Source organism: Chenopodium quinoa, unplaced genomic scaffold (assembly GCF_001683475.1).
Source record: "Chenopodium quinoa cultivar QQ74 unplaced genomic scaffold, ASM168347v1, whole genome shotgun sequence".
NCBI classification, from domain to species: domain Eukaryota; kingdom Viridiplantae; phylum Streptophyta; class Magnoliopsida; order Caryophyllales; family Amaranthaceae; genus Chenopodium; species Chenopodium quinoa.
This window is the reverse complement of record NW_018745308.1, coordinates 250,728-322,816: the sequence shown is the minus strand read 5'-3', so window position 1 is coordinate 322,816 and position 72,089 is coordinate 250,728. Positions and strand designations below refer to the sequence as shown.

The window sequence follows — 72,089 nt, the reverse complement described above, 5'->3', positions numbered from 1 at the left end:
ATAAGTTATGGTTTGAGGTAATGAGCTAGGAATTGGTTGGTTTATGAAATAAAAATATGAATTTAAGCACTCCAATATTAAATACTCAACCCGACCAATAATGGCGGAGAAAGGTTGTTCATCATCGGGTTTGGTTTTGGGGAGACATTTTTTAGGTGTCTACAGAGTTTCACTCTTAGGAAGGGGAATAAAGTTGCCCACGAGATTGTTCATTGCTTGCTGCGGGACACTAGTAGTCGTGTGTGGTTTTCTAATTTTCCTAGTTATATTGTTCCAATTTTAGAGTTTGATCTCTCTATGAATGAAAGTTAAGGGCCTTAGGGTCATGTTTCAAAAAAAATATACAAAAGATACAAAAATATAAATCTGATTTTGTACATTGTAATATACAAAATATGCAGGTATTACACACCTTGGCATTAAAAAAAACATAATGAGGGAAATACTTTCCTTTCAAAACCCTTGCCGCAAGTGAATTTTCATTAGAAATAATCCGCCATGCTTGCTTTTCGAGGAGGGCCATGTTAAAGTTCTTCATATTTCGAAATCCAAGGCCCCTTCCTTCTTAGGAGTATAACACTTTTCTCACGCAACCCAACACATTCTCCTTTCCTCCGCCTTTTGCCCCCGGAAAAAATGCCAGTATAATCTTTCAATTGCATTTAAAATGCTCATTGGAATGAGAAAGCGCATTGCATGGCATATGTTGGAATTGCCAGCACAATTGACTTAATTAACACTTCTCTTCCCGCTTGTGATAGGAAGTGCTCTTTCCACCCTTTAAGTTTTTTCCAGACACGATCCTAAATAATTTGGAACACTTGCTTCTTTGAACTATCAATATAGGTCGATGACCCAAGATACTTATCATGTCTTTTGACAGACTTAAAAGATAACTTCATCTTAAGCATGTTTTTTGTTCTTACTCAATGTTTCGGCTGAAAGAAACTTCCGGCTTGTCCATATTCAATTTGTCCCGAGGCCACTTCATACGTACAAAGAATATTAAGCACACTATCTACTTCCTCCTCTGTTGTTCTGAAACACCCCAATAATTCTCTCTTTAAACCTGTAAGTACCCTTAACAAAATCCAAGAGAAATACTAACGTGCTACCGCCATGTGTTCAAACGTTAAGGTTATTTCAGAATTTAGCGGCGGAAAAACTGTAATACCCGTATAATTTGTGATTTTATAAATTATATATATTTTTTTTTTTTTGCATAAGTTACAATTTATTTTCTTATCTTATCAAACTATTAAACCTATTTTAAGTCTAGTAGGATACTTATTATTTTAAGATCTTCTCATTTAAAAAGCCTCGTAAATTTAAATCTATTAGGTGAAATTTGCAGCTTTCTCCTGACTTTATTTTCTTTTTCCTTGTTCCTTTATTTTCATTCCTACGTATCATTCAACATCTAATGCAATTCACTTGCTAGCCTTAATGCATGTATCAGTATTCTCATCATATGATTTGTATTAATTATATGATCATCATCCGCAATGTTCGTCAATGTGTGGCTCGAATTTCTGGAGTAGTAGTTTCTTTACGGTCATTAGTTTTGTCTCAATATGTGGTATTCGTCGGAAAGATAATCACACTATCGATCTTTTGGAGTTGCTTGATTATAATGCGATTGTATTAAATTATTATAATTGTTTGGTTATAATTTGTTTATTAATTGTACTTTGTATTATTATGTGTGTAAATTTTATAATTGTAATTTGTGTGATCAAATTTGTATATGTATATGATTGACTATTGGTATTATTTTATTTGATTGGATATGAGTATCGTATTACTTTTATTGTTTATGATTGATTATTTCTAGGGTTTTTAATTTTGTTGTTACAGGGAGTATTGTTTTATTGAGGTTTTAGGGTTATTAATGCAGAGTATTATTTTTTTTTTGGGTTGTGAGTTAATTATTTTTGGGTGCTAGTACTATTTCCCTAAGAGTTGAGATATTTTGAATCGAATTGTTATGATATTTGGGTTGTGAATGATTATTTGATCGATGTATGAGATCAAAAGGTTGACATTATTATTTTATTCTTGGTTTGAGGCTCAGCGTTATATACCTTAGTCCTTGGCATGTTGGTAATGAGATAATGACCATGAGTTAAGAATGAGGTACAATCTTTATTTATATATTTTTTTATATATGGTCCCCTACAGTGGGAATTGACCCGTATGTGGTCTGGTTCAAGGTGTTTTCTGGTTATTGATAGTATTCAAGTTTTTATACTTGTTGGTTTGTTATTCGAATTACCCATGTCCAAGGCTAGTTATAAAACAAAGAGTGTGGCACATTTAAGGGGTAGATGAGTTGAGTAAAGGTTTGTATTATTATTCGAGGTTGAGTTGATAAAGGTTATTTTCATAGTACAATGTGTAATGTAGTTTCGAACTACATTGTTTAATTGATCTAGTAATTTTAATTATTAATTATATTATTCTTTGTATTTGATATGTGATGATTACTCAGCTTCTTGCTGACTTGTGTGTTGTTTTGTTGTGCTACTTGTGTTTGCGGCCATGTCTTTTTCTTATGGTGGCCTTGCGACGATCTATTTTTGAATTTTGTCCTTAATGGTGAGCAGTCAAAATTGTTTAAGAAGGTTGATTAAGTGATTGTAGCTAAAGGAGCTCAAGTGATCGATTAGTTTGTTTATAACATGTTTGTAAAGTTGTATAAATAGCTCACCTAGTTTATTGGGTTGTAATTATTGGGATTTTGTAAGCCTTAACACTTGATAGGTTGTCGAGTGTGGCGGTAATACCTCTGATGTAAGTGTATGCTTCCGCAATTTTATTCAAAGGTTGTTTATTTTTCCTTTAATTCTTGTTTATTATTTGTTAGTAAATTAGGGGTGTTACAAAAACTAATTCGGTTTATATATAAGTTCAAAACCAACAAACAAAACCAAATTAAGTCTTACAACTTGGAACCATTAAGACCCTTATTCAAAACCCAATATAATAAAAGTGATAGATAAATTAAACAGTTTTTAAAAAAATTCAAAAGTAAGAAAAAAATTAAACTGTGAATGGTAACCAACATTCCACTCAGAATCCCACCACGTTGATGCAAGTTCTGAATATGTAAAAACATGTGGTTAATCTGCTCCCCAATATTACAAGTGTAAACGTTGGATCATTACAAGTTCGTTGAAAGGCGAATGCCATGACCAAAGAAATACACACAAAAGCACGCAATTAGCAACGCTGAGTACATACAAGCTACAAAATATAATAAAGAATTCCTAACATGCTACTAATAATCTATCATCATATACAATTTATTTATAGATTATACTCATCAAACACATTACTAATTAATAATAGATAAATCATTTCATTTTATTCATTGGATTAAGCAATATACAAGGTTGTCATCCCATGCTCCAATTTAGAAAATCAATTAAAGAAAAACCCCATGTCTCCTTTCGGAAACATAAACATCCAATGGCAACGAGCGCGACTCCATGGTCATAGCTAGTATGAGATCTCATCTAACTCCTTATAGTTTTTGAAAAGTATTTGAAACAAGAGACTCGTATATCAAACGACCTCTAGAAAAGTGCACGGGCTAATACCCCGTGTACCCCAACCCTTGATTGTTATTACTACATATGTGCACAAATCTAGAGTTTTATTTCTCATCCACCTTGCACTTTACGTGATTTACAGGTTTAATCTTGGCGATGACTCATATACAAACAACACAATCAATCATTCAAGAAATTCAACTTTCCAATTAAATTCTTGATTTATTAATGACAAGCAATGTTTAATATTTCTACTTCTGTGAATAAACACCTTAAGTACATAAGGCACCTCAAATCTTCAACCTCGTCTTATAAGACTTTAATTCTTCCTTTACTCATTCCATTTCAATAATCATGAACAAGTAATAAAATAATTCATTCCATATATTCACGTACCTTTGCCTCTAAGCTCATCTTGCAAGTTAATACATAAATAATACTTACAAGATAAATTAATACACACATCCCATGCATGTAACAAAATCAAATCATCACATTAATCATCAACCAAATTTACTACCATACAATTTCGACCAATCCACAAGATTTTTCATATCCTTATACGTACCTTGAGTAAACGAGTTGGTTGTCCACTTTAGGGACTAAAAATCACCTTTTGCGAAGTCCTACCCTTAACCAAACAACAATAACTAAATCAACACCCAAGAAAATGAATTTACATCAATATCAAACTACTTTAAAACCTGTTAAACCATCAAAATAATGCCTTTAAATTGTTCCCAATAGTCAAAATAAATAATTTAATAGTTCAACTATAAGTTTATATGTTAAAATCATATAAATATAGCATTTAAGATGAAATTCCAGCCACTTTAAAGTATAAATTTTAATCTGAAAATTTAGTTTAAGGTTATTAAACACCCTCATAAACATCTCTGCTTGAAATAATCATTACATAGTAAGTTAGTGTATTATAAACCTAAAAATTCATCATAAAACCATGATTTAAAACCTTTAAAACCAAGATTAAAAATCAGAAAAATCTGATTTAATGATAGAATATAGGAATACAACAATTTAAACTTGAAATATATATAATTGGAATTCAATTAGTTCCAAAAGAACTCAATCAAACCTTCAGATTTCACACTTAAACCCTAAAATAAACATAATTCAAAATCTGAAAATTAATTGTAATCACAAAAAATATAATTTTAACATAATTTAATCACTATATATATAAATAACTTGATTGGCACGCTTTAAGCCCTAAAATCATGAAAAAATAAGGTTTAATCCCTAATTTTCATACTTATAAAAATCTGAAATTTTTGTCATTAAATTAACATAGCAAAATTCACAAATTTATAATATTTTGTAATTTATATGCATAATCAAACCATAGTATACAATTTAAGAACAAAATTCGATTAAATATTAAAACTTAAATTGAATAGCAAAGAGAAAAGAAAGAAAGAAAGAAGGAGGAGGAAGAAGGGTGTGCATGTTGTACGGTGGTGGTGGCGGAAGCGACTGCAGGCGGCGTTGGTGGTGGGCAGTGTGGCTTGGCTGCGGCAGCAAGCAACAATTTTTTTTTCTTCTGGTCGTGAACAGTAAGAGGGAGAAGGAAAAAGAGAAAAGGGATTACGTGAAAGAGAGTAGAGAGTTTGTGGGCTTTGGGGGATTTTTATATGGGCTTGGTTTGTAAGTTTAAGTAAGAGTAGCATTAAAAAGTTGGCTTGAATAAAAGTTTAAGGTTTCTTTATTCTAAAGTGGGCTACAATATTATAAACAAAGTGAGTGGAACTTGCATCATCATTCATGATTGAAAATATGGATAGATAAATAATTTAATAAAAATAATTTTATTAATTTTATAAACATTAAATTTATTTGCTAATGTAAAAAAAATTTGTAAATAAATAATCATAATTAAATATTCAAATAAATATGTTAAAATACAATTTTTAAATTTCACAAAATTACGGGGCATTACAGCTCTCACAAAAAGAAGGTTGTCATCCGCAAAGAATAAGTGAGAAATGGGACTAACATGCCTGCCAATTTTGACACCATGGATCAGCTGCTTACTCTTGGCATCTCGAAGTAGGGTCGACAAACCTTCCGCTTACATAATGAAAAGGAAAGGTGAGAGGGGGGTCACCTTGCCTCAACCCCTTACTAGGCTTAAAACATCTCGAAGGTTGCCCATTCACCAGAACATCAAACTCTGCAGGGCTCACACATTTCATAATCAAACGCACAAAAGTACTTGACAAGCCTAATTTTAACATCTTTTTCTCCGGAAACTCCCATTCTACTCTGTCATAGGCCTTGTTCATATCAATTTTGAGCCCTAAAAACCTTTTTTCCTTTTTTTTTTCTTCCTCAAGTAATGAAAGCACTCATACGCAATCAGAGATTTATCAGTGATTAGCCTCCTAGGAACAAAACCTCTATGCGACTCATGAATAATATAAGGAAGAACTAGCTTCAATCTATTAGCTAGAACTTTGGTGACAATTTTATACATAACATTACACAAACTAATAGGTTTATAATCATCAGGAGACTCACACACTTTTTTTTTATTGGAATTAAAACAATATGAGTGTGATTAATAGAGCCTACTCCACAATATTATTCAAAATATCAAGCACTTTTTCAATCACATCCACACCAACAATGTCATGGAAAAAAAGGCATACACACCATCGGGTCTAGGGGCCTTTGTCAGATGCTTTGAAACAATGTTGTGCGCACTTCTTCGGCATTGAAAGGGGCCATCAAGTTGCTGCGTTGAGCGTCACTAACAATAGGAATCCCTTTCTCTATCACAGGTTCGGGCTCTATATGATTGTTCCCAACAAAGAGTTCCTTAAAATAATTCACAAAAAAATCAGAAATTTGCTCTTCCTCCTTGAATACATTTTCGGCCTCATCCTTGATTTCCTTTGTATTATTTCTCTCAATTCTCTGCTTTGACTTTGTATGAAAAAATGTGGTATTTTGTCCCCATGCTTTAACCAATCTTTTCTGCTCCTTTGCTTCTAGTACATCTCTTCCTTTCTTTATTTCGAGCTCGTCCATTCTATCATCAATTGCTCTCATCTGGGCTATCACTTCCTCCGTTTGTAACTCACTCATGAGATGCTCCATTTGCGATTTACAGACTTGCAATTCCTTCACAAAATCCCTAAATTTCCCCCTACTCCAAGAACTCAATCTATAAGAGGTGAAAGCAATTTTAGAGCACAAATCTCCACCTCTTTCTGATGTGTCCGTTTTATATAGTATTTTACCCCCGTTCCTTGGTCATAATTAGTAGTGTTTTTGGCTCTTTAGAGCCACTTTTATTACTAATTGGTGTTTTCTAGTGTTTTCGTAGATTTGGTTGACTTTTGCAGGGATTTATGCTTTTGGAGTATTTTCCCGAGATATTTTGGAGCAATCACGAACATTGGAGAAGCACGACCAGAGTTTATAGCCCAGGGCCGGTTAGAGACATCGAACCGGTGATTAAGGGCTCGGTATAGGTGATACCGGGGCATTTGGACCGAGTATTCAAGATCCAAAGAGGAAACCCAAATTGGCCCGAAGAATTGGAGCCCAATCGAAGTCCAAATAGTGGCCCAAATGATCCGCCCGGCCAAAAAGGCTGGCGCCCGGAGGCGCGCCCGGTGACGCGCCCGGTCGGGCGCGAGATTGCTAATAGAGATAAAAAAAAGGCGCGCCCGATCGGGTGGTGCCTCGCCCGATCGGGCGCGTGTATTTTTAGGGGACGATTAGCGTCGTTTTAATTTGTTTTAGTTTAGGATTTTTGTACGGAGTATAAATACTCCTCCGTAATACGTTTTTAGATCGTCTCTTCTTTTGGGGAGATCTTCTTATCTCTTCTTCTTCTTCTTTTTCTCTTATCTCCTCTCTCTTAGACTTTCTCTCTCTACTTAGTTTTCTCTCTCTTAATCTCTCTCTAAACCTTTGTTTTTATTTCTTTGATTAATTCCAGATTATTTTGGTAACGATTTCTCTTCCATTAATCTTAGTTATTTATTTTATTTCTTTCATCATGATTTATTTTATTATTTTGATTAGTTTAGTTTTTATTATGTGTGAGTAGTCTAATTTCTAGGGTTCATGTGGATCTAATAAATAATATGAAGGGGTAAATTATTGTTGTTGATTATCAATGCTAGATTAATTCCCTATTGATTGATTAAATGCTCTGTGACTAGATTAGGTCTATCTTTTATGCATGAGTTTGACAATATTGATTCAAGAATCGAGAGATGAGAATTAATGTTTAGGTCTAGTTTCAATAGACAAGTTAATTTATAAATGGTTAAGTCAAGATTCGAGAGATGAGATTTAATACCGATAAATTAATTGTGTGATTGTAATAAGTAGCAAGAGCCCTATACAATCTGGTTAATTAATGCATTAATGATTGACTATTATTGATTGTTGGTATTGCATGATAATTTCTTATTGGATTGTTTTAATGTTTTACAATTGCGGCTTGTAAAAGTATAGCAATATTAAATTGATGAATCGAGCAGATGTTAATTTGATATTAAAGGCTATTTTCAATGAGGACTTAGATCTAGTAAATTGCGAGAGCCTGTTAGATCTATGTTGATTAATAAATTGCGAGAGCCTGTTAATCATGTTACTTATGCAATGTCAATGATTGATTACTATGTTTTACCCTGGAGTATTATTTATTGGTGAACCTATGCCCTAGATCCTTTTATATATTGTTTTCTTCCCATTCTCAACCCTAGTAGTTTAGTCTTTTACTTAATTATAAATATTGGTTACTTAAATAATTTAGATTATAACAATTAATTAGGAGTAAAAAGACTTGTTTCCCTGTGGAGATCGACCATACTTCCCTATCTACCTTAGTTAGTGATTTAGGTATTTATTTTTTATTAGGGGATACGACTTTACCCTGTCACTTTCCCACGTATTAGACACAATTTTCATCCCACAACCACATTTCTTTAAAACGATACTGCTTTTTTTTCTTTTTTATTTTTTTTATTTTTTAGGGTGAAGAGCTTCTTTTATACATAGAAAAATCAGGAGGTCATCAGATTTCCTTTTAGTGAGATGACAAACAAAAGAGCCTGAGAAACACTCCCTTCATTCTCGATTAGCAAGGAACCTATCCAACCTTTCTTGCACATTTTCCACACCACCCCTAGTATTAGACCAAGTGAAATCATGCCCAATGTAGCCCAAATCCTCCAACTGACAATGTGATACTGCCTCCCTAACGATTTCAGCTTCTTCAAAATTAAAAGCTCGGCCGCCTAATTTTTCACTTGATTGCAACATAAGGTTCCAATCTCCTCCGCACAGCCATGGCTCTCTATACGCACTACACAAATTTTTTTAATAACACACCAGTTTTAAGTTTATGCTCCTGTAGGGGTTTGGTGAGTCCAACTCACCGCGGAAACAACCTCGACCCAAGGAACCACTCGCAATTAATAAAACCATAAAGCATAACAAATAATCACAAAAGGGTAAAATCGGAATTTACCTTTGAATCGTGCTTCGCCCTCAAAGACAGGCTCTTACTTGAAAGATCGAGCTCCGAAAATACGCAAGCCTCCTACGGAAATCCACCCGCAAAAACTACTAGCGACTTTTAGGTCCGTTACCTCAAGGTTAGCAAGGTCCGACCAAAATCCGAGTATTATATATATGAGTTTAAGAGTTTTTGCTAATGCAATGCTCTATTGAACTCCTACTCAAGCACTCTTCCCATAAACCCAAGATGGGTATTTATAGGCAAGAGGGAGAGTGGGAATTTTTATCCCATCAAAGTGGGATCATGAAATTCCTTAATTTATTTTAAAGCTAAAATAAATTAAATAAGAAAGCAAGTGATAAATCAACAAGTGTCATCATTGTATGTAAAGGGAAGTAAGGACCACTTGGAGAGGAGGGGACCATACTTGCTCCCCACTCCTTCCTCTACTTGTGCCACTTGTCCCTCACACTTGAGGACTCCCTCACATGCACTCCCATGGACCACGGCCCTAGCTACCCGGCCCAGCCAAGCCCCGCACATGCGGGCTGCTTGCTGCCAGCCTCTTCGGCCAGCACGCCCACGCACGCTTGTGCGGGCTGCTAGCTCCAGCGTACCAGCAAGCCACGCATTATGTGCGGGCTGCTAGCCGTAGCTTGCTAGCATTCCTCGCACATGGTGCGGGCTGCTAGCTTGCCTAACCCCTAGCTCTCGGGGTTCCGATGCTAGGGGTATTTTGGTCATTGTGTCGTCTCGTCTTTTACTACTTTTGACTCGACCTCCGACGCTCGGTTTCGACACTCTATGCTCGAATTTTCGACGTCAAATATTTAATACTCGAGCGACGAATTAATTTGTTCCGAATTAGTTCGTCGAGTCGATTCGTTTACTGCTAAGGGTGTGACCCGAAGGGTTCAGTCAAGATTAAGCTGTAATATTAATTATGCATTAATATTACTGATCGGAAGCGGCCTCCACCTAGGCATTCCGATCACTTGACCTTACTGAATATATTAGCTTTCTAATAATTATGAACCCATTATCAGAATATACACTTGTTCGAAGGACACCATTCCTGTAAATCTCCCACTTGTCCTTCCGGACAAGTAAGCTTTCAGTGTATAGCCCCTTACCAATGTCTCTTCATGTCTCTTCATGAACTATAGGGTAAGATTATTCGTCATCCCTATTAAGTCCAAAAGTGTTTCTCGAAATCCGAGTTTGACTGTTAATAAGCAGATGATTTCTAAAATCCATCTGAGAGGCCTTGTAAACAACAAGACATGTTCCCTATTGTTAGTAGGGGGACATTTCCAGTCTTGTAATGTAGCTTCTCTTACTAAAAGGACCTAGATGCCTGATAGCCGTCGTTATAATCCCCAATTACGGCAGACGTTTGACCGAAATCAAAAACGGGCTAGTACTCAAACAAGATACCTCACAATACTCATGGTCAAGGAAAAGAGTTTCGTTAGCAATAATGAGAAATATACTTATGACGATTTTGAATCTCTTAAAGTATTCTTATAGGTCGATCCACTATGGTTCTAAACCAATACCTGTGAAAATGATTTATGTTCTCATAGCACAAGAAACGGTGCTATAAATCATACTACACACTAATCTCTAACACGGCCATTAATCGTCCACAAAATAAATGACCTTTATTAGGGATAATTTTCGATTAAAATATTCAATGTTCACTTAATAGGTGTTTCTTTATTCAAGACATTGTATTGATACCCTATTTTGAATATTCTTTAAAATCGAATACACTCATTATTTAATTTTAAATCACAATTAAATAGTTTTGTGGAATATTCAGAAAAATTTTATTCCACTATGAAACTTCACAATGTTTCATCTTATGATAAATGGTTTTCCCAAATGTTTTAAGAGCAGTACTCTTCATAAAATATTTATAGAAATCGCACCCATATCTAATATGCTTGATTTCTTTCACGCAATTTGTGAATGTTGTCGTTCACTTATTGCATAGGTTTAGTTATAATTACTTTGCAAATCTTAGCATCTTCATTATCGACCATTTTCATAATAAGATGATAAAATTTTGAGAGTGTTAATGAATTACATGTGATTTAGGATTTATTGTCCAAGAAATGGCTCCAACTCATTTTCATGATTTGCGACCTTCAGCTTGACAACCTACAATCATCAACGTTCAACAACGAACTTTCCATTTAACATCTTCTTTACTATTGCCTTTTAAGGCAACAATATTCTCATCATATACTTTAGTAGACTTCTTGATGATGCCTTGCTTGGGTGTCACTCCCAACGACTCACAATGATTTGGAATACCCTAATCACTTGTGATCACGAAAATTTACCTTAAATTTTCGCACATTATACATGGATGCACATCCATGTTACCATTTCTCAAGCCACGACGCTTCTTACCACGTGATTACAAATGGCTTCCTTATTAAGGATTTCAACCTTATTTAAGGTTTGTGCTTGCATCATCAATGCTCAAATAATATTTGTTTCCATGCGTCAAGAACTCATCCTCTAACTCATCCAAGTGTTTTGGATGTTCTTGACTATAATATAATACTTAGATTCAAGTTGATTGGTACTATATATGTACTTCACATGCACTAAGAAAGTAAGTCATGTGACGATACTATATCATAGCTTTACATGATGGATTTAATTGTAAAATGATTCTAAATCTTTATCCCATCAATTTGACATTTTAGCTCATTCAGGTTCACTGAGTCTTTGCTAAATTGTTCGCTATGTGATATGGTTGAAAGTCTCTTACTAGAGTCTTTCTTGTTTGACTTAGTATTTAGCCTAGCTTATACTTATTTCAAACATTTACTTAGTTTTATACATATAGGTTGAAAGCCTTTAATTTCAAAGTCCTTCATGTTTAATATGGTAAATTCCTTTACTCTTTTAAACATTTAATTAAGTCTATACCCGAACTTAATTCTATATATGTATTCTAAGTATCGACTTTAGCTTGGTCCATTGTCAAAATACTTTAAAATCTAAACATTTAGCATTTGATAGTTGTTTCACAATAGAGTCTGTAAACTTCTCGTTGGACCTTTACTTTTGCTCCCACTAAACTTCTTACTCATCAGAATTTCTATGTTTCCATAAGCCAATCCTCTTATTAACTTTATGATAAAACACGTTCAAATTTCTATATGCAATGCTTACTTTAATCCCATGACAGATTCCTTGAGCTTGCTTTCAAATCTAGCATTATTTAGATTTTCAAAACCCTTAGACTATTCCATTGTCACTTCCAAAACCCTATTTTGGAAGGCATTTTTGGTATCTATTTTGCCATATTTCATATGTGCAATTTTACTAGATCAATCACAAAAAGAGTTAAGCATTCCGATTGGTGAATAGGTTTTTTATTAAAATCAACTCAGTGAATTTAATTGTATCCTTTACATCCAATCTAGCTATGTACGTGTAGACACCCATTTGTGTCTTCCCAAAACCAAACCCGGTGATGAGTATATTTCACGTCGAATCATAATCGAATGAAGTGAAAGTGTGGAAAGTTAAGTGTTGCGGATAGATTTAATTTCTTTTCTCTTCTCTCTGTTTTTGAAAACTTATTTTAAGAAAACAGCCAATCCAGTTTGGTTGGTCCATGATATGGGTCCAATAGTAGTGTAGTTGGATGGGGCTTGACAAGAGCTTTCCAACGATATATTATAAGCCCAATTCCGATGAATATTGAGGAAGTTATGGCCAATTTACTAAACTAAGCCCGTTTTGAGCCTTATATGTGGCCCAATGATCTAGAGGAGGGCCTAATAGATTTATCATTCCTAATGCAATTAGGAATGGTTTTAGTCTTCTAGATTCTTCTAGAAGGTTCTTTCCATTCCTAATTCAATTAGCATTGATAAATTGACTTTTGTTGACTTTTCAGAGTTTTAATTAAAATCAAAGGACATTTTTTGAGGAAAGATACGATTTTATCCTCCTGTACGGCAATTTTTATCTGATTTTAAGAAAACGCGTGAATTTCTAGATCAGCGCCAAACGCCAGCTGTAGCGCCTGGCGCTAATGTTGGCGTCTGTCGTCAATAGCCAGCGTTGGCGCCAACTCAGTTTTTTGTGCGCCAGAACTCTATTTTGATATTTCATCTTTTTTTGGCTGATTTTCTTTATAAATAACGTTGTAAAACTCCGTTTTCATTCATCAGCAATCATCAATTCTCTCTCTCTCTCTTTTCTAAACTAGCCTTTTACATACAAAATTCCGCATTCATTAGATCTAGATACACCTAGCAATATTCGAAGTTGCCTTCGCCCTAGACGTGAAAGGTTTTAATTTCTGAGGGTTTGGTCCCAAATCTCTCTTTCAATTATTTAGTTTAATTGTTTTGTTTATTATTTTCCTTGAAGTTACTAACGCGTGTATTTTTTTATTAGAAAAAGGTACGAGGCATCAAAGTAAGTACTTTAATGGTTTTTATTGATGTTATAGTATAGAGTTCATGCTTAGGTTGTTATTTTGATTCCTAGTATCATGCCTAGGGTAGATTTAATGCTAAATATGATCGTTATAATGTCTTTTATGTTCTTCTTAATATTTATGATTGTTAGTATCATGTTAGGGCTAAAGATTTTATTTTTATTGCTTAGTGACATGCTAGGGTTTGTTATTAATCTTGTTAGTATCATGCCAGGATCTTGCTATTATTATGCTTTAACATGATTTATGATTATTTATTATGATTGTGATTATTTTTATAACTCATGATTATGGTTATGAATATTATCATTATTATAATTTTATGATTATTATAATTGTTATTATGATGATTATTGTTTTGATGATTATTTATTTTTATGAATATTATATATTATGTTGCTTGATATTTATTATTGCTTGATCACGCCTTTTATGCATGTTTAAAGGGAATTTGTACTTGTAATCACGGTTAGTAAGATAATTAATAATCTTGTTTAGGGTTAATTTGATTATAATTCAAGTGATCACCAATAATAGATTTATTTGTGCATTAATATTCAACCAACATAGATTAAACAGGTTTAGGGTTAATCCTATTTATTGTATGTTAGTCAGAAAGCGCACATGAATACGATCAGAATAAAGTAGAAGCCTATTATTAGAGCAGGTTCAATCTCTTTTAGGTTGGATTTGTACCTTCATCCCCGAACCCTATTTGGTTCAAGACCTTATGGAGTTGACGATCTCTTGGATCATTAAGGGTTGTAACCTTCACCCTGTGAACGGTTTACAAGTTCCTAAAACTTGTTGGCGACTCTTTTTCTCTATCTTCTTTCCCTTTGGACGCCACCGTACTTTAGTGTATGATCACAGTGGGGTTCGAGCTAGGGGTTAACGCTTCAAATATTCCCTACAGCACGCATATACATTTCCACATTTGTTAGTTTTCTCCTTGAAAACTTATTTGCAATCGATGGGTCTTTCACCCTTCATGCAAATTAATCAAGTTTCAAACATGATTTTCAAACATGGGGTCTGTTTCGAATTTTCATGGCCTATAACCATTATTCGGAATTTGAATTTTTCGTAGCTATCTTACAAGGCATTATTCCTTTACTATCTAATAGTAAATAGTATGCTTGTAAGTCTTAGGTTTATTTCTAACTTAATAGAAAATTTATAGGATTCAACCCAAACCTTTGGTGAATTCTATACCTATAAAGGGCAATTGCATCAACCACTGAGTTTCAAGGCGCTTCCAAAGCCCTTTTATTATGTTGATCTTACTCCAACATTTCTGATGTTTTGTGAGTAATGAATTCTCTTTTAAGGCACTTGTAAAGTCCTTTTGAGTATTCTTGATCAAGCATTCTCACGTAGTCCTTTTAAGGTCTTCCGATATTCTCAATTTTAGTTTGTTGCTAAGCTCGGTTGTCATCGAGTTCATTTTCCTCCCACTTGTCGTTTTGGAAATGTCTTACTTTCTAGAAAGACACCACTTATAGCAACAAACACTATGTTCTCAATTAGGTTGTGGAGGTAATGCCCGTGGTCTCACTTGAATGCTTACAAAGAGACATGTATATTGTCTTTGGGTAAAAGTTCATTGTAAAACAAACAGTTAGCTCCCACTTGAGCTATCTTAGCCTTTAATGAGCCATTAAGCTCCCACTCAACCACCTAGCTCTTTCTAAGCCGATGAGCTCCCACTAAGTCACTTAGCTCCCACTGAGCCAGTGAACTCCCACTGTGGCTAAGAGTTTTAGACATACACTTGAAAAGACATTTAGAAGATAATTCTGTCCATAACTTAATATAGCGTCCTTTCTTATCTTCGACATTTTGTTTAGTATAACATTAGTCCTTCGTGCAAATCTTAAGAACTTTATAGGAAGGGATGTGATCCATCATTGTTCGAGTCATTTTTAAATGGCATCGAGGTCTCACACTATGTTCTTTGTGGAGTTATTTATGAAAATTTCAATTTCATAACTTTGTGATGGTCACGCTTGGCTCAAGCAAACATCGCTCGATCTAATCTAGACGTTTTGATATCTTGCCAAGTTGATTTTGTACTTCACTGAACTCTTGAGCTATTCATGTCAAGTTTGTTCACATTTGATGAATATAGCCATATCCTTTCAAATTCTTTGTGAAACGTTGAAGTAATTGAATCCTCTTTAGCCTTCGGAGTCAATTGTCTATACTAAGAACATAGCTCTTTGCTTTGTCAATTTCAACAAGTAAGACTTGCTTGTCTTAGAACGATTTCGAATCGAGCAATTATCAAGAGCCTATATAATAAATCCTTGAGTACGTTCTTGTCAATGTGACATTGCTAAAGATGTTCGGAACATAAATCATGCCCATGAATTGAACTTAGTGAGTTAACCATGTTAGGGAAATGTTTGTTTATAATCAAGCATTCTTGACTCAACGCTTAGATAACCATTATGTCATTCAAATAAATTCGCAACTATTGCTCCTTTACTTTGAATGTGAGTCTTTCCGTGTGTGAACGGATCATTTGTTGATTATGGAACATAATAATAACCATTATTCGTTCCAGTCTTTTTGCTTAAAAGGTCTTTAAACTAGGGGTGAAAGTTCGGTTTTCGGTTTGGTTTTTTGCCCAAACCGAAACCAAACCACCAAATTTCGGTTTCTTGATTTTGCAAACCACACCGCACCACTTTAGCTTTGAAACCGAACCAAACCAAACCACCTAAATTTCGGTTTTCCTAAAAAAAACCAAACCGCACCGAATTTTCCTCTCAAGCATCCTAAACATCACATTTTGCAAAAAAACCGAACCAAACCACACCAATTAAAATTGAACCAAACCAAACCATACAAACATCCCACCTAAAACCCACCTACCACCCACCCTAACCTACCAAAAAACACCGAAACTACCACCACTAACCACCCACAACAATGCCCACTAACCACCACTAACCACCCATAGAAACTATCACCACTACCACCCACAACAACCACCAAAAACCACCTTATCACCACCCCTAACCCAGATCCGCACCCACCACAACCCACAACCCACCTTATTTCACCACCCTTCATCCTTTCCACCCAAACACTAACCCTAGATCGACCCACAACTACCTATCACCACCGCAATTCAATCTACACGGCTACGCCACCATAAAAATAAAGTAGGAAAAAAAATTCAAATCAAATTAAAATTAAGAAAAAGAGGACATACCTCACATTCCACCGAAAAACCTCGAATTTGGGTTTTAAAGGTCAAGTTCGACCATGAAAACACTAGATCTAGTGTTTTCATGGATGAATTTGACATGAAAAACCTTAGCTACTCAGTTGATGGCTTAATAACGTTGTAAATAAACTTATTCGCTGTGGGCTGGTGGGGAAAAGAGGAGAACAGAGTGATGGAGAAGAGATCAAAGAGGAGAAAGAAAGGACGGAGTTGAGAAGAGGAAAGGAGGGAGAGGAAGAACTAAGATTCTGAGAAGAGAAGAGAGGAGAGAAAGGGCGGAGAGGTGAGATCAGGAGAAGAAGAGGAAAGGAGAGGTGAGAGACTGAGAGTCAGATGAGGAAGTGAGGGATTAGGGTTTTTTTTTTTCCTTTATATACTTAGGGTAAAAGTGTTGGGCTAGGGGGCTTTTGGGCCTGAAATTTCGGTTCTGTTCGGTTTTGTTCGGTTTTTCGGTTTTTCAATTTCTAAAACCGAAACCAAACCGAAAACCGAAATATTTTTTTTTTCAAAACCAAACCGAACCACTTTCGAAAAAAAACCGAACCATATTTCTTATTCGGTTCGGTTTTCGGTTTGGTTCGGTTTTAACCCAAATTTGTTTCACCCCTACTTTAAACAAAGCATACGACCTTACAACTTATGTAGCTCTTGTTGCTTCATTCTAAGCTTATAAGTCGATAATTTAGCTTAACTTCAATAGTTTGAGGTCACTTTCAAAGTGGAACACTCAAGCAGTATATGATACTTGTGAAGATAACGAGTTTCTAAGTTAACTACAATAACATGAACTCATGTGTTGAAATGGAATCTTATTCCTTTTCTTCGATCCTTGTTTCCTATATTTCTTATCATACAATATCTCATGACCTTACTTTAGGAACCATTTCTTTAACTACCTTGACTTTTATACTTTGTTAGGAATAATTCAGCATCTAATGCGCCGTAAAAAAAAGTTCCATCTTTTCCTTTAATTCACGCTTGAATTACTACATCGATGAGTCCTACTCATTTATGTATGAAGCGAAAAGATATGTTGGTTGTCAAATATTGACAATTTGAGTTTGGAAATCAATACTTCATGTTTAATCAAAACTACTTAGTATTTTGAATACATGATGTCCAACCGTCCTTTCGGACTTTATTATAAAAGTCATTTATGAGAATTGTATTTTAGAAATGCTTTTCCTTTCTCTGAGAACTATCCTCAAAGATTTCCTTTACCAATCATGGAAACAATATTATTTGATTTAGAATTCTATAAATATAAGTGCAATGTATAACCATTTATCAAGAATATAATAAGTTTGAAATTTAAGAGCATTCATGCAAACTTCAATCTTATTAAACGTCTTATCCACGCATTAAATTTGTCCCTATTTGGCGAGAATAAGTCGATTCCAAGATCCAAAGAAACAAAGAGTGGTTAAGCATGTTTTGGCTTGTCTTAACACTCAATCTTCTAAGGTAAGCAACTCTTTGCTAATGGCTCCAAGCCACTCTTGTTTAGATAATCGTCGCATCTAATGCTCTCATGACGATTTATCTCTTTTGCCTCGACATGTACATACTCCATCACTCATATCGTTGAGTACAACTAAAACCAACATGCACACCCGGTGTGCCTTGCGATCCTCGGAGTAGTGATGGTACATCGCTTTGGCGTAGCCCACCATCACACTCATTCGGTGTGCAAGTGTTGTTTTGGAAAGGAAAGTTTTACTCAATATTATTAGGGACCTAGGTTTTCTATGTTGGTTGATTTAAGTGAACTTAACTAATCATCGCAACATAAAGAAAACCTAAACATGCATCTAACATATCATTCATATATAAGCACAAGCATAAATATATAAAGCATAAGTATAAGATGCACATTGGCAACTAGCATGACCCCTTGAATTATTCAAGTCTTCAAAAGGTCTTCTTTTGCAACTTCATGGCTTTTTCTTCCAAGAACCTCCATCTTCAAGACTTAACCAAATTATACAACTACTAGTATCTGCGATTAGGAATAATCTAAATATTAAGATACAAAAATACTAAATGGTACGTAGACTGTATTTAGATTTACAAAAATACATCACGGCACGTAGTCCGTATTTTCTATCATAATCGGGTCCCACTAGTTGCCATTTCATAAAACCTGTAAGAGAATATACATTTCATTCATCCATTCACTACATGTGAATGGCCCATGCATTTTACAACAAACAAGTAATAATGCATTAAACACGCGCGCGCACTAGTAACTAATCTAGGTGGTTAATTCAATTAACACGCCTAATTAAAACTAGTCAAAGGTATTTAACCAATTATGTAATTGACATAATTAATAATTGAAGCTCCCACTAAAATCCGCATCCATCTTAATTAATCCAATTAATTAAGCCGGTAGAACCCAAAATTTATCAAAATAAATTTTGCCAACGCCGCTCAAAACCGAGGCCTAGCCTCAAAAATTTTAATTAAAATAAACAAGATTAATTAAAACTAAATAAAAATGCAAAATAAACAAAATTGCATTGCCTTACAACCCGGGGTAAAGTGCCAAGTGTGGGGTTGTGCGCATCGTGCCGCAAGCACGTAGCACATCCACACGCACTCTCTTACCACAACACCAAGCACACACACACACATTGCTCGTTGCCGCACCATAGCACGCACGCACGCAGCCACGGTGCTGCTGTGCACGCACACACGCACGCACGACCGAGTGATGCTGCTGCTGTGTGCTCTAGCCACGCACATGGATGCATACACGAGCACCCCTCTTGGCAGCCACATGCAGGCTGCTATGCAGCCCGGCTAACCAAGGTGGTTTTTCCTCGTTTTGCGTGCCATAGCCTCGGGATTTTGATCCCAATTTTGCGTGACATATTATTAATTCTAAATTGATTTTAGAATTATTTCAATGAGCAAAAAATTGAAAATTTAAACAAGTCTAACTTAAATAAAATTTAACAAAGTGCATTCAACCAAAATAATTCCCAAGAACCATTCTTTAATTAAATTGGTTTAACTTGGTGCAACAAAATAAATAAGGCAATTTCTCATTATTAATTTAATCAATTTAAATTAATCTTGAGATTTTGACAAAGTAAGAGGGAGTTGGAAAAATATGAACTTTAATGTTCAAATGAAAAATCCAACTACTAACATTTGTGAATCCTTGAAAAATTATATCTTCCAATATGAAGATAAAAAAATTTCTATCACAAAGTTTGAAACTTTATGTTTCCAATCAACAAAAATGATTAAAACAACAAAGTTCAACAAATTCATGGAATTTAGTAGTTTTTAAAGTTTCAATCACTTAACACAATGAATCTTTAGCACTTTAGAAGCCTCAAAAACAAAAAATTTCACACTTAATGCAATTATTTTGCAATTATGTGAAAAATAAAACCAAGCCTTCAAACACAAATTACTACCAAGTAATTATGCCTAAAGAGGTTTAAAATTGCATATAAAATATGTATTGAACCAATTACATAACCACCATAAATATGCAATTAATTTTCAAGATTAGAAAGACTTAAAATTTTTCGTAAAAACGAAAAACCCCTCGAAAAATGCATTTCTGGTCGTTGTTTAGCTGAAAACCGAGTTCTAAAAGGGTGAAACCATTTCCAGAATACCTTTTCCACCCAAAATTCACTATTTTTGGGTCGAAATCTGGGTTCGGGAGCCGAAGTCAGCTCTAATACAAGGTTAAAATAGATAATACGAGCTACTAATCTAATTAGCAACTCAAACCAGAAAAATAAGCCATAAATAACCTTGAAAAACATGATAATAAAAATAAACGAGCGGGGCTCCGATACCGCTGTTGGGGTTTGGTGAGTCCGACTCACCGCGGAAACAACCCTGACCTAAGGAACCACTCGCAATTAATAAAAACATAAAGCATAACAAATAATCACAAAAGGGTAAAATCGGAATTTACCTTTGAAGCGTGCTTCACCCTCAAAGACGGGCTCTTACTTGAAATCTCGAGCTCCGAAAATACGCGAGCCTCCTACGGAAATCCACCCGCAAAAACTACTAGTGAATTTTAGGTTCGTTACCTCGAGGTTAGCGAGGTCCGACCAAAACCCGAGTATTATATGAGTTTAAGAGTTTTTGCTAATGCAATGCTCTATTGAACTCCTACTCAAGCACTCTTCCCATAAACCCAAGATGGGTATTTATAGGCAAGAGGGAAAGTGGGAATTTCTATCCCATCAATGTGGGATCATGAAATTCCTCAATTTATTTCAAAGCTAAAATAAATTAAATAAGCAAGCAAGTAATAAATCAACAAGTGTCATCATTGTATGTAAAGGGAAGTGAGGACCACTTGGAGAGGAGGGGACCATACTTGCTCCCCACTCCTTCCACTCCTTATGCCACTTGTCCCTCACACTTGAGGACTCCCTCACATGCACTCCCATGGACCACGGCCCTAGCTACCCGGCCCAGCCAAGCCCCGCACATGTGGGCTGCTTGCTGCCAACCTCTTCGGCCAGCACGCCCACGCACGCTTGTACGGGCTCCTGCTACCGAAGGCTGCTGCTAGCTGCAGTGTGCCGGCAAGCCACGCATTATTTGCGGGCTGCTAGTCGTAGCTTGTTAGCATGCCTTGCACATGGTGCGGGCTGCTAGCTTGCCTAACCCCTAGCACTCGTGGTTCCGATGCTAGGGGTATTTTGGTCATTGTTGATTTATTACTAATTTTGTCGTCTCGTCTTTTACTATGTTTGACTCGACTTCCGACGCTCGGTTTCGACGCTCTAAGCTCGAATTTCTGACGTCTAAATATTTAATACTCAGGCAACGAATTAATTTCTTCCGAATTAATTCGTCGAGTTGGTTCGTTTACTGCTAAGGGTGTGACCCGAAGGGTTCAGTTAAGATTAAGCTATAATATTAATTATGCATTAAAATTACTGATCGGAAACGGCCTCCACCTAGGCATTCCGATCACTTGACCTTACTGAATATATTAGCTTTCTAATAGTTCTGAACCCACTATCAGAATAATACACTTGTTCGAAGGACACCATTCCTTTCAGCTCCTCCTCCGGAAAACCATAAATCCCTATGAATCTCCTATCCCCTTGCTGTGATGATTTTATTCTCACATCAATGTGATTTTGGGAATAAGAATTAGCGGAAACATATATCGAATTTTTCCACATCAAAGCCAACCCACCCTTCTTACGCTTCTTTCGCCTTCACATTCAACCACAAAAGCAGACTCAAACTTTGTCTTCTGTTTTATTTTTTCGAACTCAAAAGCCTTCAATTTTGCCTCCGAAAGGAACACCATTTGGGGATATTCAAGAAAAACAATTCTTTTCAACGCATTAATTGTAGGAGTGCCCTCTAACCCCCTACAATTCTAAGAAATAACGTAATTCATTGATCACCGAGAGCCCAAGTGCACGGCTCGCTACACTATCATTGGAGGACATCATCATAGCTCTTCTTTTATTTTTCTCCACCTCATCTGAGTTCATTCCCCCTGACACCACCTTCTTCATGATTTTTCTTTTTTCACCAGAAATATTCACCTTATTTCCCATGCTATGATCATTGTCTCTCATTGTTCTTTTCAAACTCTTATAAAGGTCTCATTCACACTTTTACTGACTATTTTTCCCCACCTTATTTAACATTCAACTAACACCCAACTAACTTGTTCATCACTTCCTTCACCTTCTCAGAATTTTCGACCCTACTGTCAACACTCTTCTTCGGCTTCGTTACAAACAGATTTTTCGCACAACTCTCTCCTCTCTCTTCCCCATCCTCCCCGACACCCATACTATATATACTTCCATGGAGAAGCTTTTAACCAAGCCCCAAAAGGTAAGATTGGATCTTCAACATCCTTATGCTCATCGAAGTCTTTGAAGCCATGCCCCATTAGCCCGCAATAGAAGCAAAATAAAGGAGGTTTCTCATACTTAACATCGAACGTCTCTTCAATCCCACCTCTTAACTTTAGTCAAACATGTTTGAACAAGGGTTTATGCATGTCAACTAAGATACGAATCTGAATTAACTTATCTATACCAACTTGTGCTGTTGCATCCATCTTAACAAAAAACACCCAGTTTATTTCCAATCTTCTCAATGTTGGCAATGTTTAATCTACCTTTCATAGGGAAATTAACCCTAACCCACATCGGTAAAAAAAAAAAAAAAAAAAACAATTTAATATCTGATGGTTTCACCGCATCAGTCGTTACTCCAAGAATCAGAGCATGTTTATCAAAGTGCCAAGGTTGTTTATCAATCACACGATGCTTATCTTTCTAATGATAGAATTGAAATAAGATACTATTTTACCCTATGTTAGAAATGTCCACCCCATGCTTAGGTTGCCACACTCCTTTAATAGTCTCTATGAAAGCATTAACATTACGATTAGTCCAGAGTTTACCTAATAGGGCTAATTCAATTCGAGCATCATTGTCATCTTCTCCGGTATCATCCCAGACAATTGCTTCGTTTGGATCCTCCACAATCAGAGGTTCCTTATGGTAACCGTCCTCAAACTCCTTCTCCTTCAATGCTAGGGTTGTTTGGTCAGAGTCCACCATTGTAACAAAAATTAATAGAGCAGGTAATTGAAAAATCAAAGAACATAATCAAAAAGAGGAAGAAAACTCGATCACAATCGAGAAGAAACCTTGAAAAAAGGAAACCCTGGCCAGAAATTAGCAAAATTAATATAATAAACAAAGAAAGCACTCATGGATATAGTTGGCTTTAGATAAATTCTACAATAATTAAGATGGGTTTTTCGCTAATTTCAATGACAAAATTAAAATTATTATAAAGCAAAGACAAGGTTGAGTATAATATTATTGCAATCCTAGAAAATATTTCACAAAAAAATGACTATGTTATACCTCATACTCCATCTTCCTTTTATGTTTGCACCATATGATTCATAAACTCTCACATAAAGTGAGCTCATGGTGCAAATAAAAGGGGACGAAGAGAGTACTACCTTTATGGATTGAAAAGATTTTCTCTCTTTAGTGAAACATTAGGGTGCGTAGATGATATTTCACATATTTGAATATCTCATCCTCTTCCATTTATGAGAATATGTGGTAGTTTGGACTTACAGTGAGATAGATATTAAATTTTAAATGTTTCATTTAAATTATTGAACATTTCGAATTTTGAAATTTAGAGATAAGTTGAAATATTCATAAAAGCTCCTCTATTCACTTTTTTTTTATGAGCATCATTTTCCTAAATATCTAAATAAGTCATCTTCTTTAATTGATTCACTTTCTGTTTTTTGGACATATGGTCTTCATTCCTACTTTTTTACCAAGAATTATTTATCTCCTTTTTTTTTAAGGGAATATTATTTATCTCCTCTAACATCTCTTACTATTTATTAAATTATTATCCTACTATCTATTAAACTCCCCTTACACAATATCTTATTTCATTCAAGTCACCTTCCTAAAATTACGAGTCAATCAAATCAATACGCTTAAAATGGAGAGAATATTGGACATATGTATCAAATATTAAGATAATAGACTCACAATGAAACAGACTTATCCAAAAGTGTGTCCCTCTATGACATATAATGCCTTTATGCTCATTTGGACCGAAAAATACATAAAAAAAAAAAAAAAAAAAAAAAAAAAAAAAATCTATGTTATTGTGTCCTTCTATGACATATAACGCCTTTATGCTCATTTGGACCGAAAAATACATCAAAAATTTTCAATATTTTATTAATGATAATATTCTTCTTCCTATTATTTTATAATTAGGGGTCGTTTGGTTGGGGGTATTTAGGAAAGGGAATGGGAATCAACTACCCCGATTCCCTTTGTTGTTGTTTGTTAAGCATATTCTTTCATTCCCTTTACCCTCTTCATTCCCCCAAATCCCTCTAACTTCATTCCCCACCCCCTAGGTATTTCCATTCTCATTCCCTACCCACCTTCACACCTACCACATCACCACCTTCACACCTACCAACACCACCGGAAACCAGCCCACCTACATACCTGACCACCGCCACCCCTCCCCCGACCCTCGCCGCCCTCCCCTCCTCCGCAAAAACATCCATAGCCCCCGCAAAACCCTCCCACCACCCAGCCCAGCCCTCCCTATCCCCCGTAAAACCGCCGCCCAGCCCTCCCACCACCCTTGTCGACCCTCGCCACCCCTTCCCCAACCCTCGCCGCATGTCCCCTGGCCGTCGTGTCCCTCCTCCGCCACTTCTTAAACCCTTCGTCCGAATTCACTGCCTACAATCGCACCTCCCTCAACCCTCTTCGAGGGTTATCGCACTTCCCCTATCCCTCGAAAACCTTCATCACTGCCCTTGTTCAATTTCGATCTAGGTTTTTTCGAGGCTGAGGAAGGTTTTGCGAGGAGCGGGGACCGCCGGAGAAGGGAGGTGCAGGGTGAGGGAGGTACGGCGACTGGTTTGGTGGTGGGAACGTTGGAGAGTGAATGTTACAGGTGGTTGTGTGGTGGTGGGACTGGTGTGTCTCATTCCCTTTGTTTTTAAAACAAACAACACCCCAAATTTTAGGTATTTTTATTCCATTTCTTCTCTTTCCCTTTGTTCCTTCCATTCCGATTACCCCGTGCGAACCAAACGGCCCCTTAGACTGATATACTACATACAACATATGCATTATACTCCTATAGTTCTATCTAAACCAACTAGCATGCATTATACTCCTATAGTTCTATCTAAACCAACTAGCTCTCCCTTCAACTTATGAGCTTTCTCATTAATGGTAAAGCAAGTGCAGAAGAAAAATATTTCTGTCATCTTGTTGCAAGAAATTTTTAAGTGCAAAATAAGAATAATTCTCATTAATTGTGAAGAAATTGGTTTATATTGTTGTTGCACATATATCACTAACTTAATTTCCCAATTTTTTTTTTTTACGGGAAAACACGGATCAACTTTAATCATTCAAAGAGTCAAAAACAACGGAATCCGACACACACGTCAGGACTTCCTCAATCCACACTCTCATCTCATCTAAGCTCCTACTAACAAAAGCAGGTCTATGAGCAACTCCATTGCCAATCCTACCAATATGGGCGAAACTAATCGAATTACACCTCGAAGACAAAACCAGAATATCAGTAACAACACGGCCAAAATCAGAGTTTTCAACCTTCCTGGACTTCAAGTGATGAATGAGCTTCAAACAGTCGGACTCTAGAATTAGCTTAGTAATGCGATTAAAACAATTAGCTTATGTTTAAAAATTAGCTTAGTAATGCCCGATTCAATAGCAATAGATAATTTCCCAATTGCTACTTGATATGTTTATTAAGGCGATAAACTTGTATTTTCGCTAAAAAAAAAAAAAAAAATCATCTCTTGATTGCACTTTATAACCATGTGTAAATAAAATTTGGAACGATTTTAGAAATATAAGCCCAGAAGCTCAAATTAGTCATAGTTCTCAAGATAATCAATAAAAGGCAATTTGATACGAAAGTCCAAGTCTTTTTTGTTTCCTCGTTTAATATCAAACAAATATTGGGCTTTTGTCAGTTTGTATCACTTTTACTTTTTTTTTTCCCCTTATTTTCATGTACTGTTTTTAGTTGATTATTTCATTACACAAAATTCAGCAGTCTTTTCACGTAAAAATGTCGAATAGAACACTTACTCTACAAGAATATGAAACGGGTTGTATTAAAAGTCTCAAGAATTCCTAATCAAATGGAATTGCCATATTAGAAATGTGTTTCGGATCCGTGGTCGAAGGTCCATGACTCTAAACTGTCAAACAAAATCTGCTCTCATCCGAACTTTTCCGGGTACCTTTGGTATAACAAGAATAGCCAACCTATGCACAGAACAACAAAGCCATACAAGCCAATACAAAGTCGTTATCGCCTCCGGTCACCACTATTCCAACGCCGATTAACACTACCACCACCACGCCAATTTCGGTTCCTACTAAGCCTATCAGGAGGTCCATATCCTCTTTCCCTTTGCTCAGGGTAACTCCACCCATGGCCATGATGATGCTCGGGTGGGTACCTTACTGGGCCAGGGCTATTCTCTGGACTCCATGATTCATATCCTTTATGACCACCCATGTGGTAATCATTCCTCTCCCGTGGGGGGCCTGGTTGGCTGCCCGCCATAGTCGGATTATATACATTTTGACTTACATGATTAGAGAAAGGCGTGTGGGACAAACCATGCCTAGCTTTTACCACTCCCTTGTTACTACCTTCAGAAATCAGATACTGCTCTGTTAGATGATGTGGATGTGAATGTGCATGTGCGTGTGCATGCATTTGTGACTGTGAAAGTGCAGGTGATGGCCGGGAATATGAAGGCATTGGTGGGTTTTGATTCGGGGCAGGGGGGAAATATGTCGGTTGATACTCAGGTATGAGAGTTTGAGAAGGATGGTGCTGAGGTAATGATGTGATTACAGCAGATGCTGCGGACGGAAACTGGGGCTGCAAGCCGCAGTTATTCTGAGGCCTATCCAAAGTAACAACAGCAGCTGCTACTGGGAAGACTGCCATAGTATCCTGAATTTCCATAGCACGTCGGGAAAACGGATTCTTTGCAGCCTCTGTTGTAGTCCATCCACTCTGCAAATATACGTAAAACATATAATCTTAGTATATATCACTCTCAGGAATTTATGCAAGTAATGTATTGAAACTTAATCAAGAATATTAGGCAAATTTGGGAAGAATCATTCACATTTAATGAAATTTCATACTGTGCAGATGTTAATATCAAAATTTCTGTTAACTAATCGCATTTTAGTTGACAGATTTAATATTTTTTGGGCAGATAGGACAGCTAGACTTTGAGAATTTGCCAACTCCATTAGTTTTATCCCTTAATAACATGTAGGATCTTATATAAGGAAAAATATGTGTAAATAAGCAGATCTTGCCCTGGAAAATTAATTGATATCAATAATTTAAAGAAGGGAAGAAGAAAAAAAACAGTTTTTTTATCTATATATATTTGAGAAATAAAAATATTGGATGAGCGTGGTAAACACTAAAAGATATAGGTGAAGGCATATAAATTAGATTGTTTGTAATAAGATGAAAAAGACATTTTGAGGTGGAATGACGCCAAGAACAAGTTAATTATTAAATTGTCAAAATCCATTTCAAGATAGAGAGGTGAGAGTATAGTGATATGAATACAATTGTCACGCACCGGACCAAGATTGGTGGAAGGCGTCGGGGAGGGAAGAGAAACTTCAAATCTGCTAGGTGGGGTTGGAGATGGAAGAGAGACTTCAACATTCCTGGTAGGAGTAGGAGTTGGCGAAGGAAGAGAAACTTCAACTTTCACTTCCTCAGGCTTCTCAGAAGCTTGCCCATTTAACAATGCTGCCCCTCCATTCGACTTAAGCAAGTCAAGGAGTTTCACAGTATCCTCACTTGACAGCCCGCTTGCTTGACCAGAAGTCAAGGCAAAAACTAATTCTGGGTTTTTAAGCAGAACTGCTAGGAGCTCAAGATCAGGCTCAGCCTGTGAGGAGGTGGCGGGATCAACTGGAGCAACTGTGGGATTTTGACTTTCAACTGAAGTAACTGCTGTATCTGCACCTTCAGCATCAGGCAATTGATCAATGGGTATTTCTGGGGTTAAGGTATCATCATAGTCCATCTCAACATCCCATGGCTCCTTTGGGTTTGGTGGGACATCTTGAAGCGTTCGATATGTGGTTTCCTTTTCCCGGTGGATTCGATTCCTCTGAACCTCCATTTCTTTGCTGTTTTCTCCATTGCCAATTTCTGCCACGAGATGAACTTCTGCAGGACCGGATAAAACAACAGAGCATCACTGTCACCATGAGTTCACTCGGTAGGCATAAACAATCCATACAGAAAAAAAAAAAATAAGCTGCATACAGTCCGACTATGTAAAGCAAGAATCAATCAAAAAAGCTGATTTCCAAAACAATTCCGCAAATCATCATATATCCCAAGAGGAACTGATCGTTGCAGCATAACCAAACAGGAAAGAAAATTACGTTGTCAGTGTCACTGACCAAATAAAACTGAACGTCTGAAATAATAGTTGACTTGTTTGGACATTTTGAAAAGGATAAACTTTTTAGTAACGTTTGATTATTCTTATAATTTTATTTTACCTATTTGCAATCTCCCCAATCTTCTTTCCTCCATTATTTTGATACAGTTGACATAATTTTTTAGTTTTTTTTTTTTTTGTTATTATTTTTTATATTTTTTTAAGATTGTAGATATAAACTTCATGCAAAAGCTTTGATCAATGCAACTCTGTATACGATTTTTCTCAGGGAATATATCTCATTTGATAGCTTGGAGTGCTAACTCAGTTCCAGGCTACATACTGTGTGCACAGCATTGCCATTGTTATTGTCATCAATGCAAATTATACGAGATTCTTTTGGTAAAAACTGACTGTCAAATCTACTAGTCATCATTCCTTTGTGACAACCTTACTGATAATAGATAAAATTTGACCACCAAAAGTCGCCTTCCAAATATTTACATGACAATGCCTCAAAAGACCAAGTGTAAGTTCAGTCACCAGTCTTCATTTGTCTGTCAAATAACAGTATAACAGTAACACTAGGCTATAACCACAAATTCGGCTCCAAAGCCAAAAGGCACGCATCAGGAGCATCTTATCATTGTTCCATCAACAAGAAAAATTCAGACAATAAGAAAGTTATTGGAAATATTGCCTGCAAATACAAGGTGGCTGCTGTAAAGGAAGTTTGAATCTTTAATATAAATGGCACGAAACTGTTAATGAGATCACAAGTTCCCATCTGTTGCCTTTTTATGATCACTGCTCTACTAGGAGGATAAAGGGGAAATACGAGCAATAATGAAATGACTCACACCATAATAAAATACAATTTGTTCAGCCTATCTTTATAGAGAGAGCAATTGAGTCGCTTCACTTGAATAATCAGCAAAAACAACATTCAAACTGTTGATAGTTCCATGATTAGGTCACAACACTCAGCTAACACACCAACTGAACCAATCATTAATACTTCATACAACATACACGAGTTTATGCATTCATGTAATGTGTATACACTCCCATATATCCTATAGTAAATTTGATCACCACTATCGATTGAAACTTTTTTTGAAGAAGAAGAAGAAGAAATCGCTTGTAACTTTTAAATGCTACTTTATTAACAATTGTTAATAATCTTCACTGAATGTAAAAATAAAAAATAAATAAATAAAAACCCACTTACCTAAAGTCTAATTTATCTCATCAAATCTTAATTCCTACCTACGCTACTAGAAATCCTATTAAGGCTGTAGGGAATCAACCGCAGATCCCTTACACTATTGGAAATCTGAGTCTCACCTTTTACCCTACACAATACTTTAAAAACCAAATTAGCTTCAAATCACAACCTACAAAAATGAGTGAACTATGTTTAAATTCAGAAGGGAAAAAAATTGCATATTAAATACAGGAGGAAAGTAGGCCCCTGTATCTCAGATTAAACTTGCTTTATTTCTCAACATATCAAAACTTACGCAGCCCATATATGAACCTTGTAAAAATAGATTTGTTCCATGAAAGTTTAATCCAGCATTTCAGGGGGCATTTATACCCATGCATTTGGTTTATAGGGTTTAAATAAGACAACATTATTTACTTTAACAATTGTCATCCCACAAATAATAGTTTAAAGACAAATCATGTGTTACAATTCATATATCAAGAAACACGGCAATTTTGATAAATTGATGGTAATGGCGTAATACTCTTTGATAGTCAAAGCAAATTTCAGGGTTAAATTTCAGACACTAATTCCTTGCTACATCAATTATAGTACATCTTTCAACAAGCAACACACACAAAAGGGATAGCAAGGCAAATGTTAGGATTGCAACCAATTAAAGATGGAGGGGAGTTCAGATGATTTTCCATTCTACCATTCTATGAACTAAAATTTTTGAGGGGAAAAAGCCTTTGTATATAACTCTTTGCACTGACTACTCCAATACCTGTACCATGTTCTATACATCATAAATAGAGCTACAACTAAAATCTAAAGAAAACCCACAACTAAATCACAAATACATTTTTGCCTTTGATTATATAAAATCATGGGGATAGAGAATTGTAAAACCATTGTTTCTCATCTGAAAGAGTTTCCCAGATAACCAATATGACGATCCTTATATTATATCCTTAATTGAAGAAATTCTTAAACAGTTACTGTCCAAAAATGAGTGCCATTTGAGAAGTGATCTGAAAAGGAAATAAAAGAATCCAACAACAAAACTTGAAGAAACTGTACCTGGGGGTGCCAACCAAGGGATTTGAACCCTCCGGCACTTTTCCAGCAAAGATTCTTTCTGGTCAATAGCTGGCTTCTGTTCAGGAACAAATTCTGCCTGTTTAATACTACTCTTTGGGGGAAGCAACCTTGCTTTTTTTTGCGCTTCAAGCTTGGGACGAAGATAAGCTTCTGATGCTGAAAGCAAATCATTAGTGAGTAAAGAAGGTTTCTTGGGACCTTCGGTTTTCCTTTTGCTGCTCTGCATAATTTGAGCGCGCATTTTTGCCTTCTGTATTTCATCAGCTGTAATAGGACGCCTTTGATTGGCAGCCACTGCTTTAATGGGCTGACTATTACTGGCTGATTTTTGGCCTGGTTGTTCAACAAGCTGAACCTTTCTGCGTTCTTTAATATCTGAAAAATAGCTAAGGAATGTGTAGATCATCTAAATAGCATATGCTGAACTGGACTTGCTACTCACGATACTAGAAACTGTTCTTGAGCTTAATCATGACAGGATTCTTACTGTCAAGAGTGTCAACCCTACATCACATAGCTCTCTTATAACAATGTTTCGAAAGAATGCTAGAATATAATTGTTACAAAAATAAAAATAAAATACAATAATAAAAAGGATACGAGCAGTTGATGTCCCCAGCATGAGCTTCTTATTAGATTCATCCGAAGATGCTGTGAGCAGCTTCATTGCTTCAATAGATTCCACTTTCCTAAAAAAACATCATATGTCAGTCCAGTCAATCTTTGTAAAATAAAGTAGAAACATTGGGCTAATCAAGACTCAAGAGGAAGTTAGTTAAATGCACAATTTAATTACCTGGTATCATCTGGACCCAGATATGAGGTAACTAACATGTCATCCTGTTCAAACAGAAATAAGCAATAAACATGTCATAAAAGTACATGAACAACCTTTGAACAAGCAACAATTCTTATTACATTATACTCACAGAAGCATCAACAGAAGACTGCCATGAATAATCTCCAACTAGTTCACCAAACCTAAACATAATTCATATTCCACGTTATAGAAAAGTAAAAAGCAATATAAAACAGGTGATATTTTTTAAGCTGATGCAGGAAGCATACCTTTGAGTCAGGTCTGTATCTTGCTCAGTGGCAGCTCTAATGCCATTAGATTTCTTTAAAGCTTGGCTTTTGACAAACATTTTGCTCCACTTTGACAGGAGAACTCTTGCCCTGTTTGATATATCTGATCTTCTAATCAGATTAATATGAATTGAAAAGAACAGGAAGCAGTGCAAAATAAATTTAAAGCATACAAGAAAAATATCAAAGCAGAATTCTACAAAAGTTACAAAAAAAACAAAAGTTAAGACACGAAAAAATGATACATATACACTTGTAAAAAATAACGTATAATCTCACTCCCATTAATCCACCGAACAAAAAAAATTCAATTGAAAAAGACTTCTGTAATTATATAAAATAGTTAAATCAATCAAATTGTAAGAAAAGTAATATTCCAGTTATACTAGGTGTGCATGTAACCTTGTCATTACTCATTACTTCATTACACATCCCAATAAGAAAAAATTAATACCCAGAACCCCAACACCCAATCTTGGTACCAGATTCTGAGCAACAAAAACTGCTCAATGCTAGAGTATTGGAAATTCAGCACATACATGGAAAACCATCATCGTTAAACACACACACCCACAAAAATAAACATAATAGGCACCATGTTAACATAACAACTTGATGATGGTACTAATTATGCTTCCATTCATACACACTGTAATGCCTTTTTGCAGGAATATATAAAAGCAGCATCAGCAGGGAATCAACAGGAAGAGAAGCACAAACCTGGCACTCGGTAGAAACGTAATTTGTTGACACCTTGGAGTATTGCTGACATGTGAGCAGGGAGAGCTTTATTCAAGGGCAAATGACAAAGAACCTACATAAGCACATAAGCACATTAGTTTAACCTCTAACAAGAAACCAGAGAGGTCTGTAACAACATAAAATTAAACCTTGAGAACAGCAGAAATAACACTCGTTTGCTCTTCCGTAGCAGCTTGACTCAACCAAGTAGCTAGAATCATGACACCACCTTTCGTCAAAAACCTACAGCCATACAAAGAGCAGCTTAGTCACAACAGAACTATGATAAATTCAAACACAAAAGTCCTATGTAGCTGATGGTTGATAAGCAATTACCAGCACAAGATTGTAGGATTTTCTATCTGCAAGATCCAATCCATCAATTTCACCTGACCAGAAAAGGTTTCTTCTTTACACATAGAGCTGAAAATATTTTCAACAAAATCTTTTTCAGACTCGCCTAATCCTGGCAAACCTTCATCCTGATTTGAACAAGAAGGTGCTTCCTCAACATCAGGACCAATGGAGCTCAGCGGAGTAGTATCTATGGGCAGCATAAGGTCAGAATCAGCAGATATAATATCTTGTAGTTCCTTGTTACCATTCGCCCTAATCGCTCTTTCTCTAGATAACCGTACCAATTTCCTCACTCTAGACCGCTGACTAGCAAAATACTCCCTCGCCTATTATTACAATAAATAACACCGATCACAATCCACTTCAAAGTACAAATCGTTCTGTCTCAAGAAATGCAGCTTACTCAGTGCTAATATAAATCCCATTACACGATACCTGTGTGACTGTTAGTCCAAAAAGAGCACCAATCTCCCGAGATTCCTTTTTACTGATAGCATCTTTCATCGAAAAAACTGCTTGCATATATTGCAAAGCCTTCGGATTTAACAAATCTCGAGGCCTTTTTCCTGCAACAAGGTTTCAAATTTCACATTAACAATGTACAATCAGTATAACTTCATACACCATTACAAGATAACACGGTCCAGTGATCACAGATTGAAATGCTTTACAAATTACTCTTCCAACAAACAATAACTCAAACAAATACACACATTCAACAAATGTTCGAATGATACAATTACGAATAAAGATCAATCACATGAAAATTAATCAATATTAACAATAAACTAAGAAAAGGTCATAAATCTTACCAATATTTATAGATAGAGCCCCAGCTGCCTGCACTCACACACACAAAATAAAATCATCAAAAAAAATATGCTAAGCAATGAAAAGAAAATGAACGCATTTGATTCAAATCCTAGGGTTCATACATTCCCCCCCCCCCCAAAAAAAAAAAAAAAGAGAGAGAGAGGAGAGAGAAAGAACCATTTCTTGAGAAAGAGGGTTAACACCAGTGAGTTTGCATTGAGTGACGACGACGTTGCGAAGTTGATCGATCTGGGTATGAAAAAGCTGCTTCTGTAATTCCATTCCCTTCTGAACCGACTCCATGGAAGACCCAATATCAATTTCTGAAGGATAATCCTTCAAAACCTCCATATCTACGAAATTGGGGGGGGGGGAAATTGGGGAAATTAAGAGTTTAATTTTGCTTTGAGCTTAGATTTGTGAAGATTTGATGGATTGCAGACATTGAATTTCTTGGAAGGAAAAAAAAATTAGGGTTTTTGCTCGACTGTTTTAGGGCAGGTAATTTGCTTTCTGAATGTAGTTTGGTGGGAAGTACACGATTTCTTCGAGGGGGTTGCTAGGAGAAATGATTAGGCAAGAGAAGCACGAAACTTTTCTAATCCGTATTAGGATTGACAAGTTTCCCCCCGTTTATTAAAATTCGACTCACCTCATCTTTAATCAGAATACTCCCTCCGTTTCAATATGATAGTCCCACGTGGAATCTATCACATAAAATAAGAAAAAGAAGAATATTTGGAATCTAACATTAAAGTAAAAAACAATTCATAAATAGTTTTGCCTTATTTAAACTTTTTTTGTTTTTTTTAGAAAACCGTCAAGTATAATTGCATAATTTAAGGGAATAATTTCTTTACTTAGACTCATGTCATCAATGCACAATCATTAATTCAATCATAATTTAATATGTATAAAATAGGAAATAAAAACTAAGTTAAAAGTAGAATACATTCAATATGGGTAGATCTTTTTGAAACGCCCAAAATAGTATATGGGACTAACAAATTGAAACGGAGGGAGTACTATTTAGTAAAGAACGATTTGTTAAATTGGTGTTAAAAAATAAAGAAATTATTAAAATAGTGTTCACTTTAAAATATTTCTGAAAGTAGTGTTCACGTAGAATTGAAAAACTTTAAATCTTATTTTTATCGCTTCGTATTTAAAGTCTAAATAAAAAAATCATTGGAGTCTCAATATTATTCTCTAAGCGTTTTATTCATCATTGTTCCAAACATTGATGTTTCATATTACATATTTTTTGACAATTTAAGTCCATAAAAAAATCTGCTACAGACGGAATGCAGCAATCAATTCACTTATTTGAAGCAGAGAAAGCATGAAATTTCTAGTTTTGGTCATATCATTGTTAGGGACATCCTTAAGCTAGCTGCTTTGTGCTCCTTTATTGATTACTCGCAAGTCAGCAGATGTGGGAATTGAATGTGGCTGCCCACAAACTTGCTCAAAATAGTAGAAACTATGAGGATTTGAGAGTTTGGGTGGAAGACTATCCTTCTTGTATTAGCACTGCTATTTTGCTAGATATTTCTAGTTTAGCTTGATAAAATTATTGGTTACTAGCTCTGACATATTGCTAGCTATTTCTAGCTTAGCTTAATAATATTCTTGGTTACTTGCTGTCAAAGAAAAAAATGCTAGAAAATTTTTAAACATTTATATTACTACATCATATGCATACTCCATAGTGCTTATATAAATTTTACTATTAATAAAATACAAAAGTATTAATGATGATGCTCAATGCTAAATAAAATTATGATATTGTAAGCATTATTTAAGATGAAAAAATTTGATGTTTGACTTGATAAAGATATATCTTATATGCATAAATGAAAGTTTGGCTTGAATAAATCCTACCTATTGTAATATTTGATGTTCTCCTTGATTAAGGTTTGAGTAACTAAAAAAAAAAAAAAAACCTATTCGTGTCCAAAAACAAAAACAAAACAAAAAAAAAAGATAATTTGATGGTATACATATTTATTAGGATTTTATTAGAAAAATTTCTCTTCAATGATTTTTTAACCATAACCTATAATCACATCTATACTAATCTATTAAAAGGCGTTTATAAAAACGTCCATGTGCCACGTAGACTCTTATATTACGCCATGTCACTTCATCCACAAACAATTCATGTCGCCAAAAATATGAAGACTCGAAGATTCGAACCCCAAACCACTCATAACAAAATTGACTTTACAACCACCCAAGCCAATTATCACACATACTGTAAATATGAAAAAGAAATATACAAAAGTGTATATAATTATTATAAAAAACACTCACATTCATTCTTGATCTTTTAATCCAAATTTATATATAACTACATATAAGTATTATAATATAGAATAAACATAATAAAAAAATCCAAAGTTATTTTTTTTAATTAGAATATACTCATAATATGGTTTCAAAAAATAAAAACAAAAATAAAATACCCATAATAAAAAAAATTAACATGTCTTTTAAAGTTCTAAAATAAAAATGAAATTATTCAAAGTGTTACACGGGGCAAAGCCCGAGGTTACACACTAGTTTTTTTTTTTTAAATGAGGTAAAGGAATACGGAGTAAATAAAGATGTGTCATTTCCTGGGGCATTTAGCATATGAAAATGGGAAATTATAGTTGGAAATTAATAAATTTATATCACAAATAAATTACATAATTGCCTTAATTAATATCTTTCCTCTTCCTCTATCCTTTCTCATTAATGGGAATTTGGTCATTTTATATCTCTCTTAATTCCCTTCAATTTCTAAGCCTCCACGGTGTCTTCAAAGAACAAGCAAGGCATTTGATATGGGGTGAAGATCAGGAGAGGCAAATAACTCACCTTATCTCTTGGGAAAACCTGCAAAAACCAAGAGAGTTGTGGGATTAGGGGGTGAAAATTCCTCACCAACCGAATGTCTTGTGGTCAAGAATTCTTGTAAGCAAATATTTCAAAGGTAGATCCGATATTAATATGTTTGACACCAAGACTAACATGTCCAATGCGTGGAAAGCGATCATGGAGAATGCTCACATCATTAACAAAGGCAGAGAACACCATAAGTGATGAATCGATCGCTCTTATATTTTTTGGGACCACCGTTGGGCAAGCTTAAAGAGTCTTAGGGAACTTGCAATTACATCTATCGGTATTGTAGTAGCTGAAATGTAGGATGAAGAAGAAGATTAGAAGTGGGCTATGTTTGCGGATTTATTACCTCAAACAACGTTGCATGAATCGAGGCCCACTCCTTCATTAAAAATCTAGAAAGGGGCGACCTTCTCTACTTAAATAGTGGATATAAGGGCACTTTTTCTATCAAATCTGCATTGCAACTAATAAGACAAGACAATGAAGAGCAAGAGGATGGATCATGGAGCTTGGTGTGGAGGCTAAAGGTACAACAAGGAGTTCGGATGTTCCTATGAATGATTTTGCATGACAAAATTATGAGCAATGCAGACTTCATCAAACGCTCTTTAATGGATGATCCTTGTTGCAAGCTATGCCCAAATATTAAAGAGGTACAACTCATGTGCTACCGGATTGCAAAGCTACGAGAGAAGTGTGGCGCCAGGTGGGTGGTCCAGCACACGCAATAGATTTTCGCAATGAGTGGGTAATACGAAACATAAAGATACAAAAATACGACATGTCTCCTGAAATTTGGCCAACTTATTAATCTATAGTAATATGGTGGACATGGAGGTGGAGAAATACGGTAGCTTTGGTCATTCTAGTGCAATTCCTGTACTGTAGACGTTAAAAAATTCTTGTTGGGTCACTTTGAGGAAGCATGAAGAGTCATGAAGGATGGAATGACAAGCTCTTCACATACAACTATTTCTCGTAGGGAAGCCTTCATCATATGAAATGCACCCATGAGTAGATGGTTTAATTTCTCGCTGAATTCGGACGAGGTAGCCAAATGGACCTCTACACGTTCTGGGGGTGGGGGTATAATAAGAGACAGCACAAGAAAGCTTTGCTATGATGAGTGGCATTTATGCCACTCTTTTATCCTTTTTCTCTAAGGATTCTCCCCTCATTTATTTGCACTTATTTGAGCCTTTTCTAAGCTTTTTACATTAGTTTTGCTTTCTCTTTTCCCTTCTCGTGTTTCCTTACCTTTTTCCCCTTTTTCTTTGGTTTTCTTAGTGTTTCTTTGTTGTTTTGTAGGTTGTTGGCTCTTTTGGATTAACCTTTGGATGCATGTCGATCTATGGAAGGGAAATGAGATGCTCAAGGAGGGTGTAATGGCCATGCAAGAGCCGCGGGCACGGAGCCAAGGGCCGCGTCGCGGGCGCGGAGCTCTATGTTGAAGATTTACCAAACTTTCGGAAGATGCCGCGCCGCACCCTGAAAGAGGTCTTTCCTCCTTGACCCGCGGGCGCGGCGTATCGAGGATCCTTTTTCCCCTTATTCCAGACCGCGCCCTCTCCTCAGCAGGAGAGGGATCTCCTAGTTTCAGCCGCGGGCGCAGGATGCTTGGTTAAGCAACTCCGTACCCAGATTAGAGATGGTGCGGCTGCTTTCTAGAGGGCTCTCCTTGGTGTTTTATTTTCGTCTTTTGTGATGCATATATATAGCACCTTATTCAAGTTTGTAATTATCTTTTATCTTATCAACATTTAGCCCAATCTTAGAGAGAGAAAGTGGATTATTACTCAAGTTTCCTTTATTGTATTCAACTTTGGTCAAGTTTAATCTTCAATCAAGCAACACTTCAAGTTTTCATCTTTCATTAATTCTCTATTTAGTAATATCTAATCCTTTCTTTTATCTTTATTTATTTGCCTTTTTGTTGCTTATTTTCATTAATCTTATTAGTTCATCTAGTTATTATTGTTTCCATTGTTCTTAATCATGTTTTGTTTTATGTTGGTTGAGTTTATTTCTAGTTTTGATATTATGTTTAATCCTCCTTCTCTAGGCTAATTTCTTAGCTAGGGGAAGGGGGTGGAAAATATGTGTTGATATTGGATGAATGATGATGGTTGGATTGAACTCATGCCATAAATTGATGAAAGTCATGATTTTTGATAGCTTTAGATTGTTGATGCTTTCTAGTTTTAATGCATGAAAGTGATTTGAACTAGATTAAGATCATCTCTATTTTAATGATTGCATGAGAATGAGTTGTTAAAGTGGAGTTTTATGGATTGTGCTTCTTTATTCTCTTGATTTGATTGAAACTAATAGGATGCATGAGAATGATCCTAATTAGTATAGACATTTTTCATTGATTTGCCTAGACTATTGCATGAGAATAAATTGTTTAGGTAGAATCTTGCATTGTGTTCTTTGGCATGTTCATCATGATAACCATTATTGTGTCCCCTCTTTCTAACCATGTTTGACACCCCCGCACCCCTAGCGTCGTTCTCTCTAGATTTTAATCATCATTATCTTTGCTTGTTTGTAGATTTAGTGTTTTTTTTATCCAAAAACCAACAAAAACATTCCCCTTTTTACTCTTGCATTAGTGATATTGATGTTGGACGAGTGAGCTTCCTTAGTGGTTCGACCCTTTACATACCCCTATACTTGTATTAGGGTGGTTTAGGAATATAAATGATTAATTTGATTAGGTTAGTAGTTTAACGACCTATCTAACCCCCTATCAAATTTTGGCGTCGTTGCCGGGGAAGCGGCTTGTTTAGTGTCTACTTTTGCTTTTGTTAGAGTCGTTTTACTTGTTTTTCTTATTGTTTTGTTTGTTTTATCATACTTGTCATTGCTAATTGTTTGCTTGCTTAGAAGGTCTCAAGGTCCACCCACACATCAAATTGACCACGAGATCGACCGAACTTTGAGACAAGTCTGTAAGCTTTATCAAGAAGAGGGAAGAGGTCTTGGTGCTATAGTTGATAGTGAGAGTGATTCTTACTCTTCAAGTTCGCAAAGCGAATCAATGGCGGGACAAGAAGATGATGTTTTGTTTCGTGAGTTCGGAAATCCAGAAGATTATGAGCTCACGGGAGGGATTTTGCTACCCGTCACGAAAACTGACTTCACAATTCATCCCCAATATAATAAAACGGTCCAATCGGAGCAATTTTCCAAAAGTGCAAGTGATGAGGACCCCATTGAACATTTGGACCAATTCCTTGAGTTGTGCGCGATGATGCAAACCAATGAAGTGAGCCAAGACTACATTGGTATGCATCTCTTTCGGCAATCTCTCACCAGAAGAGCAAAGAAATGGCTAAAGCAAGTAAAGCCTAACTCTCTCACGACATGGAGGGAGGTAGTCAAGGCGTTCTTGAAGCGGTTTATTTCCGAGGAGAAGACCGCCGAAATGAGAAGGAATATCGCATCATTTGAGCAAGAAGCCGATGAAAGTCTTGGTGAAGCTTGGGAGAGGTTCAAAGAGTTGGTGCAAGCGTGTCCTCACCATGAGTACAATCAAGGTTTGCTCATGCGGTTTTTCTACGACGGATTGGAGCCCATGTCAAGAGCCAACTTGGATGCGGGGGCGGATGGACAATTAATCAAAATCCCCCAAAATCAAGTTGAAGCAACAATCGAAGAGGTAGCAAAGAACTACTCTTGGGGGGTAGAAGAAGGAATGCACCAAAGAGAGGTGGAATTTATGAATTAGAAAAGGTTGATCAAATGCAACACCAAATTGATCAACTAACAAAAGGGCTATCCAAGTTGAACACGAGTGTGAATGCAAGTGCAAGTGGTGGAGCAAGCTCCTCTCAAGTTAACTCATTCTCTTGTCAAAATTGTGGAGGAACGAACCATGATACATCTTATTGTGGAGGTTTGAGCCCCGAGCATGTAGCGGCATACAAGACAAGGCAAGATGGATTTAGAGGAAGCGGCGGTGGAGTAGCTTGGAGACAACCACCACCCGGGTTTGCATCTCAACCTCAACAATGGAACCAACAAGCTCAACCTTCCTACAATTCCAACCCTCAATACCAAAATTTAATTCACCTCCATCTCAACACCAAAACCCAAGAGGAAGCTACCCAAGGAATAACCAATACAACAATCACACAAGTGCCTCAAAGAAATCAAGAACAAGCACCTCAAGTGGAGCTAACACAAACTCAACTCCTCCAATCCATGCATTCACAAATGCAAACTTTTGGGCAACAAATGCAAAAAATAAGAGCTCACAACAAGATGGTTGATTCACAACTAGCGCAATTAGCCGAGAGAACTCCTTTCAATTCACCATCTACTCTACCCGGACAACTACAATCTAACCCTTCTCATAACTCAAAACCCAATACATGCAAGACAATTACATTGAGGTCGGGAACTTCCTATGAAGGTCCAAATGAGGGGGATAGTGAGGAAAAGAAGGGAGGAGAAGAGATTGTGAATGAGGACAAGAGAGGTGAGAAAGAAAAAGTTGATGAGATAGATGGAGGTTCGGAGAAGAAGAAGCTTGACAATGAGAAGACAACTTCAATTCCTAGTGAGGCTAGGAATCTTGATGGTCCGGTTTCTTTTCCCGGTCAACTTGCGGAGAGGAAGTTGAATGACAAGTTTGAAAAATTCCTTAGTGTGATGAAGAATTTGCACATCAACCTCCCTTTCATTGAAGTTGTGACACAAATGTCATCTTACTCCAAGTTCCTCAAGGATATTCTCACCAATAAGAGGAAGCTCAATGATGAGCTTATCACCCTTCCACATCAAGTGAGTGCTCTTGTCCAACATAAGATGCCTAAGAAGGAAAAAGACCCGGGAAGTTTCACTTTTCCGGTAAAAATCGGGAACATGGAAGCTAGGGGCGCCTTAGCCGATCTTGGAGCAAGTGTTAGTTTAATCCCTTCTATTCATTGCTCAAAAACTCAATATAGAGATGATCCCTACAAGGAAGACAATTCAATTGGTCGATCGGTCGGTGAAATTACCTTGTGGAGAGCTTGAGGATGTTCCAATTCAAGTGGGACACATCTACGTGCCTTGTGACTTTGTAGTGATGGATATGGAGGAAGATGTTAACACTCCTTTGATCTTGGGTTTTATAATTGCTAATCGGTTATGACCAGCTAACAAATTAACTCACTTTCTAGCAAGAGCTAATTATAACAGAAATAACAAAATGGCTATTTTGCCCTTAACGGTTGTGGATTAGCAGTTTTAGTTGATTCAAGTCTCACCTTTAGTTTTAGGTCGTATTTACATAATGATATTCTTGGTGTGGCTATGCTACGTTTTGTCCCCCCTAGTTTGCTTTTTCTCCCCTATCTTTTCAATTGTTTAATCAAAATTAATGATGTGACATCGTGAAATATACAATTTTGTTCTTCAAAGTGAAAAACCAAGGTGACGTGGCCTCGTAACTTTTTTTCTTTAAAGCAGGCCATATATTAGTAAGAAAAATACACTTTAATAAGCCCAACTTTGCCTGATTTGTTTTAAAAATAATCCCAACTTTCTATTATTCTACAACAATCTAAACTTTAACTTGCATTTTCTTTCTTCAATCTCAATTACCGGTAACCTAGAGAAAGGGTTAAATTTTTTGTAAAAACATTTGATTGCCTCGTGTCGATTCTTTATTGGTTAAATAAAATTTAAAAGGAGTTTTTTTTTCTTTTTTTAGAAAAAAAAGGAAAAAAAATAAATCAAAATCCAAAGCCCAAGCCTGCCATGACCACCCAGCGGTGGTCACCATCGATCTCCCCAGACAACCCAATTTCCGACCTTAATTTACGATTTCCACCGTCCACCACTAAGTTTTGACGCTGGAAACCTACTATCGCCGCAACCCAACCTAAAAACTATAGTCGCTGAGACTGATTTCAGAAGTGGGGAAAGGAGGGTCGGTTTCTGAGGTAGGGAAGGGAGGGCGCGCTAGTGAAGGAATCTGTGTGGGATTCTGCGATACTTGGGGAGGTTAGGTAAGGGGGGGGGGGAATAATTAATTTGGTGGTGGCGATGTGAAGGGCAGTGACGGTTTCCGAGGTAGAGTTGGGAAGTGGGAGCCGATTTCTAGTGTTAAGGGTGGTTTAGTGGCGGAAATCAATGGCTGAGGGCTGGGAGGCGGTGGTTTGGTGGTAGGTTGGGGAGAAAGGCCACCGTAGGTGGTGGCCGGTGGTTTGGAATTTTTTATTTTTTTCCTTTTTTTTTAATTCTTTATACCAATCACATTTTGACACGTGTTAGGTTACCTATAATAAAAGGTTGTTGACTTTTATTGACCGGTTTGAGATTTTTTACAAGAAGACATGCATCAAACTTGAGATTATTACAGAAATAATCCAAAGTTGAAATTATTTAAAGTAAATTGAAATTGAGATTATTAAAGTATATTTTCTATTAATAATGACGGTATAAAATTGTTGATTTATTTACTTCCATTGGTTTTTTGGTTGTTACACTTTTATTTTCACGGTTTTCTAAACATTTTATTAGAGGAGAGAGATAGAGAGAAAAATAAGATGGACCAATGTGGGTAGGAGAGAGATAAAGAAAAAAGAATGTCAAAAATGAAAAGTATTGCAACTAATTAAAATTTTCCAAAATAAGGGTCTGTTCTTATACATTTATTTTGAGTTCAGCTCAATTCAGTTCAACTCCTAATTTCCTTCTCTTATAAAATATTCATTTCATTTCATTTCAGTTCAGCGGAGTTCAATCAATGAGAACATGCCCTAAGTAAGTGTAGCAACTATAAGAGCTTGTTTGGTTCACCTTATTTTTGCTTATTAGAACTTATCTGATCTGTTATAAGGGCACGTTCACATTTACTTAATTTCATTTCAGCTCGTTCAGCTCCAATCAGTTCAGTTTAGTTCAGTTCAGCTCCTAATTTCCCTTTCTCATAAAATATTCATTTTACCTCAGTTCAGTTCAGTAAATGTGAACAAACCCTAATATGATTGTCTGATTTGACCACACTTTGACTTTAAGTGTATGATAATTTGTAAGGAAAAAATATATCAAGTGAGATCGTTAGATTCGTAATAATGTGTATAATATTAATATTTAATTTTCATAATTTTTTCATTACGGAACTAAAGATATTAAGCGATAAAAAATTGCGCAAAAAATGATGATCTGTGATCGGATCTAAAATTATTTTTTTTTTCTGATGTGATGTGATCTGATCTTGATTTTTTTTTTTTTTATAATTTGATCTGATCTGAACTGAACTTAATTGTTTTAAATTGAACCAAACAAGGCCTAAAAAGAAACGGAGGAAGAGATTGACATGAGCTTCCTCACCGTTTCGTAACTACGGAGTACGAAGTAGTATTTTGGTAGGGGTAGAGAACCGCCAATAATACATGTGTGAGTGTGACTAAAGACACCCGTCAACCTAAACGAAAACCAAAAAATCAAACTGAAAGAAACCAGTGCTCCGCCACTTCACATTTCCTCGCCGGGAAAAGTTTCCGGGTTACCGGAATCCGGAAAATCTCCCGATTAATTTTCACAGCAAAAAATTACTTGAATTCAATGAAAGCAGTGCGTTCACAGAGATGGGGTTATGTTCGTATAATCACCGGCACCATTGTTGGCGGCATTCTAGGGTTTTACGTTATGCATCGTGCTGAAATCAGCTACAAGGTTCTTCTTTCTTCTTCAGTTAGTTTTTGTTGATTTTGATTGATTTTTTTAATTTTGATTTTTTGGGGTTTTTGATTTTGGATTGCAGGCGAAATGGGAAGAGAGATTGAAGAAGTATGAAGAAGAGAAGATGAGGAGAGAGAAAATGGAGTTTCAAGCTGATGATACTATTTATTTTTCTGATAATCTTTCATCTAATCAAAGTGGTAATGAACAAAATGAGATTTGAATTAGTTACTCAAAGAAAATTATGTTGAATCTGTATTTTTGTTTTTGTTTTTGTTTTGGGATTGAAATTGTATTATTGTCGAATGATTCGAGATAGTAATAGTACATAAGATTTTGATTGTTGAATGACTCTTTGAATTGGCATTACATTTGCAAAGTGTATATATATAACTGTAATTACATGAATTGGATTGTTACAAAAATAGTTGGGACTAGTAGATGAATGTTCAAGAATGATATAATGTAAAACTCTGGTATGAATAACTGTAAAGTCTGTAATTGCATAAATGATAGTTGGATTGTAATTACTACTACATGAATTGGATTGTTACAAGAATTATCTGGTATGGCTGAAGGAAGATGAATTTCCGAGCTCGTCTGATGGATCCCAATCCAAAGACGACGAGTATATCTTTGAGAGTGTCATAGAGACCTCGGACATAGTTGGTCGAGAACTCATGTCACGATCAACACATTTGTTGCCTAATTGAGCCAATGTATATGCCAAATCCAAGGGGTATTCCCTTCCTAGATTCGAGTCTATGAATTCCATTAGCTTTTCCCTCACATTGTCCCCCTCGAACACCTTTCTGATTACCATGAATAACAAATCGTCTGCACCTCCCTTGTTAGTTCCTGATGGTTTTACTGCTGGTTTTCCTGATAGAAGCTCGAGAAGTACTACCCCGAAAGAGAAGACATCTAGTTTGGTGGTTACTGCTCCGTTTTCTATGTACTCAGGGGCTAAGTAACCGTGAGTTCCTACCACGTGTTTGGTTAAGTGTAACACCCCGTTTTCACTTTCATCTTGGATAGTTCTTGCTAGCCCGAAGTTTGTAATCTTTGCACGGAAGTTGCTATCTAAGAGTACGTTGCTAGTCTTGAGATTCTTGTGGATGTAAGGAGGATGAATGTAGCTATGCAAGTAGTTCAGGGCATCAGCTATGTTACAAGCTATTTGAACTCTTTGTTTCCAAGTAAGAACAGGCGGGGAGAGTGAATCGTCGTCTGAAGATAGGTGCTTCTCTTGGCGAAAAAGCCAATCATCAAGTGAACCTTTCTCAGCATACTCGAATACCAAGTAAGTGTTCCCCTCATGGGTGCAATACCCAGATAAACGAGTTATGTTGGAGTGGTTGATACTCTTCAGAATATTAATCTCGTCATTAGGAACATTACCTTTCAAGACCTTGATTGCAGCTTCATCACCATTGAATTCACCTCGAAACATAGAGCCCTTAATCCTATTTCCCTCACTGAAATTCCCTGTTGCTTTCTCTATTTCCTTAAACTTGTAAGCAGTCAATGACCCGATTGCAAGCTTCAATCCTTCCAAATCAACAGACGATGATCTTGTGCTGATATGACTAGTAGTGGTATAAGATACAGGCGTGGGTGTGTAAAATGATGATTCGGAAACCTTCTCACCTTTCTCTGCAGTCTTGTAGATTGGTAGCGGCTTCTTCTTTGAAGGGCGAATGAAGAAGCACCAGACAAGGAAGGCGCCAAGACCGAGCACCAAAACCCCAGCTCCAATCCCAATTCCTATAAACACCCCTTTGTTGGAAGATTTACCACCAGGACTAGGTCTAACAGGAGTAGATTGAGGAGGCGGAGCAGGTGAAGGAGACAGATGGTTTATGCCAGTAGGAGCAGATGTTAAAGGCACTAAAATCGGCGTAAATGGGTAGATGACATCATCTTCTTTGAGATCATTAGCATCCAATACACTCTGCTGATCAACCCCAAACAATTCTGCAATCTTACCGACGTTATCACCCCAGGTGACAAGGTAAGACAGCAGAAACTGAGACCTGTATCGCCTCGTCTGGTTAGCAGTAGGACAGGCACACATGATTGGCACCAGTAACTCATCCCCAATGTGGAGATCAGTGATATTGAAACGGTTCTGAGCTATCATAGCTTGGCATGTACTTAACCCCTGATACGTATTGTTAGCCGTCATGAAATACGTTTCAGTCGCAGCCTGCAGCTTGTACCGTGCATTATGCTGGTAATATGCAGTGCTGTTTCGCCCTCTTGTCCTACCACAGGAACAGGTGACAGGAACAATGACCAGACGGCCTGCAGGGATAGTGTCAACCTCGGATATATTATTGGCCTGGGCGATAGCTGGGGCGCTCGAGTTAAGTAAGAAGGCGATACTTGGGGGATTAGCATACGGCTGTTGTGATCTGAAGGTGATGTAGGATGTGCAGGAACTGTTTCCATTGCACACAAAACCATTTGTGTTGTTATAGTTGTTGTTACAGTCTAGCTGATTGTTGTTTATATACGTCTGTTGCGAATTCGATTGCCGTATTTGGAATTGTAGAGTTGTGATTGTGATTAACACCAAAACTAATGAAGAAATTTTCATGGTTGTGTAATGGTGGATTGCTTTCTTCGAAATTGAGGTTGAGTTTGGAGAAAGATTGGGTAGTTGCTAATAAAGTAATAGTGGTATTAATTGGTAGGCGGGGACTTTTTTGTCTATTACGAACATCGTTGAAAAAGAGAGTATTATTGTGATTTAAGTATACACTCTAAATTCCATTGAAAGTCTAAATTATACTTTTATTGTTAAAAAATTCATGTCATAATTAAATAAGTTTTAATTATTGATGTGAGTAATTTTTTTATTTTGGTGAGAATTATTGTGAAATAATTGGATATACAGGTAGAAATATAGAAACAAGGAATCAATTTCGGTACTCCAATGACTAAGCACACTCCCTTGTATAGCCATAATTCATCCCGTCTTTCAAAAAAAGTCATACCTCCTTGTTATAAATTAGATAACACGTTTTGACTATTAACAATATTTATAAACTTTATTTTGACTAATATTTGTGATTTATACTGATATAAAAATATAATTATGTGTGACTGATTTTGTTAAATTCATTTCAATATATATTTAATTAAAATCCATGTTTTTATAGTACAATTGTATAACTAAAGTTATTTTCAATTGAATTTTAGCATTGACAAACCTAATAAAGACATGTATTATCATGTTTCAAAAAAAAAAAAAAAAAAAAAAAAAGACATGTATTATCAAATTTGAAATGGATGAATTATATATCAAACCAGAAAGAAAAGTGTAATCATAGTCATACTTCTAAAAAAATAATTTAAAAATAAATAGAGCCATTATTGAGGAAGTACAAGGCCTACAAGCTGTAAAACCCAAATTTGGAATAAAAATTGTTCATTCCCTCTAAATAGGCATTGGAACTTTGGAAGTATTGTGCATTTCTTCTTAATTAGTTAAAGTTTAAGGGTATCTTCTCATTGACTGAACTTAATTGAACTGAACTGAATTGAACTGAATTGAGCTGAATTAAGCTGAACTGAACTGAATTGAGCTGAACTAAACTGAAATGAATATTTTATAAGAGAAGGAAATTAGGTGCTGAGCTGAACTGAACTGAACTGAGCTGAACTGAACTGAACTTACTGAACTGAACTGAACTTCAATGTAAGAGAACACACCCTAAGAGGTGGTACATGATATGATATGTTCAAATCCTTTGATATCTATAATTGTACACTAACAAATTATTAAAAAGCTCATATTTTGTACTGCATATTAAGAAAATATATTTTCTGTATCAAAACAAGATTAATAATAATCTACCTAACAATATTTATTTATATAAATTTAGTGATAAAAAATTGTACATAAAACAATAAAACATGTTCAAAATTTATTTATTTTCCTATCATTTGATGCTAATTTTTTTATTTTTATTTTTTATTATCTAATTTGAGTTAAGTTATAAAATTATAAGATAAGGTAAACTAAACCTAGGCTAAATTATGTGTATATTACTCCAGTGAGTCCAGTCTAATTATCATCGCAATTAAAATTTCTTTTGGTACCAAATCATGAATTAAAAAAATAGAAATGAATTAATTTGGGATTATGATGTTATCATAATCCATTAAACCAGTTTATAATAATTAAACAGGCCATGATAATGTGGGAATCCTATTAATATGTATGGCCATATGGGCATATTTCATAGAATAAAATCGTAAATAATGGGTTGGCAGAATAATACAAGGGCTGTGTGACGCGTTTTTAGCATTGACGTTGACTTTTTCCTCCAACCGAACAAAATTACAAAACTAATTCTCTCTCCTAATTTGATTGGTTAGATAGGGTGACAATTCTATGTGGGCCCTAATCATAAGACTATATACTACGTACTATTTTTTTTTTGACACCAAGACTATATACTATTGTACTCGTATGAAGTACTCATAAAAGTATAAACCACGGCGTGCACGGCGGAACTTGTTCTTTGTTGCGGCATTGAAAGAGGACCGATTAAAATGACTAGTGAACATAACCAAATTTGTGTTTGGCACTTGTCAACTTGAGTACTTGACTATAAAGGTGTCAAAACCGAACCGACCCGAAAAAAATTATCCGTTTCGAATTGTAATCGATCCGATTTGATCCGAGAAATTCAAGACCCAAACCCGATCTGTAACCGAACTGAACTCAACCCGAATCCGAACTTGACCCGATCTGAACTTAACCCGGCACCGATTTGATCCGACCTGAACTCAACCCGAATCCGATTTGACCCGACCCGAACTCAAACCGAACCGATTTGACCCGACCCGTGTTCAACCCGATCCGAAATTGATCCGAAAAATAACCGATCTAATCCGATCTGTTTTGACCCGAACTGATATTAACCCGATCCGATTTTAACTCGATTTGATTTTTACCCGATCCGAATTCAACCTGATCATAATTAATTATTTACTTTTTTTATTCAAGTTCTTATACTATATATTTACTAATTATTAATAAGTTAACTTTTTTACTACAAAGAAATAATCCGGAGTCTTAAGTTTACTTCATGTACATATCAATTACTACGTATATTAATTTACTTTATGAGCTTTAATAAATGCCACAAGATCTAATAAACCTAAACATTAAGCGGGAGTTAATTGATTTGCTTGTAAATCTCTAGTTAAATGCTGCCTAAAGCCTATTGTCATTTTTTGAATTTCCTCCCATTCTGTTATATTTTATGAACTAATAATTCTTTTCTCTAACACCTACAACCAATTATATCAATATAAATCACATTACTACTAGTCTGATGCAACCTATAAGAAACAATTATGAAAGCAAAATAAATAAAGTTTTAAAGGATAAATCAAGCGCTTACATTTTCATTATAGTAATTAAATATATTACATATACATAATCCAATGGTTCAAACTTAGGTATTTTTCAGTAGTTTCATTTTAATATACAAAATACGCTGCATATAATATCATTGCAATGTTTCAACTCCAATAATATGTTATGGGTACGACTTCCTCAAAAATAACAAAAGCCTTGCACTTCCAAAAAAAATTCAGCCAAACACAAAAAGAAATTGAGCCGAAATTGACCGAATCGAGCTTGACCGAACCGAAATCATTCAAACCGAAATCAACCCGACCCAAATTCATCCGACCCGAAGTTACCCGGCTAAACCCGTTTTAAACCCGATCCAAATATATCCGAACCGAAAGTGAATCGATCGGAAGTTGACCCGACCCGGACTCGATAGACCATGACTCGAATTTGACCCGATTTAAAAGGATAATTTTGATCCGAACATATCCGACCTGAATAGACCCGACCCGAATAGACCCGACCAAACTTCATCCGGTTATCCGAATTGACACCTCTACTTGACTACTTATTGTCAACTTAAGTATTTACGTATCAATTATAGGGTTTTTTTTTTAAATAATAATAATTATTATTTTTATATTAAGGTAAGAAAAATAGAGGACGTTAGGAGACCCTCAAATTGATGTTTTATACAATGTACTCTGTATATCATATAATTAATATATAAAGCTAAACTTTTAGCCAGGCGACGAGACAACGACACTTGACGTTTCAACTTTTCGCCAAGTGTCGTGCCACGTAGGATGTAGTTATATAGAATTCAATTTGTTGGATAAAAAAGTTAGTTTAGAATTTTATTTCGATCAAATTTGGATTGAATTTTAGGATAAAATTGTTAATTTAAAGTTTTATTTTTGATAAAGTACCAATATTTTTATCATGATTTTTTTTTTTTTTTTATAGAGTACAAATTGAATTATAATTTTATTCAAAAAATAATTAGATTATAACTCATATAAATTATTATATAAATTTATTTTTTGTATCATAATATTTTTCTGGAGCGAAGGAATTAGTTCAAAATGTACCACATCCATTGTTTATAATATATTCTAATCAATTAAAATAATATACTTCACATTCTAATATAATTTTATTACTGTGTGTAGACATGTAAAACAGGTTGGGTTACCAGTCATTATAGGCAGGGTCATTATTTCAGGTTACGGATCAAGAAACATTTTTCACCAATATTATTATTTGTAGGGAATAATTTCAAGCTTTAATCCCACTAGCTTGAACCCCACTGTGATCATACACTAAAATACGGTGGCGTCCAAAAGGGAAGAAGATAGAGCAAAAGAGTCGCCAACAAGTTTTAGGAACTTGTAAACCGTTCATAGGATGAAGGTTACACCCCTTAACGATCCAAGAGATCGTCAACTCCATAAGGTCTAGAACCAAATAAGGGTTCAGGGATGAAGGTACAAATCCAACCTAAAAGAGATTGAACCTGGCCTAATAATAGGCCTCTACTTTATTCTGATCGTATTCATGTGCGCTTTCCGATTAACATGCGATCAATAGGATTAACCCTAAACCTGTTTATCTATGTTGGTTGAATATTAATGCACAAATAAACTATTATTGGTGATCACTTGAATTATAATCATAATTAACCATAAACAAGATTATTAATATCTTATTAAGCGTGATTACAAGTACCAAATTCCCTTTAAACACGCATAAAAGGTGTGATCAAGCAATAACGATAAATATCAAGCAACATAATAAATAATCGAGCATTAGAATAAACATGAATAATAATAATCATCAAAATAATAATAATAATAATAATAATAATAATAATAATCATCAACAATTATAACAATTATAATAATTATCATGTTCATGTTAATATTAAAGCATAATAAAAATAGCAAGATCCTAGGCATGATACTAACAAGATTAATAACAAACCCTAGCATGTCACTAAGCAATAAAAATCAAATCTTTAGCTCTAACATGATACTAGCAATCATAAATATTAACATAGGAAGCATCGCAGGAATCATAATAAGCATATTTGATATTATAACCTTTTCCCTAAACATGATACTAGGAATATCATAATAACAATTTAAACATGATTTCTACATCATAATATCAATTAAAACCATTAAAGCAATTACTTTGATGCCTCGTACCTTTTTCTAATAACAAAATACACACGTTAGTAACTTCAAGGAAAATAATAAACAAACAATTAAATTAAATAATTGAAATAGAGATTTGGGACCAAACCCTCAGAAATTAAAACCTTTCACGTCTAGGGCGAAGGCAACTTCGAATATGACTAGGTGTTTCTATATCTTGTGAATGCGGAATTTTGTATGAGAAAACAAAGTTTAGAAAGAAAAGAAAGAGATGAATGATTTAAGAGAATAATCAAGAAAATCTTGATGAGAGTTGGTGAATGATTAAGAGAATTAGAGAATTAATGATTGCGAATGAAAACTGATTGTAGGTGAATGAAAACGGAGTTTTTAATACGTTATTTATAGAGAAAATCAGCCAAAAAGATAAAATATCAAAACAGAGCATTTGGCGCACGTAAAACGAGTTTGGCGCACGCAAAACAAAGCTAGCGCCAGAACCAGCTAATTGGCGCCAGGCGCCAAGCCTGGTTCCAGGCGCTGATTTCAGAAATTCACGCGTTTTTGTTTTTATCATATCTTTTGATCCGAAAGTCCAAATAAGGAATTAATATGTCGTTGGAAATCTCTTAAAGTCTACTTTCCAACACAATCATAATTAGATTAAAATATTTTGTAGATAAAAAGATATGGCTAAAATAGTGGAAGGGTGTCAGTTTTGGATAAAGTTTCATGTCTCATTCATATCTTTTTCGTTATAACTCGGATTTAATATTATAATATATTATTGGAAAGATAATTTCAAGATCTATCCAAACATATAAAATTTGGATAAATATTATGAGGAACGAAAATAAAATCTGAATATATTCCACTTCGTACAAAACAAGGATTCTTAAAAGGAGTAGTTTTATTCAATTTCAAACTCTTTAAAACATAATTATCAATCCTAACTCCATTATGATTTAAAATAACCTTCTAGAGTATTGTAAAAGATTATAATCAATCCTAATAGCTTTAGGAATGATAATTAATAATAGGCCCTCCTCTAGATCATTAGGCTGCATATAAAGCTCAAACCGAGCCCAGTTTAGTAAATTGGCCATAATTTCCTCAATATTCATCGGAATTGGGCTTATAATATATCGTTGGAAAGCTCTTGTCAAGCCCCATCCAACTACACCATTATTGGATCCTTATCATGGACCAACCAAACTGGATTGACTATTTTCTTAAAATAAGTTTTCAAAAACAGAGAGAAGAGAAAAGAATTAAAACTATCCGCAATACTAGACTTTCCACACTTTCACTTCATTCGATTATGATTCGACGTGAAAGGTACTCATCATCGGGTTTGGTTTTGGGGAGACACAAATGGGTGTATACATTATTATTAGTCATTACATGTCTACAAATTTAAATCGTCACAAAAACACATCAATTCCTAACTAATTTTGTATCAATGATATGTTTTAAAATTTGACATATAGATTAAAAATATCTTAAAATTCAATAAACAACCCGGGCCTCGCACGGACACAATACTAGTATACACATATAATGGTTAGAGTTTTCTTGGAAAACACTAAGTCCTAACCTAGAATATACTACAGAGTACAGAGCTAATTCCTACTCTTTAAACAGTTTAAACAAACTTTTTTTTTTGGCTGCAAACAAGAGGCTGAAAATTGATTGGGAAGGAATGAAACGTGGCATAGCTACACTTTATTACATCATTATGTAAAATACGACCTAAACCTAAAGTGGGACTTGTCAACTCATATTTGTTGCTCTAAGGGTCTGTTCTAATTTACTGAACTAAGCTGAACTGAACTAAGGGTCTGTTCTCATTGACTGAACTGAACTGAATATTTTATAAGAGAAGGAAATTAGGAGCTGAACTGAACTAAACTGAGCTGAAAATAAACGTATGAGAACAGGCCCTAAGTTGAATTGAAATGAATATTTTATGAGAGATGGAAATTAAGCTGAAGAGAACAGACCCTAAACCTTTCAAAATAAGGACAATAGTTTGGTTATCAACATGGACTTGGAGCTTCATTAATCACTATGCACTTGGGGCTTCATCATTCACTATGCCCATTCTTTTTGCGAACTCCAGACCATACTCTACATCCAGGCATCCAGCACCTCTGACTCCTTGAGTGCGATAGACTATATGAAAATCACACCAGAAAAAAATATACTCGTAGATTAATGATGACATTATTGACATACTTCCTCTGTTCTTTTTTACTTGACTAGTTTCTTTTATCATGCTTGCCAATGCAAAACTTTAACGGTCAATAACTTTAATTCTCCCTAATTAAAAAATATAAAAGTTATATACTATGATAGTACTTATTGAGACGAATTCAAAATGATCCAATATAAATGTTAAAGAGGGTCAAGTAAAAAAGAACGGAAAAAGTATATGTTAAAAAAAACAATTTAATGACGTAGAAAATCCAAGTAAATCTTCGTGATAAACTTGGATTGCTTATCTCGTGGCAATTTTGTAATAAACTATCAGTGAAATGCGTGCCCAGGCAAAAAAACAATTGCTTTATAAACAAAAGTTCTGACATAGTGCAAGTTGGCATAATAAAGTACATTAACGGAGAAAACTAATGTTATGTGAGGATCCGTGAGAAGCAATTCTCATCCTCAACTAAGTTGAGGCATGAATGACTCAACTAAGGGGTAATATGGGAAATCCACATTTTGCTTCTGAAAAGGTTCTGGAAAGTGTGTGGTCCCCACCCACCCACCATCTTTCCTAGATAGTTTATCCAAAATTTAAAAACCATCCAAAAAATTTGCAATTAAATTCTGTAAAAGAGGAGAGAGAAAACCATATGTCCAAAAAACCATTTCTATTCAAGGATAAAGAGCAAATTTAAAACCGCTTAGAAGTTGCCAATTTCGCATCGTTTAGGTTTGTCTTTAAGCAAAATTTGAAGCATTGTCTGGGTTTGTCTTCAAGCAAATAAACGGATTGCATTTTCGCCCTAATTTGCTTGCGCCATTGGATATAAGTATGAACCCTAGTTGTTTAATTTATGAACGAAATTTTGTTTTTGTTGGGTTTTATCACTTATTGAAAGTTGTCTGTGCAGTATTACTTGTTCAAATTTGTTTGTGTTCTATCCCTAATTTGGGTTTTACGACCTGATCAATTTGTCAAAGTTAGGGTTTTCTGGAAATTCTGCCCTTTATTTGTCGATTGTAGTATTACTTGTTGGGAATTTATTATCTTTGTTTAAAATTGGAGAAATGTATGTGAAATTTATTATCTTTGTTTAAGATTGCATTATAGAGTAAGTAATATGGCTGAAACTCATCAATTAAATGTATGTGTTTGATGGGGAATGTTCATTGCAATTTTGTTTGGTGAAGTTACATGCTTTAGAACTGATAAACTCATGATTGGAGAAATTTACTGCGTTGAAATCGTGAGTTCAGTGTTAAAATCGTGAATACAGTGTTGAAATTCCCAAAATTATAATTATTTGTTGAATTCTCCAAATTGTGAATGTTGTTCTTGGCCCCTATGTTGTAGTTCTTGGCTTGTTGTTGATACCATAATCATTTTATTTTTTATACCATTATGTGGCTTGTTTGATACCATAATCATTAGATTTAAGATACCATAATGTGGCTTGTTGGTACCTATTATTGAAACCTTTTATAAGGTTAGTGATACCATGGAATTGTTAGGGGTAAGTAGGGTTGTTTATTGGGAAATTCTCAATGGTACTCTTCAACTTTATTTTAGTCTCAATGGTAAACACTAAAATTTCAAATTATCTTTGGTAATCTAAAATTTGTATAAGTAATTCAGTGGTAACATTACTTAAGCATTTTAAAGAAATATTAACCATGGTTAATGTATTAAAAGGGAGGGAAAAGAGAAATGTCTAAAATACCCCTATTTAAAAAAAAACCACACACTTCTCCCCCTCCCCCAACCCAGCCAACCCCGGTCTACCCACAACCCCGACGCCGGCGACGATCCCACCACCCATAAAATCCATAAAAAACCTTGAATTGATATGGGTTGAACCTAGAAGCATAGCATTTGAAGGATTTATCCCCTTAATTCTATTATTCAAGTACCCAGGTGAAGAATTAGGAGAAATTAAACCAATATTGGCATTTTCATGAGCGAATGATTAGGAGAATGAAGCAGGTGGTTTCTGGGCAGCGGCAGAGTTCGCTAGTTCGCGAATTGATTGAAACTTGATTAATCAACAAAGCTCTGAAGAACAATTATCGTAATTAGGGACGAAAATCAAGAAGGCAATGGAGGAGAGAGAAAGGTTAAAGAAGACGATTATTCAATCTGGGTTTTCGAGTGAATTTTTGGACGAAATTGAAGGAAACAGGAGGGTTTTAGGGGAGGTTGAGGTGTCGTGGGTGGAGGAGAGAGGGAAGTAGCTGGGGTCGCTGGATGGCGCCGGCCGCCGCTGGCAGGGGAGGGGGGCGTGGGATTTGGGTTGGGGTGGCTGGTTTTTTTTTTAAATTTTATTAATAGGGTTATATTAGTCAATATGTCTTTATTTAACTAGAGTTAGCTTGTAATTGCATATTTATGTCATAATGTCACCATTGAATTGATAAGAGTAATTAGTGAGCACCAAAGATAATTCCATAAAACTTTGTTTACCACTGAGAATTGTATAAAATTGGAGAGTACCAAAGAGAATTTCCCTTGTTTATTTGAATGGGTATAAACATCCAAACAAAAACTGGTTAAGTGTTGTTGTTACTCCAAAGAAGTATATTGATTCTGTATTTTTTTCCCGTGTGTTGTAATGTAGTTAGTCATGTCGGAGCAGTTGAATGTGACTTCCGTAGGATGCAGAAGTAATTGGGGGGTATGTTTGGCATGATTGATTTCAATTTGGAGTATATCTCTCAAAAATGTATTTATTTGGTTGTTTTTTTGTTTGGAGTTTGCAGTGTACCCTTAAGCAGATAATGGGGAGTAGAAGTACTCCCGCTGCTTCTTCTAGCAAACAAGCAGAACAAGTAGTGAACAACAAAAGAAAAATGAAAGCGGCAGTTGTCATTTTATAACTTGTACCTACCTAATTAATTTGGTATTTTGGACTTTTGGAGCTAAGCTATGTGTACTGGTGTAAACATCCATAAAGGTGTTTTTTGTGGGTTCTATTGGTATTGAATATTGCTGTCATATGTAGATATTTGTCCCTGTTTTAATGGGGGAACACTAGTGGTGTGCTGCCTCCTCCTTTAAAGAACAAAAGATATGGCTAATTGACTCCATGTACTCTGACCCTACTAAGGAACATGAAGCTTTCATACCGAAATTGGTAGAAACTTGTCTGTTATTCACTTATTTGATATAATTTGTTATCGAATATTGGTAATTGGCTCATGAATTTTGTATTACAGATTGGTGCGATGGAGGTGTTGATTAACACCCATGACAACAATTGGGAACAGGGTACTCTTGGAGGGTGGCCTATTCAAAGCATTGAAGTTTTTCACCAGTCTGATCTATGAGTTCACTACTGCTATGTACATTGTTAAGTTGTTTAAACTCTCTTGTTTTCAATAACATTATTGTGTCCTCTTTGCACAGTGTTAGTTGTGGGGTTATCATGCTGGCTTGCATTAGGGATAGTATAGAGCATTTTCATACTAGGTTTCAAGTGGTAAATGTGATAATATTGTTTTATTTCTGTATGGACTTTGAGTTGCTAAATTATGTTTTTTAACATTTTTTTTGCACATCTTAATCCATAGGAAGGAGGTGTTGATTCCCAGGACATGGAATTCTCCCGGGGCGTCGCTTCTTATTGAGGATTCGCACTCCGTTTGCAATGAAAAGCGGGACAACTTAGATGGAATAGCAGTTTTATAGTTTGTGTAGTTTTGGAATTTGTGTTGGCTAGATAGACAGTATGTAGGTTTTTGGTTCAGAAATTGTCTGGAATTTGTGTTGGCTAGATAGATAGACATTATGTTTGGAATTTGTGTTGGCTAGACATACATTTATTTTGGTTCAGGAAGAAAGGAGATGGGATACCACATCTTCCCAATCCTTTTTGTAATGGTATCACAATTGCTGCTACTATGATACCATTTGTACTAAAGTTGCTTTCAAATATATTTGTTTATTTTGTGCTAATGTGAGACCATTTTAATATTAGTATATACTGTTTGTGGAAATCCAGTCCTGTAGAAATGGTCTCATGTGGAAATGGTATACCATATAGTAGAGTTTAATGGTATACCATCTAGTAATGTTTAATGGCATACCACCTTGTAGTCAATGGTATACCATCTCGTAGTCAATGGTGTGTAATAATTTGGCACACCTCATGCAAATTCTTATGTGAGAGTTTGTGGCATAAGATCAAGTAATTTTTATAAAAGACACAACAAATATATGTACACGCAATCTAACAAAATTAACAATAATTTCACGTAAAACCTATCAAAGTAACAATCTACCAACAGAATCGTATATTTAACAATCTATCAAAGTAACCAATTAGATCACAATTCAAATCAAACTAAGTCTAAACTCAACATCTTATGGAGATGAAGCAAACCTAGTATTTCGTTGGATTTGAATTATGATCCGTAGTCCCTTAATTAGAGAGACAGTCCATTAACAACTACACATGTAATTAGGAATTCATTAATAATTCCATGATCAATACCATTCTAGTTCGTATTGGTATCTATATCCGATAATATCTGACGAGTTGATGGTATTTAGATTAAGTAGCAAGTCGTTGGGAATGCATTAAATGCTTAAATGTTTGTGTATAAATAAGATGTTAGATGTCACCATTTTGAATTATTGTTACAAAATGGCCAATACCTCTCCAAATATATGTATGAAACTTAAATCAACTCAACTCTCACCATCTAGATTCCATACCATCCTCCTTATGTTATGTTTTTAAAGCCCCTATGTAGCTGTGAGGTAGAGTTGAATTTAAACCAGATCTTCGACAGGGAATACGATAAACGTAGATGCTATACGGGTGGCATTGCTTTCTTTTGCGTTGTTCACTACTCGTGCTTTAATTTGGCAACCAAGCCGTTCTGGTTCCGTAGAGGAAAATATCATGAGATCGACATCCATTCCGATCGGCGACCTTCCGAAGGCAATGACTACGCTTATATTCCTAGGGGCATTGTCACAGTACATTGGAATGCCCTTGGTGTAGATCGGCCGTCTATCAAATCACTCTTCAAAACACTATACGATAACCTCAAACCTTGGGTTATTGTCATTACCGAGTCTCGCGTCAATAGGAATACTTTGGCCAGAGTAGCTGGGCAACTGCTTGGTGGATACCGAGTTTCTGGTTTTGCACCCCGAGGGTCTACAGGTGGAGCCGTTGTAATGTGGGATGGAAGGTTAATCCCCCGATTCACTGACCAACAACAACTTGCCAATGTCGACATACTTAGTGTTAGCTTTAGAATGAGAGATAATAATTAATAAGTAGTCTTAAAATAGTCTCTGTTTGTATTGTATTAGTACCATATGGTTGTATTTCAGCACCATATCTATCTTAGATAGTTTGCTAAAGTATACCAACCAGGGTTTAGATGGTATTTATGAAGATGGATGAATTCAAGTTTGCAAAGTTATTGACTGTTTTTGATGGGAATAAATGCAACATATCTTTAGTATCTCCATTAAATGAATACATAAAATATGAAGTAGTTCCATTGAATGAAGACATAAAGAGATAATTGATTTTCCTGAAAATATTTGTAATATAATCATGTTGCGAGTGTATCATACGAACTTGATAAGATGGTATCCTAAAAGTTACAAGGATGGTATACTTTAGTCCGTAGTTGGTCTTGTACTGATCCACTTGTAAGCCTAGTTGGTACCCTAATTTTAAGTGCTAAAGTTATTAATGATATGAGTTAATCCGTAGTTGTTTAACTATTTAAGTACTTCTTTAGTGTAGTTCATTTCCAGGTATCATTAGCTTAGGAGTAGATCATTTGTATGACACCGTTGTGTTGTTATGGTTAAGACTTAGTAGTAGGTACTAATATGTTGTTTGAAATTGTTATGGTTAAGCCTAAGTAACTGATATGCTGTTTTAAATTGTGTATGTGTCAACTCTCCTTTCATGAGTATTTATGAAATTATTTAGCTTTATACATCTACTAATTATAAATGTCATCTTGATTATTAACTTAAATCTAACATGCATACTCCATTATATATTAATTGTAATTTAAGATTAAATATAATTGTACTTGCTATTGCGCATAGACTTCATTATTGCACGCATACAATCCTGATGAAAATTGGTAGAAATGAATTCTACCATCAATACCATCCTACTGGTAGTTGGTACCATCGCATAATTTGTCCATAAAACCGTGTGTTTGTGACATTAAATTAATAACATGAAATTACTAACATTGAATATAACATTGAGTATAACTACACCTATGTACATGCTGCTTTTATTCACACCCCAAGTCTACAGCACCAACCCAAGTAACACTTCAAAATCCGAAACACTTTAAAAACTGAAAATAATAAACATGGAAAATAACAAAAACAATGATGAATGGAAATCTCCACAACGAATGCAAACAAGGTCCATCTCTCGACATTATATATACGCTGAAAAGGGAAAGGCAAAGATGGACGACTTTGACATTTGTCAAGAATTGGGTAATTCCGGTGAAAGAGATGTGAAGGACACCATTGGCTCCCTAGCTCTTGAAATGAGATCAAAGAGTTTAATCATCCCATTTCAGCAAGCCGTTAAGAGTGGTAAGAGTTTAATCATCCCACATACCCTTACTTGACACTTCTTGAACTTGACCCACTAAATGAGTTCAAATAGGAGGCGTACTGCTGTAGAAACCCATTTGTGTCTCCCCTAAACCAAACCCAATGATGAGTACCTTTCACATCGAATCATAATCGAATGAAGTGAAAGTGTGGAAAGTCTAGTGTTGCGGTTAATTTTTATTTCTTTTCTTTCTTTCTGTTTTTGAAAATCTATTTTAAGTAAACAGCCAATCCAGTTTGGTTTGGTCCATGGCAAGGGTCCAATAATGGTGTAGTTAGGTCGGGTTTGAAATGAGCTTTCCAACGATATAATATAATCCCAATTCCGATGATTAATGAGGAAGTTATGGCCAAATTACTAAACTGGGCCCGGTTTGATATTTATATGCGGCCCAATGATCTAGAGGAGGGCCTAATATTGATTTATCATTCCTAATGCAATTAGAATTGATTATATTCTTCTAATTTAATTAGCAGTGATAAATTGACTTTAGTTGACTTTTTAGAGTTTTAATCAGAATGAAAGAAATGGTTTTAAGGAAAATACGATTTTGCCCTCTCGTACGGCTAAATTTTATCAAATTAAGAAAACGCGTGGAAATTTATTTCCAACGTCGGACGACATGACCAGTGCCTGGCGCCAGACCCGACGTCTGGCGCCAGAGTCCAGCGTTTGGCGCCACGCGCGTGTTTGGCGCTGCAGTCGTGTTTTATTCTTTTCAAAACTCTGATTCGTTTTTTTTATCATATCCAACTGATTTTCTCTATAAATAGCCTCCTAAAACCTCTGTTTTCAATCATCAATTATCATCAATTCCCATCAATACCAACTCTCATCAAGAATCTCTTGATTACTTTTTTTTTTTTTTTTTTTTTTTTTTTTTTTTTTTTTTTTTTTTTTTAAACAAGCCTTTTGCATACAAATTAAAATTCCTCATTCACAAGATCTAGACATACATGGCCAAGTTCGAAGTTGCCTTCGCCCTAGACGTGAAAGGTTTTAATTTATGAGGGTTTGGTCCCAAATCTCTATTTCAATTATTTAATTTAATTGTTTGATTATATATTTTCCTTGAAGTTACTAACGTGTGTATTTTGTTATTAGAAAGAGATACGAGACATCCAAGTAAGTGCTTTAATTTCTTTATTGATATTATGATTTAGAAATCATGTTTAGATTGTTATTTTGATTCCTAGTATCATGTTAGGTTGTTATTTTTGCATCCTAGTATCATGTTTAGGATAATAACTATAATTTCTAATATCAAATATGACAATTGTGATTCCTGCGATGCTTCCTATTCTCTTCCTAATATTCATGTTAGTATCATGTTAGGGCTATATATTTGATCTTTATTGTTTAGTGACATGCTAGGGCTTGTTATTAATCTTGTTAGTATCATGCCTAGGATCTTGCTATTATTATGCTTTAAAATGAACATGATTATTTCTATGATTTATAATTATTTTGATGATGATTAATTATGATTATTATTATGTTATATTATTGTTATTGCTTGATCACACCTTTTATGCATGTTTAAAGGGAATTTGTACTTGTAATCACGCTTAATAAGATAATTAATAATCTTGTTTAGGGTTAATTTGGTTATAATTCAAGTAATCGCCAATAATAGTTTTATTTGTGCATTAATATTCAACCAACATAGATTAAATAGGTTTAGGCTTAATCCTATTGATTGCATGTTAGTCAGAAAGCGCACATGAATACGATCAGAACAAAGTAGAGGCCTATTATTAGGGCATGTTCAATCTCTTTTAGGTTGGATTTCTACCTTCATCCCCGAACTACCAGTCATGGTTCCGGACCTATTGGATTTGACAATCTTCTAGATCGTTAAGGGGTGTAACCTTCACCTCGTGAACGGTTTACAAGTTCCAAAATTTTGTTGGCGACTCTTTTGCTCTAGCTTCGTTCCCTTTGGACGCCAACATGCTTAAGTGTATGATCACGGTGGGGTTCAAGTTTGGGGTAATGCTTGAAATATTCCCTACAAGTACTTTTTACTGTTTTACCTATTGGATGTGTACAAGATGGCTTTCATATTTGACACGGTGAAGTTGAAGGAAACAATTATTAAATGCATGACATACAAGCATGTACAAACATAAATGGTGGACATTGCTGCCTCATAAAAAAACTACAATACCATCCTACATACTACTAATCCCAATAAAAACTAATCCCATTAACAACTACAATAGTATTGTATGGATACCAAACAAACAGCTTGGTATAAACCACTATACCGCCATTCAAGATTCCAAGCCCGCGCTTGTGATAAGGAATGGACATCGCCACCCTTGCAATGACATATTTGTGCTCTTTAAGACCATCCATTCTCGGTACCACGCTTTAGTGTTATTGTCGTATTGGTTGGGGATAAACTTCTTGTTCGGAATAAAACTTTCTCACGAAGTGCCAAGCGAGGCCTTTATTTGTCGGTGTAGGGAATAAATTTCAAGCATTAAACCCCTAGCTTGAACCCCACTGTGATCATACACTAAAGTACGATGGCGTCCAAAAGGGAAGAAGATAGAGCAAAAGAGTCGCCAACATGTTTTAGGAACTTGTAAACCATTCACAGGGTGAAGGTTACACCCCTTAACGATCCAAGAGATCGTCAACTCCATATGGTCTTGAACCAAATAAGGGTTCGGGGATGAAGGTACAAATCCAACCTAAAAGAGATTGAACCTGCCCTAATAATAGGCCTCTACTTTATTCTGATCGTATTCATGTGCGCTTTTTGACTAACATGCAATCAATAGGATTAACCTTAAACTTGTTTATCTATGTTGGTTGAATATTAATGCACAAATAAAACTATTATTGGCGATCACTTGATATAATCACATTAACCCTAACAAGATTATTAATCATCTTATTAAGCGTGATTACAAGTACCAATTCCCTTTAAACATGCATAAAAGGCGTGATCAAGCAATAACAATAAATATAAAATATAAAATATCAAGCAACATAATAAATAATAATAATAATTATAATAATCAATATAATGATAATAACAATCATCATAACAATAATCAATATAATGATAATAACAATCATCATAACAATAATCAAAACAATAATCATCACAACAATAATTATAATAATCATAATAATAATAAGGAAAAATTAGAAAAAATAATCCCAACTTTGATCAATTTTGGTAGAATAATCCCAACTTTGGATTATTCTAGAATAATCGGAACTTTAGGGGGGCTTCATTTTCTTCAGTCCTAATGACCGGTTACCTGTTGAGAAGGTTAATTTTTTTTTTTTCTGTTTTTAAAAGCCACGTGTCAGCTTGTCATTGGTAAAAAAAAATAAATTTAAAAAATAAAATAAATTAAAAATTAAAAATCAAAAATCAAAAATGAAAAAAAAAAATTCCCCCCCAAACCACCCGTTCCCCCACCGAAACCACCCCCTCCCACCAGCCCCTCCCCAGCCCCCACCCCAAAACTACCCCCACCCTGCCGGAAAAATCCCCCTTACCCCCGACCATCACTCCCCACCGTCGAAACACCTCCCCCTCCCTTCCCCACCCACGAAACTCTCCCCCTCCCCTTACCCCACCCCGTAAACCCCTCCCCCCTCCCTTCCCCGACCCCGTAAATACTCCCCTCCCCTTCCCCCACCCTCGAAAACGGTCGAAAATTAAGCCCTCTTGCCGTTTCCGGCCGTTATCGAGGGTGGGGGAAGGGGAGGGGGTAGTTTTTACGGGGTGAGGGAAGGAGGGGAGGGTTTTACGGGGGTGGGGGAATGGAGGGGGAAGGGTTTCGTGGGTGGGGAAGGGAGGGGGAGGTGTTTCGGTGGGTGGGGAATGGTGGTTGGGGGGTGGGGGAGTTTTCCGGCTGACTGGGGGGTAATTTCGGGGTGGGGGCTGGGGGAAGGGGTGGTGGAGGGGGTGGTTTAGGTGGGGGGAACGTGGTGGTTGGGGGGGATTTATTTTATTTTTTTTTTTCTGATTTTTGATTTTTGATTTTTTTTTTAATTTAATTTTTTTGGACCAATGACAAGCTGACACGTGTCATGTGACCTCTTATTAAAGGTTGGTGACTCTCGTTGACCGGTTTGGGATTGAAGAAAATGAAGACCCCCTAAACTTCGGATTATTCCAGAATAATTAAAAGTTGGGATTATTCTACCAAAATTGATGAAAGTTGGGATTATTTTTTCTAATTTTTTCTAATAATAATTATGTTAATCATAATAATAATTATTAAAATAAAATTATAATCATAATCAAAACAATTATAAACATAATCATAAATCATGTTAAAGCATAATAAAAATAGCAAGATCCTAGGCGTGATACTAACAAGATCAATAACAAATCCTAGCATGTCAATAAGCAATAAAAATCAAATCTTTAACCCTAACATGATACTAACAATCATAAATATTAGGAAGAGAATAAAAGGCATTGTAACAATTATATTTAATATTAAAATTACCCTAGATATGATACTAGGAATTTCATAACAATTTAAACATGATTTCTACATCATAACATCAATAAAACACTTACTTTGATGCCTCGTACCTTTTTCTAATAACAAAATACACACGTTAGTAACTTCAAGGAAAATAATAAACAAAACAATCAAATTAAATAATTGAAAGAGAGATTTGGGACCAAACCCTCAAAAATTAAACCTTTCACGTTTAGGGCGAAGGCAACTTCGAATATGGCTAGGTGTGTCTAGATCTTGTGAATGCGGAATTTTGTATGTAAAAAGCAAGTTTAGAAAAAAGAAAGAAAGATGGTGAATGATTAGAGAATGAGAGAATTGATGAATGAAAACTGGTTGTAGGTGAATGAAAACGGTGTTTTTACGACATTATTTATAGAGAAAATCAACCAGAAAGATAAAATTAATAAAACAGAGCACTGGCGCAACTGAAACAGAGCTGGCGCCAGCGCCAGGCGCCAGGAGCCAATGTCTGGCGTTTGGCGCTAACCCTGTTTTTGACGCGTTTTATCAAATCAGATAAATTTTTCCGTATAGGAGAATAAAATCGTATCTTTTCCTCAAAAATGTTCTTTGATTTTAATTAAAACTCTGAAAAGTCAACAAAAGTCAAATTATCAATGCTAATTGAATTAGGAATGAAAAGAACCTTATAGAAAATCTAGAAGACTAAAACCATTCCTAATTGCATTAGTAATGATAAATCATATTAGGCCCTCCCCTAGATCATTGTGCCGCACATAAGGCTCGAACCGGGCCCAGTTTAGTAAATTGGCCATAACTTCCTCAATATTCATCGAAATTGGGCTTATAATATATCATTGGAAAGGTCTTTGCAAGCCCCATCCAACTAAACTACTATTGGACCCATATCATGGACCAACCATCCGCAAATAAGTTTTCAAAAACAGAGAGAAGAGAAAAGAAATTAAAACTATCCGCAACTCTAAACTTTCCACACTTTCACTTCATTTGATTATGATTCAACGCGAAAGGTAATCATCACTGGGTTTGGTTTTGGGGAGACACAAATGGGTGTCTACAGAAGCCCCCACTTTGACTGAGATTGGAGAAACGCAAGTTTTGAAAACAAAAGTCAAAGTATCGATAGGGACGGAGAATGATTCAGAATGTTCTGCGAGCCTAAATCACTCTTGTAACGCCGATACCTGCAAAACTAGTGTTATTTAAACAGATAAAAGAGTTAAGAAACACGTATCTTGCACCGTCGAGCACACGTCTCTGAAAGTAACCGATTGTTGCCGCCTTACTGTTGTTTTGATGACCTCCTACAAGCTAGAGAATGCCATCCTGCTTGAAAACCGCTACGCCCGTAACTGCTTAGAAGATTGCTTCGCCTGAAACGATCCTCCTCCGCTATGATAGTATTCCACGTCCAAGGGAATACCATCGAAGATTATTTCTCTCAAAACAATCCTCATCCGCATTGATAATATTCCACGTCCAAGGGAATACTATCAGAGATTATTTCTCTTGAAACAAACTCCTTCCGTATTATGACCATCTTCCACGTATAAGGGAACATGGTAGAAGACAACTTCTCTTGAAGTTACCTTCAGTTGTTTGTGACAACTCTCCACAAGCTAGGGAATGCCGTCGAATATATCCTCGCTTGAAGCCATCCTCATTTGATGCTAATTTTCCAAAGGAATTTACTGAAGATCTCCGCTTGTCGATCTTTAAAAGCTCGCATGAACTTTGCTCCCTCTATGCCTGTACGTCGGCGCTTCCGTTGCTTTGAACCTGTACGTCAGTGCCCTTTTTGCGAATGAACCAACATGCCGGTGCCTTTTGCGAATGAACCAGTATGTCGTTGCCTTTTGCGAATGAACCTACTATGTCGGTGCTTTTTGTTAATAAGCCAATGCTTAGGCGCTTTAAGCTAAGTGAGACGATCTTTCATCAGGTCGATCACTTTACGTAATCAAGCCGATTACTAAAAATCATGTCAAATTGCTTAGAGGGGCTAACTATCGTACCAAGGAACCCAAAATATATTGCAAAAAGGTGGAACAACCTCACCGAGTGGCTGAGTGTCCTTGCGCCGCGAAATTGTTGAGTATGTCAAAGGGAGTTGGTCCCCCTTTGGCGATCTTGCATGATCCCTGGGCGATGCTATGCAGAGGAGCTACTGCCATTGTTAGCTCCAGTTCCTGTACCGGTTGAGGATGTGGTGGTACGATTTTTCAACTCATATCTTTCGTTAAGTAGCCCCCAAGTAATGCTTCACTGACTTGGTTTTGCTTTGTCCGGGCGATGCTACTGAGTTCGTGCCACCCCGTATGTCTATCTATTACCAGGGAACATATGGGCCGATTGAGGAGATGATTCCTCCGGCCGCGCTTCGTAGAGCGGTCGATTCCTCGCCACCAGACTCGAGTAAGCTTATTTATTTGCAACTTTTGTCCACATATATTATGCATGTTTACTGACTTACTTCTTCGACAGCTCTCGCGCGAGGTGGTTTGTACCTGTGCTTTTTATTATTTTTGACTTTATATAGAACTTTGCCTTTTAATTAAACTCATTTTTAGACATATTTTGTTCATACATACTATTATGAGTTTGCTATTATTATTTTTATTATTATCATTATTGTGTGCATGTTTGTGTGTGGAAGAAAGTGTGACAAACAATTTTGCGCAAAAATTCCGTCATTTTTATTATTGATGGAGGGTATCCGACTCTCTCCCCCAAAAAGAAAAATAAAAAAAGGAAAAAAAACAAATAAAATGTTGGGTTTATAAAAACTTGGAAATTAATCTAAATAAAATCCAAAAAAGAATAATATAATTAATATAATAGTTATATTAATTAAAAAAAAGAATAAAAAGATGTTTAATAAAAAAGATAAAGAAGCCGTAAAGTCATTAGCAGACTCGGATTAAGGTAAAACGCGGTTTTAGAAAGCGCGGATGACGTGGTAGCTTGGCGCCAGCTGGCGCCACGCAATTGTGTGTAGCGCCAGGCGCTACACTTGGCGTGTGGCGCCAAGCCTTGGCGTTTGGCGCCAATCGCGGCGTGTGACGCCAATTGGCGCTGTCTCCGTATTTTACCCCGATTAAAACTGCTCGTAAATCGTGCATAAATAGCCCCCTGCCCAGCCGATTCTTTTCATAATTTCAGCAAATAAAATAATTCTTGGCCTTAGAAAAAATAATATCATGTCTCTAGTCACCAAAACTTTCACCCAATACACCCACTAATGGTGTCGGTCTCTTAATGCTAGAGAAAGAAAAAAATTAGATTTGTTTCACTTGGGGGGAATTTATGGCATAAAAGGGGTAGATCTTGACTTAGATTTCATTAATACCGCTCTAGAATTTTGGAATGTTGATACTCATTGCTTTAGAATAGGGTATGATGAGATTAGCCCTTTGCTAGAAGAATTTGGTGCTATTTTAGGTTTCCCTTCAATAGACCTCATAGTAATCCCTAGAGTAGATGCAAATTATTACAAGGATTTTGAGCGCTTCTTCAATTTAAAAGAAAGGGATTTATCAAAAATAGTAAATGGCAACATAGTTAATTTGAAAGAATTTGCACGCCATTATTTTAATAAACCTCTTTCTGAATCTTTTCATATTTATAGAAGAAGGGCTTTCTTATTTTGCATGCTTAATCAATTTTTTCTTAGGAGTGGTAAAAATAATGAAGGCTAATCAATTATAACCACCGTACTAGAACAAATTGAATCAGGGAGAAATCCAATGCCATTGATAGTTGGAGAGACTATGATTAGTCTTGATGAATTGAAAAGGAACCCAAAAGCACCTTTTCGCGGCTCTCCAATTTTATTACAGGTAGAAAAATAATATTTTTAATTACAGAAATCAAAAAATATATTTTTGTATTGTAATAATAATTTAATTGCATTGTAATTTTTTACAGATGTGGCTAATGGAAAGGCTAGGATTAATTAGCCCTCCAGACAACATTGAGAAGTAAACTCCAAATTGCTTCGTGAGGAGGAAGAAACGCTTCTCTAAAATGGGGCGCCACGAGTGGAGAAGGGTCTTCGAATCTCGCAATTTTGCTATCAAGTGGATCGTCCCATGGTGGAAAATAGAAAGGATGGTTAGTGTCAACAAGCAACCTTTCTTCCGTCTTCCAAGTTTGTCTCGTATGACTTATTATTATCCCTGCATGGTAAAAAGACAATACAGCTTGCTTCAGAATATTCCTTCCGGGGATCTTCGTCCTCCTTATGAGTACCCTGTCTCTCAGGAAGTAGACAGATTTGATGCTTATTGGAGTGCTAGACCTTTATGGGAAGTGATTACCCAAAAGGTTCCTCCTTCTTTGTCCAATGATGTGAAGAAGTGGTTGCTGAAGAAACCTTCGAAGGATTCGAAGAAAGATCAGGGTAAAACTGATGTGAAGAGTCGTCTAGGTGACAGGGTGATTCCTGCCAAGGAACGCTTAGGTGAAAGAGTTGAATTCAAAACACCTGCAATGCCTAGGAAGAAAAGTACTACAAAAGATAAGGGAAAAAGGAAAGCTGACACCACAGAGAAAAAAGCTTGGGTAGAAAAGAAGCATGGAGTCCTAGCTGAAGGGGAGACTATCTACTCTAAGATTGAATGTAGGTCTTCTAAAGGATGCCTACTAGCTAAGGTTATGGATGAGGAGGAGGAAGCAGACAAAAATTGGAAAAGGGCTAGGAAAGAAAAGAAAGATTAGGAGCATTGCTTAATTTCAAATTATTAGACTTAGTGTATATTTTTTATTTAAAGTTAATTTATTTCAGCTTTATTAAAATTCCATCAATAATGTAATTTTATTTTATCAATGAAATTGCAGCTTTTAATTAAATTATGTACTTTAAATTTATTTTATTAAATCAATGGAAACCAAAAAAATAATTTTCTAGAAATTCTTTGAGTACGGAAGTCGAATTTTTTTTGAAAAACACCGAAATTTGCCCAGAATTTTTCTGTGAATTGGCGTCACTTTTTTACAACTGGCGCCTGCCAGGGAAGTCTGGCGCTAGGCGCCAGTGCCGTCGGCTGGCGGTGATGGTCGTTGGCCGGCGCCAGATTCTTCTCTGTGACGCCGATATTTCGCCGATCTTCTGTCGAATTTTTAATTAATTTTGGGAAGCGGGAATGTCGAAAAATAAAGTGGCCGCACCCGTAAAGGGTTGCCTACGTATCCTTTCTTAAGAAATCAGGCCAAACGTAGCTCTCTTGAGGATCCTACTCAAGTAATTATGGGTAGTATTTTTTAAGTTGGTCAAGATTGGTCAAATCCTGGCGCCAATGTTGGTGTTTGGCGTTACGGCTAAAAGTCTGGCGCCAATGCTCTGGCCCCTTGCGCTACTTCCCACATGCCTCAGAAGCTTTCTGTGCTCGATAAAATTTTCCAGTTTCGCGCAGTGTTATTTCGGTCCTAGTTGTGAAAGATATTTCTCAAATTTCCTACGTGTAAAATCCTATGTTTTTAACTCATTACGGATGGTCTTTCCAATGAGATCTTTTTTTATGCACATGAAAATAATGTTAATCAAAATTACGCACATGAAATACTTAGAACGTTTCGAGTCTCATCCACTCATTCTCAATCATTGTCGAAACAAATTCAGGAATTAAAATAGAAATCTTCCCCAGTGGAGTCGCCAAAAACTGTAGGGAATAAATTTCAAGCATTAAACCCCTAGCTTGAACCCCACTGTGATCATACACTAAAGTACGATGGCGTCCAAAAGGGAAGAAGATAGAGCAAAAGAGTCGCCAACATGTTTTAGGAACTTGTAAACCATTCACAGGGTGAAGGTTACACCCCTTAACGATCCAAGAGATCGTCAACTCCATATGGTCTTGAACCAAATAAGGGTTCGGGGATGAAGGTACAAATCCAACCTAAAAGAGATTGAACCTGCCCTAATAATAGGCCTCTACTTTATTCTGATCGTATTCATGTGCGCTTTTTGACTAACATGCAATCAATAGGATTAACCTTAAACTTGTTTATCTATGTTGGTTGAATATTAATGCACAAATAAAACTATTATTGGCGATCACTTGAAATTATAATCACATTAACCCTAACAAGATTATTAATCATCTTATTAAGCGTGATTACAAGTACCAATTCCCTTTAAACATGCATAAAAGGCGTGATCAAGCAATAACAATAAATATAAAATATAAAATATCAAGCAACATAATAAATAATAATAATAATTATAATAATCAATATAATGATAATAACAATCATCATAACAATAATCAATATAATGATAATAACAATCATCATAACAATAATCAAAACAATAATCATCACAACAATAATTATAATAATCATAATAATAATAAGGAAAAATTAGAAAAAATAATCCCAACTTTGATCAATTTTGGTAGAATAATCCCAACTTTGGATTATTCTAGAATAATCGGAACTTTAGGGGGGCTTCATTTTCTTCAGTCCTAATGACCGGTTACCTGTTGAGAAGGTTAATTTTTTTTTCCTGTTTTTAAAAGCCACGTGTCAGCTTGTCATTGGTAAAAAAAA

At 35.7% G+C, this 72,089-nt stretch overlaps 4 protein-coding genes and 1 long non-coding RNA gene across 7 annotated transcripts; 3 read left to right on the top strand and 2 right to left on the bottom strand.

Moving 5' to 3' along the window:
* Window positions 1-26,256: 26,256 nt before the first annotated feature.
* Window positions 26,257-34,739, bottom strand: LOC110712300 (homeobox protein LUMINIDEPENDENS-like). The gene is made up of 13 exons (XM_021890758.1): window positions 34,292-34,739; window positions 34,114-34,141; window positions 33,737-33,867; window positions 33,281-33,627; window positions 33,094-33,187; window positions 32,924-33,017; window positions 32,183-32,306; window positions 32,044-32,095; window positions 31,911-31,954; window positions 31,715-31,803; window positions 31,094-31,489; window positions 27,979-28,580; window positions 26,257-27,389 (listed from the first exon to the last, which is right to left on the bottom strand). Exons 1-13 carry the CDS (start codon window positions 34,463-34,465, stop codon window positions 26,667-26,669), a joined length of 2,898 nt encoding a protein of 965 aa, XP_021746450.1. The 5' UTR covers window positions 34,466-34,739; the 3' UTR covers window positions 26,257-26,666.
* Window positions 34,740-40,756: 6,017 nt separating this feature from the next.
* LOC110712291 lies at window positions 40,757-42,152 on the top strand. The gene is made up of 2 exons (XM_021890751.1): window positions 40,757-41,852; window positions 41,965-42,152. Exons 1-2 carry the CDS (start codon window positions 40,757-40,759, stop codon window positions 42,150-42,152), a joined length of 1,284 nt encoding a protein of 427 aa, XP_021746443.1.
* Window positions 42,153-44,324: 2,172 nt separating this feature from the next.
* Window positions 44,325-45,037, top strand: LOC110712289. The gene is made up of 2 exons (XM_021890748.1): window positions 44,325-44,683; window positions 44,772-45,037. The coding sequence occupies exons 1-2, from the start codon at window positions 44,573-44,575 to the stop codon at window positions 44,910-44,912; spliced, it is 252 nt and encodes an 83-aa protein (XP_021746440.1). The 5' UTR covers window positions 44,325-44,572; the 3' UTR covers window positions 44,913-45,037.
* On the bottom strand, window positions 45,003-47,467 carry LOC110712287 (protein LYK5-like). Its single transcript, XM_021890747.1, has one exon. The coding sequence runs from the start codon at window positions 47,289-47,291 to the stop codon at window positions 45,249-45,251; it is 2,043 nt and encodes a 680-aa protein (XP_021746439.1). The 5' UTR covers window positions 47,292-47,467; the 3' UTR covers window positions 45,003-45,248.
* Window positions 47,468-54,906: 7,439 nt separating this feature from the next.
* LOC110712292 lies at window positions 54,907-58,385 on the top strand. Of its 3 annotated transcripts, XR_002509529.1 has the most exons (5): window positions 54,907-55,263; window positions 57,049-57,105; window positions 57,191-57,564; window positions 57,647-57,779; window positions 58,001-58,385. It is a non-coding gene; the product is annotated as an uncharacterized LOC110712292 (long non-coding RNA). The 3 variants fall into 3 exon arrangements; XR_002509528.1 differs by lacking the exon at window positions 57,049-57,105 and having other exon boundaries at window positions 54,913-55,263; XR_002509527.1 differs by lacking the exons at window positions 57,049-57,105; window positions 57,191-57,564 and having other exon boundaries at window positions 55,014-55,263.
* The last annotated feature ends 13,704 nt before the right edge of the window (window positions 58,386-72,089 follow it).

What these genes read in the sequence shown, in the direction of transcription:
- LOC110712300 (XM_021890758.1), bottom strand. Translation starts at nt 34,465, where the DNA reads ATGGAGGTTTTGAAGGATTATCCTTCAGAAATTGATATTGGGTCTTCC. An exon ending in AATCCTACAATCTTGTGCTG is followed by an intron (nt 33,188 to 33,280) that starts GTAATTGCTTAT and finishes GTATGGCTGTAG; the next exon opens with GTTTTTGACGAAAGGTGGTG. An exon ending in CCCTTGGTTGGCACCCCCAG is followed by an intron (nt 28,581 to 31,093) that starts GTACAGTTTCTT and finishes CCGGTCCTGCAG; the next exon opens with AAGTTCATCTCGTGGCAGAA.
- LOC110712291 (XM_021890751.1), top strand. Translation starts at nt 40,757, where the DNA reads ATGCAACACCAAATTGATCAACTAACAAAAGGGCTATCCAAGTTGAAC. An exon ending in GAAGGAAAAAGACCCGGGAA is followed by an intron (nt 41,853 to 41,964) that starts GTTTCACTTTTC and finishes AACTCAATATAG; the next exon opens with AGATGATCCCTACAAGGAAG.
- LOC110712289 (XM_021890748.1), top strand. Translation starts at nt 44,573, where the DNA reads ATGAAAGCAGTGCGTTCACAGAGATGGGGTTATGTTCGTATAATCACC. An exon ending in GTGCTGAAATCAGCTACAAG is followed by an intron (nt 44,684 to 44,771) that starts GTTCTTCTTTCT and finishes TTTGGATTGCAG; the next exon opens with GCGAAATGGGAAGAGAGATT.
- LOC110712287 (XM_021890747.1), bottom strand. Translation starts at nt 47,291, where the DNA reads ATGAAAATTTCTTCATTAGTTTTGGTGTTAATCACAATCACAACTCTA.